General features: G+C 44.3%; 1 protein-coding gene across 1 annotated transcript; it reads left to right on the top strand.

Moving 5' to 3' along the window:
* The first annotated feature begins 11,528 nt into the window (after positions 1 to 11,528).
* ABHD12B (abhydrolase domain containing 12B) lies at positions 11,529 to 48,232 on the top strand. The gene is made up of 13 exons (XM_073610720.1): positions 11,529 to 11,881; positions 24,024 to 24,148; positions 24,263 to 24,365; positions 26,138 to 26,257; positions 27,346 to 27,376; positions 29,054 to 29,099; positions 29,174 to 29,303; positions 33,622 to 33,659; positions 35,233 to 35,312; positions 37,214 to 37,296; positions 42,726 to 42,804; positions 45,901 to 46,022; positions 48,113 to 48,232. Exons 1-13 carry the CDS (start codon positions 11,778 to 11,780, stop codon positions 48,132 to 48,134), a joined length of 1,083 nt encoding a protein of 360 aa, XP_073466821.1. The 5' UTR covers positions 11,529 to 11,777; the 3' UTR covers positions 48,135 to 48,232.
* The last annotated feature ends 3,132 nt before the right edge of the window (positions 48,233 to 51,364 follow it).

Below are 51,364 nucleotides of genomic sequence, written 5' to 3' on the forward strand. Positions count from 1 at the left end.
ACATGGCTATGTCACCCTTCTGACATCACATGAGGGCATGTGGCCTGGTATGATTCAGGAGGAGGGGGGCTTGCTTACCCCCCCCCTTTTCTGACCTGCCAGGCTGCATGCTTGGATAAGGATCTGGTATGGATTTTGGGGGAACTTATGCCAATTTTTTTTTTAAACATTTCTCTATTGCCAGGCAATGCCGGTGTCTTGCTGAGAAAGTTCCCCCAGCGGATAAGGACCCCCCTGTACTGCGCAGGCGCTGCACTTGCGCAGTACGAATGACTAAGGAGCCGCCGAAAATAGCCGAAGCTGAAAAACTTCAATCAGCTGTACACGACGCCAGTGCCCTGGGTCCAGGTTCAAGCCCCACCATCCAAGTGGACCTAGAGGGAGAATAAAAAAGTGCCGAGCGCAGCGAGGCTGTGCCCGAAGCGTGGCGAGCGGCCCTCTTACAGGCGCCGTATACAGCTGATTTCTATTCTATTTGGCTTTGGCTATTTCCGCCGGCTTCTACTGCGCAGGCGGGGTCCTCATCCGCCGAGAGGAACTTTCTCGGCAGAACACCGGCATTGTTTTCTTTACATTCATCTGTGAGTGGGGAAGCCCGCTGACAGATGATAACTCATGGTGGTTAAGGACGCGGGCGGCCGGCTTCCTAGCCAGCTGCTTAACAACCAGCTATTTCTTCACACAGATATCGGATAGGTTGGTCGTTTTTCGACAGATCCGAATTCGAATTGTTTTGAAAAGTTGGAATTCGCTAGAAAACGAATAAACAAAACAAATTTTAACGGATTTCAACAATAACCAAAAATTTGTCCGAATTAGTATTCAGACCAAAAAAGGATCTGCACATTACTTAGCACCACAAAATGGTACTTGGCTCTGTATTCTCTAAAAGAGGTGGCACTGGGAGGTGGGTAGGGGGTGGAATCAAAGGACGGGGCACAGAAATGGGTAGAGGCGGAGACAATAATTGACTAAGATGGGGGGAATCCCTGCACCTATTCTCTGAGAAAGAAAGCCATATATAAGCATTAAGAGCCAATCAGTTGTGTGGTAACATTCGGACAGGAGGAGAGAGCAGAGTAAGTAACTCATCACTGCTTCTGCTGCTTTTTTATTGGCCAGTTAGAGGATGGGGGACAGGAGGTTACCAGACTCATAGCTCCCAACTGTCCCTGATTTCAAGGGACTGTCCCTTACTTTGAACAAAGTCCCTCTGTCCCTCTTTCCTCCTTATTTGTCCCTCATTTTGGTCTGAGCCATATATTTGTATATAAAATATACTACTATACTATACTATTTCTCTATCCGAAAGTGTTCTACAGTTCTAAACTTTTCATCCAATTTCTAAATTGCTGCATTTGTAAATTCCTAAAGCTAATATAAAAGAATAGTAGTGGTAAAAAAAAAACATTTGTGGGTTTAACCAATCATTTATTTCTGTGCAATTCTCCTTTAAGGGGGCGTGGCTGGGGGTGTCTTATGCCTACATACTTTTGCTAATAGCTGTCCTTCATTCCCATCTGAAAAAGTTGCAGAATGTATTGCTAAACTGCATTAGAGAAAGGTCAATCTCATCAACTTTCTGTGCAGGAATGGCAGAGCTGTATAAATTTGGGACAGGATGGACAAAAATACAAACCCTTCGACCCCTTTCACACCAAGGGCATTTTGCAGGCGCTATAACGTTAAAAATAGCACCTGCAATCCGTCCTCAAACAGCTGCTCCATTGTCTTCAGTGTGAAAGCCCAAGGGCTTTCACACCGGAGCGGTGCGCTGACAGGAAGTCAGGAAAAGTCCTGTCAGCAGCTTCTTTGGAGCGGTGTGTTTATCGCTCCTCCACCGCTGCTCCCCATTGAAATCAATGCGTCAGCGCTGGGATACCGCCGGTAAAACGCCACTATTGCGGTGCATTGCGGGCGATTTTAACCCTTTCTCGGTTGCTAGTGGCCGAAATGCGCCGCAAGTCGACGGTAAAACGCCGCTAAAAATAGATGCGTTTTACTGCTGACGCTATGGGCGGCTCGGTGTGAAAGATGTCTTCTGCAGATAAAACATCTCCCATATATGTATTCTAATTGTGCATTTGCCCCAAGAGGGACAGAGCTAACCAGGAAACATTGTCATTGTGCTAAAACAATTCTCTCAGTTTCTTTTAACCTGTTGCCACCTGCGTATTACATGTGGGTGGCAGCAAAAAGGTGGGCCTTAATGCCCACACACTGCACATATGGGACACAGAGACAGGAAGGGGTTAAAGAGGGTCTCCTCCAGTCCTTTTTCTGCTTACAGTTGTTCTCATAAGTTTACATACCCTGGCAGAATTTATGATTTCTTTCTCCATTTTTCAGAGAATATAAATAACACAAAAACATCTTTCACTCATGGTTAGTGTTTGGCTGAAGCCATTTATTATCAATCAACTGAATTTACTCTTTTTAAATCATAATGGCAACAGAAACTACCCAAATGACCCTGATCGAAAGTTTACATACCCTAGTTATTTTGGCCTGATAACATGCACACAAGTTGACACAAAGGGGTTTGAATGGCTAATAAAGGTAACTATCCTCACCTGTGATCTGTTTGTAATTAGTGTGTGTGTATAAAAGGTCAATGAGTTTCTGGACTCCTGATAGACCCTTGCATCTCTCATCTAGTGCTGCACTGACGTTTCTGGATTCTGAGTCATGGGGAAAACAAAAGAATTGTCAAAGGATCTGTGGGAAAAGGTAGTTGAACTGTATAAAACAGGCAAGGGATATAAAAAGATATCCAAGGAATTGAGAATGCCAATCAGCAGTGTTCAAACTCTAGTCAAGATGTGGAAAATGAGGGTTTCTGTTGAAACCAAACCACGGTCAGGTAGACCAACTTTAATTTCAGCCACAACTGCCAGGAAAATGGTTTGAGATGCAAAGAAATCCTCACAAATAACTTCAGGTGAAATACAGGACTCTCTGAAAACATGTGGTGTGGCTGTTTCAAGATGCACCAGTAGCGGAATTACCTGGATCGCAACAGTCGCACTTGCGACTGGGCCCTGGCATTCCGCCAGTGTGGAGGGCCCCCCCAAGACCCCACACCTCCCCCTGTACCTCCGGCTGGCATCTAACTATACAGGGGAGGGGGTGATCTGCAGCTCTGTAATATCCGCGGGATGTCCCTCCAGCCAGCACAGTTCACTTCCCAAGCGTCAGTGTATGCAATGAGAGGGGGGTGGCCTCTGACCCGAGCAGGCACCAGATTCAGTGCACAAGTTTGTCGCTCTGCTTGTACCTTCTGAGTCTTGGTGATACATGCTCGGGTCAGAGGCCCTTCCCCTCTCCATTGTATACACTGACACTTGGGAAGTGAACTGTGCTCGCTGGAGGGACATCCCGCAGATATCACAAGGAAGCATGTACAAGGGCTGCTGCTTCTTGCATTTGGACTTCTCATGTAAAGTAAGCCCGACACAGACCCCCCCGTATGTCACCTGTGACACTGACCCCCCACATGTCACCTGTGACACTGGCCCCCCACATGTCGCCTGTGACACTGGCCCCCCCACATATCGCCTGTGACACTGGCCCCCCCACATGTCGCCTGTGACACTGGCCCCCCCACATGTCGCCTGTGACACTGGCCCCCCCACATGTCGCCTGTGACACTGGCCCCCCCACATGTCGCCTGTGACACTGGCCCCCCCCACATGTCGCCTGTGACACGGGCCCCCCCCACATGTCTCCTGTGACACTGGCCCCCCCACATGTCTCCTGTGACACTGGCCCCCCCACATGTCTCCTGTGACACTGGCCCCAACATGTCTCCTGTGACAGTCTCCTGTAAAACTGGCCCCCCCACCTGTCACATTGGCCCCCCCACCTGTCTCCCGTGACACTGGCCCCCACCTGTCTCCTGTGACACTGGCCCCCCACATGTCTCCTGTAAAACTGGCCCCCCCCACCTGTCACATTGGCCCCCCCACCTGTCTCCCGTGACACTGGCCCCCCACCTATCACCTGTCACACTGCCCCCCCCTCCTGCCACATAGCCCCTCTTTCATCACACTTCCCACGTCATACTATTTCCCCATCACACTGCCCCCCCACCTGTCACACTGCCCCCTTGGCACAATACCCTCCTGTCATACTGCCCCTCCATAATTCTGCCCCCTTCTGTCATATTTAACCCCTCTTGTTACACAGCCCCCCTCCTTTCACAGTGCTCCCTCATTACACTGCCCCTCTACTGTCATACTTCCCAGATATCTTTTTTCTGTCACACTGCCCCCCTCTTGTCACAATATCCCCCATTATACTGCCCACTCCAGTCACACTGCCCCCCCCCCCCCCATCATACAGCCCCCTCCTGTCACACTGCCCTCATCGTACTGCCCCTTCTTGTCACACTGCTCTCTCTCATCACACTTTCCAGATACCCTTCTTTGGTCACACTGCCCCCCTCCTGTCAAAATACTCATCCTTTCACAATACCCCCCCCCCCCCCATCATCATACTACAGGTCAGGAACCCTTCATGGTTTCTTGCACTGGGGCCCTGAAGGTTATAGTTATGCCTCTGAGATGCACAATAAGGAGGCACTTGAAGAAAGATGGGCTGCATGGTCGAGTCACCAGAAGAAAACCATTACTACGCGAATGCCACAAAGTATTCGCTTACAATATGCCAAACGGCACAGAGACAAGCCTCAAACCTTCTGGCACAAAGTCATTTGGAGTCATGAGACCAAAATTGAGCTTTTTGGCCACAACCATAAACACTACATTTGGAGAGGCCTATGATGAAAGGTACGGAGGTGGATCGCTGATGTTTTGGGGATGTGTGAGCTACAAAGGCACAGGAAATCTGGTCAAAATTGTTGGCAAGATAAATGCGGCATGTGATCAGAAAATATTGGAGGAACATTTGCGTTCATCAGCCAGAAAGCTGCACATGGGACGTACTTGGACATTCCAACATGACAATGATCCAAAACACAAGGCCAAGTCAACCTTTACCACCCGAGAAGATAAAGAGCCTCATCCACAAATACCACAAAAGACTTCAAGCTGTCATTGATGTTAAAGGGGGCAATACACGGTATTAAGAACTGGGGTATGTAAACTTTTGATCAGAGTCATTTGGGTAGTTTCTGTTGTGATTATGATTTAAAAAGAGTAAACACAGTTGATTGATAATAAATGGCTTCAGCCAAACACTAACCATGAGTGAAAGAAAAGTTTTTGTGTTATCATTCATATGCCCTGAAAAATGGCCAAGAAATCATAAATTCTGCCAGGGTATGTAAACTTATGAACACAACTGTACTTTCTACATGCACTCACTTCATCAATAGCTACCTGAGCAATAGGTGTCAGCACGGCTGCTTGCAGTCCTCAACAGGGGCTGGATGTGACAGGGTGACGGTTGTCACAATAACATAACATAATATGTCATAATATCATAACAGGAAGTGCCTGAACAAGAACGTTTATGGCAGGATCACCAGGGATTATTTTAATAAAAAGTTGAATAGTTCTAAACATTTAAGACAACTTTTTAAATAATTTTAACACATTAAAGCTTATGTGGGATTTTGGTGAGTGAGTTACACTAAGGCTGCTTTCACACTGAGGTGTTTTACAGGCTCTATAGCACTAAAAATAGAGTCTGTAAAGTGCCTCTCCTGTCAGTCCAGTGTGAAAGCCCGAGGGCTTTCAAACTGGAGCGGTGCGCTTGCGGGACGTTAAAAAAAAAAAAAGTCCTGCAAGCAGCATCTTTGAGCCCATTGAAATCAATGGGCAGTGCCACCGCAGCGGCGCTTTGCGGGTGCTATTAACCCTTTATTCGGTCACTAGTGGGGGTTAAAAGCACCCCACTAGTCGCCAAAAAGTGCATCTAAAGCGGCGCTTTACCACCGACGCCCCCGTGTCTTAGTGTGAAGATGCCCTTAAAGTGTTACTAAACCCAGAACCCTGCATTCACTATATCTGGTCTCTCACAGTACACAGAGCATGGAAATGTAATTATTTTAGTAAATATAAGCTGCTAAATACATTTTCTCATCAGCAGTCTTGTGACTTCTATCAGTGTCTGGTTAAAGCTTGTAGGAGGAGTTTTCATTCTCCCCATGAGGCTGCATGACCCCTGACCCTCTGTCTGGACAATGCTGATTGGCCCTGTGGTGATCACATGCACCCTACCAGGAAAAAAAAAAACTCTAGCAATACACACCAAGCTGGGCATGTCCAGCCTGACTGCTAATGCTCTCTTCTATCAGGAGATGGATTGGGAACAGTGGAAGAAGGGGAGGATCAACCAGCCTTTTTAACACAATGAAGAGGATTAAAGAGGTTATAAACCTCCATTGGTAAGTTGTACCTATAGGTAGGCCTATAATAAGGCTTACCTGTAGGCAGGGGTGTTGCTTGGTCTACAAAAGATCTGGGGCTAGAGCCCATAGCAGCGTAGTAAAGAAAGTCATACGCTTGGGCGGGCATACACATGTATATACAGTAAAACAAACAAACTTTAAAAGTACTTGAGAACTTACTTTATTATGAACCAAAAAAAATATAATAATAATAATAATAATATATATATATTATTTTTATTTTATTTTTTTCCTTAACCCTTGCATGGACACGGACAGCCGAATTCTGATTAGTCACCATGGGCAGTGCAAACCTTGGCTTTCATCCGCGGCGCTCACACTGTATCTGTCCATTAATATTGTATGTATGGTTTGTATTCTGCTCACTGCAGCTGGTGCCGGCCTCTCCTCCCCTGTGAACACCTGATACCATCGGTGAGTTATTTAGTTCTGTTTCCATGGCAACATTTGTCAGGCTTTTTGCCAAACCGAATAATATAGCATTTTATAGGAATTCACTATGGTGTTGTATTGGGCCAACTGCCAAAACAATGCAAATCTGCTGATAAAAGGAATTGATTTATTCAATATTTATACCAGTTCTGGGGCAGTGTCAGGCCGAGGCGTTTATTTAGAAGGGGGGTCTCTGATCTTTTCACTACGAAGGTCACATGGTGTATTTTACAGATATTCACCCAAGAAAAACAGTTTTATAACTTGATGAATAACAAATGAATGAGTACGTTTTATTTCAATTCTTTTTTTTTTTTTTTTTTAAACAGCATAATATGACTCAGAACAAAACAAAGGCCTCCTTACACCAGAGTCCCCACCAGAACCCCCACCAAAGTCCCCTAAGAAAATCCCACTTACAGTACATCAGAGTCCCAATCAGAGCCCTCCTTACATCAAAGTTTGTCTTAGAAGTCCACCCTTACATTAGAGTCCCCAACAGAGCCATACCCCTCTATCAGCTCCCCAATAGAGCCCCCCCCCCTTTAGCTAAAGGTCCCCATCAAAGCCCCCCTTACATCAGAGTTCACCTTAGGATTTTTACATCAGAGTTCCCCTACATCAGGGTCTCAACAGAGCCACACTTACACCAGAGTCTGACTTAGGAGTCCCCATCAGAGTCCCTCTTACATCAGGGTCCCCCCTGTACATCAGGGTCCCCATCAGAGTCCCCCTTACATCCAGTGCTGGGACAAGGCCATTTGGTGCCCAGGGCGAAGATGGCAAACTGCCGCCCCCCCCCATTTTTAAGAAAGAATCAAGGTCGTTTCAAGACAAGAATATACTTAAAACAATACAAATTCAATTATCACCCCACACACAGTATTTCACCCTTTACATGAACACACACACACACACACACTTGTTACTCTTATGCCTGCTAACTAACCGCCCAGGGCCGTCTTTAACCGCTTGCTGACCAGCGTACGACAATATACGTCACAATGGCACACAGCTGGGCAGATTTTTTTTTTTAAGTTTTTATTGAATTTACATTTTGAACATAGTTCTGCAAGTTACAAGACAATACTGGAGAAATGCATAAAACAAAGAAATGTGGCTTATACACATATAGACACAGCAGATCAAAAACTTATTCAGATAGCCACCTCTGTATCCCCCCCTGTCCACAACCCCCTCTGTATCCATACCCCCCCCCACGTCTGGCCACCATTATGATCCTCCCTTTAGAGTTCTCACCTCTTTTCACAAATTCCTCCCCCTCCTTCTCACAGATCCCATCCTCACTCCGTGACACTGCACCTTTCTGGTATGTGTGTGCGCTCTTTTTCCAACACACAGTCTCAGATCTGTAGCATACAGCCAGAACACTCCACTCCGTGCTGTGCTATAGAAGTCTTAGGGGGGTAACGGGACGGGGGAGCACGGACGACCGCTCTGCCTCACTCCCTGTCACAGGCCAGCCGCTCTGATCCTGCAGCTCCTGACAGAGGGAGAAGCAGGACGAGTCGGCACTTAACACACACAGCCCGCAGCTGTTCTCCTCCCCTGTCAGTGTGGCCACCTGTGTTAACCCGACCGGGAGAGCAAACGTGGGAGGACGGCACAGCTGTGTTCGTGACCGCTACACCGGGAGAACTGTTCTAAGGCAGTGCGGGCTTCAGGGGCAGCTGCTTTTGCTCTGCGTTAAAGAGGGCCCTGAACCCATCCCCTCTCACACTCCGCCCAGGGCACTCGTCCCTCTCGTCCACCCCTTGTAATGGCTCTGTTTACATCAGAGTCCCCCCTAAGAGTTCCAACCTACATTAAAGTCCCACTTACTTCAGGGTCTCCATCAGAGTCCCCCCTTACATATGGGTTTCCATCAGAGCTACCTTTCACACTGGAGTGGTCAGGCATGTACTGGCCATTGGGACTACAGGGAGTTTCCCGGTGGGCCGATTTCAGTGACAGTGGACCGCTGCCTCCCTCCAGTCCTCTGCCCCAGCCCCCCCCGCAGTGCTCACCTTCTCTCCCTGGCTAGTTATGCAGCGCGCCTGAATACAGACATGATGCTCAGGAGTCAACACTTAGAAGCTCATCATACGATCTGGAAGGAGGGCGGCCTCACTTTCCTGCCTAATCTTGTTCCATTGGGGGGGGGGGGGGCGCCAAACTGATTCTTTGCCCCAGGTGAAATAATGTCTAGCTTCCCCACTGATACTGCCTATAAGAGAAATAATGTAGAACGGCTAATAGCTAGTGGGGGGGGGGGCTTGGGTGGCAAGCCGGCATGGGAGAGACCTGTCAAAGTGGGCCAGTCTGGGTGAAGTCCAGGGCCAAATTTTTGTCCCAGTCCAGCCCTGGGAGTGGTGCGCTTGTGGGACGTTAAAAAAAGTCCTGCAAGCAGCATCTTTGAGGTGCTTTAGGAGGGGTGTATACAACGTATAAACGTTGCCGTATGTGTACCGTGTGACCATGTGAATACGTTTTGGACCCTTCTGAGGAATCCTTGGTGTGCTAATCACGCACGCGCCCCCTACCTGGAAGTGCTGCATCATGTACTAGGTACGTGATCTGGCGCAGGAGAGCCGCACTGCCACCGTATAACTAAGTTATGCGCTCACCAAGTGGTTAAACATGAGAATAATCACTATGGGATACAGCACTGTTGTACCAATGTTCTAGTTAAAGTGTTACTAAACCCAGGACCCTGCATTCACTATATCTGGTCTCCCACAGTACACAGAACATGGAAATGCAATCGTTTTAGTAATTATAAACTTCTAAATACCATTTCTTATCAGAAGTATATAGCAGTCTTGTGACTTCTATCAGTTCCTGGTAAAGCTTGTAGGAGGAGTTTTCATACTACACCGAGCTGTCCTATCGGGGCCACGTTCCTGATATGAGACCAAAGTAGTGGGGAGGTCTCCCTTGCACCTCGGGTCCTTATAGGCCTCTGGAGATGGAGACAGAGACTTGGTGGGGACACCGAGTGGCAGGGGTGCCAAGGGTGCGGAGCACCGTGCAAGCCTTAGTCCGGGATCCAAGCTCAAGTCCAGTTGGGCAATGAAGCATAAAAGGGTTGATCAGAAGAAGAATGGTCAAGATCCAAGCCAGAGTCGGTTCCAATCTGGCAGCTGAGTACAAAAGGGGCAAAAAAGTAGAATGGTTAAGGTACAAATCCGAGGTCAAAGGCAAGCAGCAATCAAGAGTAGTCAAACAGGTTTCCAGGTCACAACAGGTTCAGACAGATCACACACTAGCACAGGAACAAGGGGGGACTGAAAATAATCCAGCAATTTGGCAGTGTCTGGGCTGGGCTTATATAGGGAAGTTTGAGATCACTTCCTGTGCGCCTCCTGGGCATTTTCCTGCCTTTTTCCATCAGGTTGATGTCACTTCCTGTGCACGTCCTGGGCATTTTCCTGCCCTTTTCCATCAAGTATTCTTTGCAGGTGCGGGTTGGCGCCCTGAGGTGTCTTTGGCGCATGCTCAGTTGGCACGGATTACCTCTTGCGACAACCAGCCATTGGTGCATGCGTAGTAAGCCGTGGACTCTTACAACAGTGCTGATCACATGCACCCTCCCAAGAAAAAAAAAAACTCTCTAGCAATACACACCAAACTGAGCATGTGCAGCCTGACTCCTAATGCTCTGTCTTATCCAGACATGTTCTGGGGTCAGTGGAAGAAGGGGCAGATCAGAGAAGACAGGATCAAACAGCCTTTTTACACAATGCAGAGGATTAACCCTTTAGGTTCCACAGTGAGTATAGCAAGCATGCTTTACTACATATACAGACTGATTTTACTGTTGTGGTTTTAGTAACACTTTAAAGGAGTTGTGAACACTCAGGGTTTTTCACCTTAATGCATTCTATTAATGTATATATTAATAGATAATTAATATTAATATTAATCTATGCTGCAGCTCCCCACCCGCACAGAGCCCCCTTTTTTCTTACCTAAACCCGATCGTTCCAGCGTCGAGGATGAGCAGAGCAGCTCCAGCCACTGTCTCGGGTCCTCATTGGATAGACTGATAGTAGCAGCCATTGGCTCCCGCTGTTGTCAATCAAATCCAGGGATGGGGGGTGGGGCCAAGTCCTGCTGTCTGTGTCAATGGACATGCATACCTCCCAGCTTTTTGAGATGGGAATGAGGGACACCTATCAGCAAAAGTATGCAGGCATAGGACACACCCCTTGCCATGCCCCTTAAAGGAGAATTGTACAAAAAAACAAGTGCTTTTTTTACCACTACTATTCCTTTATGTTGGCATTTGGAATTTACAAATGCAGCCATTTAGAAATCAGATGAAAGGTTTAGCGCTGGAACACACTTTTTGATAGATAAAAAGTGCATTTTATGTATAACTATATAGATCAGAACAAAATGAGGAGGAATGAGGGACAGAGGGACATTGCTCCAAATCAGGGACAGTCCCTCCAAATCAGGGACAGTTGGGAGGTATGGAGCAGCAGGACTCGGGAGTGCGTCCGCACAAGTGCCCCCATGGAATGCGGCTCTCCGTGGGGGAACTTGATGTGGGGAGGAGCCAGGAGCGCCGCCGGGGGACCCCAGAAAAGGAGGATCGGGACACTCTGTGCAAAACCCTTGCACAGAGGAGGTAAGTATAGGCATGTTTGTTATTATAAAAAAAAAAAAAAAAAAGAGCCTTTACAATCACTTTAAATTCTGGTAACATATCGATTTATTTTGGGATCTAGAGAAAATGTGGAGCAACGAAATCCCATTGATTCCCCCTGCATAGCCTGTATAAGTGACAACTCTGATTTCAGGTTTTAGAATGGGTGTGCTCATTAGGACCCTGAAGACTAATGTGATCTGCTTGTGAAAGCCATAACCAGAGAGGAAGTGAAGATATGGGTTATCCTTTGACCTAGAGGAGAGTGTGTGATCATTGCAGCCCTGCCAGAGGAGTCAGACAGCCATTGGCAACATGAAAAGGAGAGAGGGGACACATAAAGGGGGTCCCGGAGCACAGACCTCTGGGAAAGGAGCACAGGAAGACTATAGGGGAGCCCCCCACAGGAGTAAGAGACGGTGAGTGTGCGTACTTAGTACTGATAATCATAACGTCATCTCATAGATCTGAACTTTGATCTGTGTATCAGCGCTGGGAACACCGGTGACCACTATACAGGACTGGAAAAATAAATCTGATAGCAAAATGTTGTTTTTTTCCAATTTTTGTCAAGTTTTGGGCGGTGTGAATTGTGGCGTAAGAACATTTTGATGGGATATGGGTGGCACTACTGGCTTGATGGGATACGTTTTTGATACTGATAACATTAGGGCCAAGCGTATAGTTGAGTTTAGTGGTGGGGTTAAAGCAATATTAACTCAAAAAAGCAAGCATTTCTTATATTGCAGCTTATCAGTTCTTAGATGTGATGGCTGCATTCGTTTTCTTTTTTAGGCTTTCTTTTTTTTTTTCTACTTTCAGCTGGTGATCCAGCCAGCAAGTCCTGTTGTTTTTCAAAAGCTCAAGCTCTCCAGCAGAATGTATCAGTTTACATGGATCAGACAAACCATTTGACCCTGCTAGGGGTGGTTAAAATGATGAGCTCCTATTTATTCATGTAAAACCTTTATCCCCCCCCCCCCCCCCCAAAAAAAAAAAACTGTCTATAAAATGTGAGCCGGAGTTTGGCTTCATTTAGTTAGTGTATTTAAATCTCCATCCAAACAATAAAAAGTGTGATATCTTTGTGCTAGGTATAAGTTAATAAATCACATAAGAGAGACAATAAAAGTGCATTAAATGTATGATGATGAACTCATCCTAATCCTTTACATAGTGCAAATAAAGTCTATATAAAATGTGCAAAAAAACATATTATAAAAAAAAAAAAAAAAAAATGAGAGTGTGAGTGTTCCTATAAAATATATATTTGTTTTATAATTTTTTTTTTTTTTTTACAGTGTTTGCACATTTTATATGGACTTTATTTGCACAGATATGTTTATTTAGGATGAGTTCATCATATGTTTGATGCACTTTTATTGTGTCTCTTATGTCATTTATTAACTTATACCTAACACAAGAATATTGCACTTTTTATTGTTTGGCTAGAGCTTTTTCCACATCCTTCTTGGATTGGTGATTTAGCTGCTGTCTGGTAGACCTAATTGAGCTTTTATTGCATTTGTTTTACTTTGTTTCTTGTCACTAAGGTGTACAGTTTTTTTTTTTTTTTTGCAAGTGCAGGAATATTATCTTGGGTTTATTTTGTGTATTTAAATCGGCTAATACACTTAACACTCCCATCCCCCCGAGACTGACAATGCAGCTGTTTGCTGTGCGCCTTCATCCAGAGTGGGGGCACTCTAATATAGAAGGTGTGTTACTGGCCAGGTCCCCAGGTAAAAACAGAGGGAAAAAAGCCAGCCCCCCCCCCCCCCAAAGAAAAAGTAATGCAGTCACCACATCTAATGATTGGTAAGCTGCAACATATTACATTTTTGGTTTTGGGTTTGATGCTGCTTTAGTTTAGTCATTCATGTCACAATTTTCAGTCAACTTCAACCACTTTCCAGCCACCAGAAAATGCTAATAAGGAGTAATGCCGCATACACACGATCGGAATTTCGCAAAAGACCGATGAGAGTTTTTTGTCAGAAAATGGGACCGTGTGTATGCTCCATCGGTCTTTTGCCTGCCGAATTCCAGCCAGCAAAAGATTGAGAGCATGCTCTCAATTTTTCAGTCGGGAAAAGTTCCTATCCGAAAAGGCGATCGTCTGTGGCAATTCCGACGCGCAAAATCCCTACGCATGCTCGGAAACAATTTGACGCATGCTCGGAAGCATTAAACTTCATTTTCTTGGCTCTGCGTAGTGTTGCGCGTCACCGTGTTCTTGTCGTAATTTCAGCGAACTTTTGCGTGACCGTGTGTATGCAAGGCAAACTTGAGCAGAATCCCATCGGAAAAGCCGTCATATCTTTTTACGATGAGAAATCCGCTCGTGAGTGCGCAGCGTAAGGCATGTAATGGCCAAAAATAAAGCACTCTACCACCCACGATGGACAAGACTTTGGTCAATTGTAAGGTTCAAATGTGGCAATAAATTGAGAGATTCCATCAAATTGACAAAATTGAAAAGAAAAAAACGTGCAATTTCGTTGACTGAGCCTGGGTCCACACTACTTTAACAGAAGTCAATGCAAGTCGTATTGAAGTTGCACCAAAAGTAGTGCAGGAACATTTTTCTAAGTTGGAGCGACTTGAGTCGCACTGATTAAAACGGCTCCATTGCAGTTATTGGGGTGCGACTTGTCATGTGACTTTGAACTCTCAAGTCGCGGCAGTGTGAAATGGGCTCAATCCCATGTTTGAAGGTAAATTAGATCCCATCTCCTGATGACTGATCACCGCAGCCAATCTATGGGGTAGATTTATTAAAACTGGGGAGTGGAAAATCTGGTGCAGCTGTGCATAGTAACCAATCAGCTTCCAGGTTTTTTGTCAAAGCTTAATTGAACAAGTTGAAGTTAGAAGCTGATTGGCTACCATGCACAGCTGCACCAGATTTTGCACTCTCCAGTAAATTAACCATGTGTCTTCAGTTACTTTGAAAAAAGTGTAACCCAAAGCCCTAAATGCCAGCTTTGGGCTCATGGTTAGGCTGGGGTTACAGTATACCTGTAGTAAAAAATAAAACGCCCAACCCAAAAAAGTGTAACCCAACCCTTACCCTCTGGTGTCTGTTCCCCATTGCCGCCAATTTAACATTCCAGTACTTCAACCTCTTGATTTGTCCTGGTGACCATCGTCTCCTGGACAGAAGGTGATGGAAAATCCAATCTTCCGAGGAAGACACCTGTTATGGTGAACATTGGGTCAAGGTAGCCTGTTTATTCTGAATGGTCTGCCAACATACCTCAACTTATGAAAAAATGTACCCTCACAATTTTTTGGCACTACAGGGCAGCACAACTAACCCTTGTGTGTACTTGCACCCTGATTTCTGTCCTCACATGACTACATGTATTGTATACTCAGCAGAACTTAACAGATACAGCCAGCCACCATGTGACCGATCTCATGATATATGGTGTTTGAAGGGAAAAGTGTCCAGATCTGCACAGAACAGCAGTCCTATGAGACCTTCTATGTTTTAATTACAGAACATGAGGATGAAAGGAGGATGCTGATTGGGTGCAGGCCTATGGATAAGGCGGTTATGTATAGGGCCCAGGCAGCAGGGTGAATCAAACGGATGTGGGCAGGGAGGGTGTTCGGCACAGCTCGTGGGCAGATGGGGCAATTACTGGAACCATTCCCCTTTATGGCTCTTTCTGCAGCAGCTGAAAGCTGGCTTCTTCTCTCCCTCCCTGTTGGCTTTCAGCTGCTTCAGAGAGCCATACATGGGACTGGTTCCAGTAATTGTCACCCCACTACACCGATCACCCTCCCTGTGCACCATAAATTTTCTCCTGCTGCCCAGGCCCCCCCTGTGTATTGGGTTGAGGTCAGGACTCTGTGCAGGCCAGTCAAGTTCCTCCGCCCCAAACTCACTCATCCATGTCTTTATGGACCTTGCTTTGTGCACTGGTGCGCAGTCATGTTGGAACATGAAGGGGTCATCCCCAAACTGTTCCCACAAAGTTGGGAGCATGAAATTGTCCAAAATGCCTTGGTATGCTGATGCCTTAAGAGTTCCCTTCACTGGAACTATGAGGGCCAATCCCAACCCCTGAAAAACAACCCCACACCATATCCCCCCCCCCCCCCACCAAATGATTTGGACCAGTGCACAAAGCAAGGTCCATAAAGACATGGATGAGTGAGTTTGGGGTGGAGGAAATTGACTGGTCTGCACAGAGTCCTGACCTCAACCCAATACACAGGGGGTGCCTGTGTACATAGGGAGGCCTGGGCGGTCATGACCTCAACCCGATACAACGCCTTTTGGGATGAATTAGAACAGAGACTGCAAGCCAGGCCTTCTCTTCACTTCAGTGCCTGACCTCACAAATGCGCTTCTGGAAGAATGGTCAAACATTCCCATAGACACACTCCTAAACCTTGTGGACAGCCTTCTCAGAAGGGTTGAAGCTGTTATAGCTTCAAAGGGTGGGCCAACTCAATATTGAACCCTACGGACCAAGACGTATATGTATGTAAAATTATATTATATATCTATCTAAGTTCATATGCGTGTGAAGGCAGACGTCCCAATACTTTTGAAAATATTGTGTATTTACTGTACCCACAGGTACAGTAAGCCTTATTTTAGGCTTATCTGTAGGTACAGGTAAACAAGGTAGGCTTCACTACCGTTTTAAGTCATGCCAAGATAGGAAATCCAATTGTTAAGGCAGCTCTGTCAACTGTGGTATTCTTGGGGGTCCATGAAGTAGTCTGAAGAGTGTAGAAAGGATGAGAACATCACAGATCTGATGGTAGTCCATTAAGTCTTTATTGCATATATGACAAGAGTTCAGAAGCGAAGCCTACATGTTTCAAAGCTTCACCTTCATCAGGGCTTAAAGTGGTTGTAAACCTTTACATATACCCAGTGAAGTGACTAGCCTCAGGTCATACACAGATTACACAAATCCTCCTATATAAGTTGTACCTGTTTATCTGAAGCTCTCTATTCTCTACAATTGTTTAAAATGCTAAATTGTAAAGCTTGTCTGAAAGTTCAGAAAAAAAGGGACAGAGAGTTGAAGTTACACTCTTCAGAGCTCAGTGAGGAGAGCTTTGAGAGCTGATTGGAGGGAAGGGACACCCCCCCCCCCCTCCCCCTTAACACAGCTCACAGGAACAGAGTTGAGGCTGTCAATCACCCCGAGCTCCCTCCTATGTCAACTTTTTTCTCTTAGTGTCAGGAAAACTTGGCAGATGTGACTCTTGCTGATAGCAGAGGAACGAAGCAGCAGACAGAAATGACACTTAGAGCTCTTAATTGAGACAAGTGCACACTACAGAGGGATATGCTTTGTTCATATTTCATGTCTGAGGTTTACAACTACTATAAATGCTGGCAGTAATTAAAGAGAATACTGGAGAACAAATTAAAATACAATAAGGTCATACTAATTCTGGTTGCCGGTCTGCTGACTCAAATCTGTACAAACACTTTACTTTTATATTCTCTTCCATTACTGCCAGCATTAAGCCCCGATTGGGGGAGTGGTGAGTCCCTGAAATGTGTTGGATTTACCCAAAAACCTTTTGCCATATGCTATAAAGACTTACTGGACTCAAATTAGATTGGTGGTTGTATATGGGGGAGCGCCTGGTACAAAAGTTAATCTCATTTAAAGGACTTTTTAAAACATTTAAGGGTTAAGAGCGTCAAATACAGCCAACGCATTTCAGGGGAAAAAAGCCTCTGTCCTCTTTAGGGATTGAGCAGTTGTTGGTAGTAGAGTCACGACTGAATACACTAGGGAACTTGTGTTGAAGTTTAAAGGCAAAACTTTTTTTTTTCGTTTTGGATAGAGTAGAGATGAATTAAAACACCTGTCAGTTTTTTTTTGCAGTCTGTGCCGCCGTTTAGGATATAGTTCTTCTCTATTTGTCCTGTTACCAGTATCATTGAAAGTGAAAGTAAGAGAAAATCCTAAATTTTGGGTTGTCCCAAACATGTTATACTTACCTGCTCTATGCAGTTGGTTTTAGACAGAGCAGCTCCAATCCTCCTCTTCTCAGGTCCCTCTTCACTGCTCCTGGCCCCTCCCTCCTGTTAGTGCCCCCACAGCAAGCGGCTTCTCCCCGATCAGCGGTCACATGACCGCCCATCGCTCTCTTCCTCCGATGTATGTACTACAGAGAGACGGGGCGGAGAGAGAACTGTTTCTGCACAGAGCGCTGGGATGTCTTCACAGGCGCATTTTATCGCCCCCCTAGCCTGGCACAATAAGACGCATATGCTGCCTTATAAATAGTGATCCTGCTCGGGATCAGATCGTTCCTGACTCCCCGCGCATTACACCAAAAGTAAAATGCGGCTGCCGCCACTGCTACTTCCCGCTTAGGCACTCAGGGCTATTGAGCCCACATTCGGGGCTCCAGCCTCAATAGCCCCCTATTAACGACGCCTATGCAGAGGGAGAACACATGACCGCCCAACATACGTCAGCGGGAGATCTCAGCCCCTCCCTCCCTAGTACAAACCGAGGAAGAGAGCAACGGGTGGTCATGTGACCGCTGATCAGGGAGAAGAGATAAGGTATTTAGAAGATTAATTTTACAGGATACAGTGTATACTACAGGTTATCTGAGCAGAGGGGCTGGCAGTGATTGAGAGCACTGATTTAATAACCCCTTTAGGATAAAAAAAACCTTAAGGTTTTACAATCACTAAATTTGCAGATATTTCATCTTACACCCTATTTGGCTATAGGACAGGAAGTGAAGGGAAATTGCTGAAATGGGACACAGATGGCAAAAAAATAAATAATTATTTGACAGGGGTTATAACCCTCCCTTACTCTATCCAAAATGAAAAAGAAAGTTTTGCCTATAGTTCTACTTTAATAAGCAGATTCTGTATCATCACAGAGTGGTACTGTGGATACTACAAAGGATAAAAGGTGCCACGTCCCATTCAGATTAAGGAAGATTACGATAAACAGAGCTTGGACTTTTTAGGCACGACAAACAAAAATGTACAAAAAAAATATTTTTATTATAGAAAAGTAAAGAAAAAACATATATTAAAATCCACATTGATAGACCAACCAGTGGTTAATATATTGCAACTGTATATAACCTTAAAGCGACTACATGGAATATGAAAAAGAGGAAATTTCATAGTAACAGTAAATCCCAGATTGCGGTTATATTGCAGCGAAGCGATGTAAACTTGATCTTGCTCTACATGTTACGCGCCATGAGCTTCTTCAGGAGCATTAGGGTGACTATTAAATGCGGAAAAGAGAAAACATAAGAAAATATATAATTTACACATATAATATATCCAGTATATAGCATTCCGTTTCACCCATCCCAAGGATGGCCAGAGCATGGGACACCCAAACAGGCGAGACAGGCAAACCAAACAACTATGGGTGTGTACATAACATGATACTAATATTGTAACTACAAGGTGTATAGATAAAATAGGGGAAGAAAGGGAGGGGGGGGGGAGAAGAGGGAAAAGGAGGGGAAAGGGAGAAGAGGAAAGGATAAGAAGAGAAAAGGAAACGGTAGGACATAGGGCAAATGTGCCTATTACATGTATATAAAATATATAAATGGACAACTAGGTAATGTCCATTATCTTACTGCAGAGGGGACACATATAAATAGAGATACAATAGTGGTCAACCAATCAAATGAAAGATACTTACTATATAGTAGAAAGAAATTGCAGCTACAAACAAAATGCAGGGCAGCTGCTGAGGAGTGGTAGTCCTGTCAAAGAGTGTAGTTAAGTATAAAAAATCTATAACAGGCAATAGCATAAACAAGTAAAAAAATATATAGTAAATGTATATTCTTCCTATAGGGCAACACTTAAAGGAAAAAGTAGCAGGTAAAACTCACCAGTTACAAGAATAGCTAGCAAATGCGGATGGCAAAATGGGTATTTGTTGTGAAAAGCCAGAAATAGGTAAAGTATATGGCACAAGGGGAACACTCCCAAAATCTTCAATTTGTAATGGTTAACGCCAGTAGTTAAAGATACCATGTATGGCCAGAAAGCCAAAACCCCAACCAGGCAAAATGTTGGGTAATCTGGGAATGAGGAAAGAAAAAGGAAGTCTGTCACAGAGAGATAATAATGATCATAAAGGTAAAATCAGCTATTCAAATGCTACAATATGAAATACCTTGCACGGGAGCTCCTCAGAAACACCAACTGCCGCTGCAGTTCCACAACAGGTGAGTGCTGCCAGATAGGACGCTGAGGACAGTGTGCATTAGTATGTATGCCCCACCCGTAATCAACCAATCGGCGTAAGCCATGGATGACGTCATCTGGACCGGCCGCAAAACGCCACTGCGCATACGCCCAGACCCACGCCTGCGCATTGGCCAGATGGTGAAATAGCACAGCACAGAGCACAGATAGCAGACCAGCAGTGATGTAAGAGGACCAAGGAAGAGGACAGTGCCGTCCAGCTGGTCCTCCACACGCCACATACTGTACACTAAGGAGTATACAGGATATAGCGCTGGGCAGCCGCATAGTGATGAGATAGAGCCAATACTCGCCAATGGGGGATACCAAGACACACTGACCACCGAGGGAAGAGAAAAACGGAAGGCCAGGTACAACAGTAAAGATACCAAAAAATATTACAGTAACAATTAATGAGATGTCAAATATAGCAAAAAAAAGTCCAACATAAAAATAGCAACCTGTATGTCTGCTAGACATCTAATACAATCTGATAATACATTTATAAAACGATAGAGAGAAGGGTGGTTGAAAAGCAATATTATATTGTTAATTTTGAGAGCATTAATACGGACAGAAAATGCAAAATAGGTAGGTGTACTGTAATCAGGGTGAGAAACCCTGCCAATTATAATTATAATTGAAAACCGAACCGAATCATGAAAGGCCACTGGGGGTATCAACCACAACGGGCAATAAGGTCAATAATTGTCCGAAGTGGATACAGAATAAATGGGAAGGTACGATACCTAATAGAAATATAGAAAAAACGTTTGTATGATTGGGCCTCATTGATGTCAGGGGCATGTGTGGCATCAAGACGCCCAATCCAAGTGGTTTCCTTATGGAGGATATGTTTATCCCATTCGCCTCCTCTGGGGTCCTTGGGAATCACAGCCTGGGCAATAAAAGAAACCAAAGACACGTCAAATTATGGTAGAGATCCAAATCTCTACTAATGGCAGTCAACATTTCACCATTAGCTGAATAGTATACGTGGTCCTTGATTCTTTGCCAAAATTGCCTGGCTGGTTTCCCACGTAAAAAAGCTCCAATTTACAAAGCATGGAGCTTTACAATACCCTGTGTGTCACAATCCGCACAGAAATTCGGGGTAAAGATTTCTCCATTCGGGAGCATAAATCTAGTGCCCACGGAAATCCATGGACAGGAGGAACATTTTCCACATCTTTTGATGCCATGTTGAACTTGTCTGAAAATAAGATTGGCAGAATAATAACTAGACACAATTTGTCTCTCAATGATCTATGCCAGAGGCTAGACAATTGTCTTGGTCTTTGAAAAATTGTAAAATCCAAAAACGTAATCTAATGAGAATCACTAGCGACTATAAATTTTTTAATTGAACTGGTTCCGATTCAAGATGTCAAAAAGTGGCCATTAAAGTCCTGAGTGCCCGTCCAAATAATAAATATATCATCAATATAGCGCATCCAACATAATGCATGATTGGTAAATGATGACAATGAATCATCATAGAATGCGTTCCCACCCCCCAGGTACAGGTTGGCATAGGCTGGTGCACAGTATGTGCCCATAGCCATCCCCTGCACCTGGAGGTAATGGGACTCCTTGAATCTGAACCAGTTCTAGGTCAGAATAAAGCAGGTCCAATATAAACTCACAGTACTCCCATTTGTGATGGTCCTTCTCATGTAGGAAGGTACGAACCATCCCGATGCCCTGCTCATGAGGGATGCTGGAGTACAAAGCCTCAACATCCAAAGTCATGAGCAGGGCATCGGGAGGGATGACCAATCCAATGTTTGAAGAGGTCGAGTGTGTCTCTAGTGTAGGACAGTAAACCCAACATGTGGAGCATAAGAATGGAGTCGACCAATCGGCTAGCATTCTCTGTCTGTGAACCAATACCCAACACGATGGATCTCCCGGTGGGCAGTATCAGGTTCTTGTGTACTTTTGGCAATGCGTAAAAAGTTGCCTCCCAAGGGTTCATATGTTAAGGTAATTTTAAAAATCCTGATCATTTAATCCCTTCTGGTGGGCAGAATTGATAACGGATAGGTATTCAGTCTTAAATTTAGAAGTCAGAGCCATGGAAATCTGTGAATACCAGTCTTTGTTACATAGTATATTCATGCACATCTTTTCATAATTGGCTTTGGTCATCAAAACAATCTTACCCCCTTTGTCAGCTGCCTTGATCTGGATGATTCTGTAATATTTGGATAGCCTGTAGTTGTGACCGTGTTAAATTATTGTGTCTGGCAGTAATAGTCATCTGTTTAATATTGTTGACTGTGCTCAACAAAAAAGCCCACACATTGGGATTAGTCATCAAGTCAGGAAATCTTTGGGATTTTAATTTTAATTTAGCAGTGGGTATTGGTGTTGGCGTGACAGAGATAGGAGGCAACTCACTTCTAATGGTATCCAGCTTCTCATTCTCCTCCGGTAGAAGCATTAGATCACGAAGTGCTCGAAAGTCCTCCATGGTGTAATGCTTAATCCTTTCGGATATCTGTCTATCCTGTTTGGATTGAAGATAGTCTTTGTCAAACTGCAATATAAACGCACTCTGGGATTTACTGTTACTATGAAATTTCCTCTTTTTCATATTCCATGTAGTTGCATTAAGGTTATATACAGTTGCAATATTTTATATATTTTTGGTTGGTCTATCAATGTGGATTTTAACATGTTTTTTCTTTATGCTTCTATAATAAAAATCCTTTTTTTTTTGTACATTTTGTGCCTAAAAAGTCTAAGCTCTGTTTATCCTAACTCCTCTTATAGTTCTACTTTGACTTGATGAAGACTAGCATCTACTGGTGACAAAAAAGACAGCCAAAAAGTCCTTTAACCCCTTGGCGCCGACTGCAGGCAGTTATGGGGGCTCTCAGCAGGTGGGTCTGTCATGTACCTGACTGTGGAACCCAAGATTATGAGGGTGGCCATCTTACACAATTCCCATCCAAACACCCCTGGTAGTGGAGACATGGACTGCTAGTCCAGTGGAAGAGCGCAGGTGCCTGGAAGCTGTAGGAGTGAGCTGTAGCTTGGAGACCCAGGAGTCCTTCCAATGGTGGTGTGGAGTCTGGCCACAAGCCTTGTTCGGGGAGAGCCAGGCAGATAGGTGCAGAATCAGGATCAGGTTCAAGGTTGGGAACAGGCAGAAGTCGGTAACATGCTGGTTGTGGGGTACCAAATCGGGAAGCAGAAATGTAGTCACAAATCCAAGCCGAGGTCGCCAGCATAAGCGAGAAGCAGATATAATAGGCAGGGGTGATCCAAGAGAGGTGTCAGACATAGCCAGGGCAGAAACAAGGTTAGCAGATATGGATTAGAGTCTGGAACACGGGAACCAAAGCTGAAGACAATCCAGCACTGAAGCCAGGCAGACTCTCAGTTTAAATAGGTGGCTGGGCGCCAGAATCTGAGGATGTGTGCGCGCACATGCCCGAATGTATGCGCATTTGTGTGCGCATACTAGTCCTTGCCAGTCTTGGGCTTTTATACTCGTGACTCTGCACATGCGCATAAGAATGAGCACCTGCTGCATGAGATCCCTGACTGGGCCCTGGCGCTGAGTGGCCACATATTAGCATGAATTAATGTGAATAGAGCTGTGCTGAGAGTGCGTGCCCTGCGCGCTCCTGACACCGTTACCTGTACTTAACAGAAAGCTGCTGATCACTACTTTCCGATCATGTGACCACCGTTATAGCCAATCACAGCAGTCACATGATCATAAATCCTGCCCTACCCACCATCCTAAACCCCTTAAAGGGTCAGGAGGCACAGCTGAAAGGGGTTACATGAGATGAACTTTTGTACCAGGCGCTACTCCATGCACATCCAAGAATTTACAGTCTGTCGAGCGCTCCCTTTTATTATCAGAGAAAAGCTTGGGACCAGAACAGAAGCCACCCATGCAATATTTTCATCACAGATCTGCTTGTTTGAAGGAAAAAGCACCTTACAGTATATCCAGTAGGCTTTTCACTTCTATGGGTCCAATGCTATCATACACCCATCTCACATTAGATGTATGGCACTCATCCTGTCTACTACACGCTCTATGGGAGAGGAGATCCAAGGACAGAAGGCCAGTCCAAGTTTATCAGGGGAAACAATGGTGAACCCGAAGGGATTTTTAACCGGTCCAATCAAATATTCCTACCTACCCAAAATAGTTGGGACCCATCCATAGACAAGGGCTCAAATTGGATTTATGTGTATGTACAATGAACTGTTCCTCCACCAACATAAATGTTATTCTTTTTTTTATTATTATGTCTTTTTTTTTTGACAGTTAAATGTTTTTTCTTTCCTTCCAGTGTATCAAATTGGTTGTTCTACCTGAAAAGGTTTGGTGTGAGCCTTGTTGTCATTTATATATGTGTCCCTTTCATCATCAGGCTCTTCCCTGCAATACTAGGCAAAGTTGTATATTTAAACATGGGTGAGTACCAGATGCAAGGATTGTCCTATCAAACTGCTAGCCATGTCCATGTTCGGGGCCCTCTAGGGCCCACATTTTTTTGATTTTGAACTTTTTTGCAAACTCTTTCTCTAGTAAAAATTCCTCTGTTTGTGGACTTCAAGAATCCCGGAGCACTTCTGAACCACACCACAAATTTCTACCTCACAGCTGACGAAGGGGTGACCATTGGCGTCTGGTGAGTGGTCATACATGGTGCAAGCAAAGTTGGCCACGCATTTTTATGTGATGTAACCAGGGTTTTTTTTCTCAGAGAATGGGTGCAGGTACTCCAAACTTCTGAGCCACCCCTAGTCTTCACCCCCTACCCACCTCTTAGCACCATCCCTTGGTTCCCCAGCCTACCCACCTACCAGTATTGCTCCTTTTAGAGAATACAGAACCAAGTATAATTTTGTGGTGCTAAGTCATTTGTAGGGAATTTGCTAATGAGAACAAGAAAAGCAGGAAAGATAGATTCCCTTCAGCCAGCAACAAATAGACCCCACAACAATATACCCCTCAGCAACAGCAGACCCCCGCAACAATACACCCCCCAGAAACAATAAATTCACCCCAGCATCAATAGATATCCCAGCAGCCAGCAACAATAGAACCCTCCCACCAGCAACAGTAGATCCATCCCAGCAACAATTGACCCCCAGAAAATATGACCCCCCCCCCACCAGCAACAATAGGCCTCCCCAGCAACAATAGATCCCCCAACGACAATAGATCCACCCAGCAATAACAGACCCCAGAACAATATACCCCTCAGAAACAGCAGACCCCCACAACAATAACCCCCCTAGCAATATTCAGTCCACCCCAGCAACAATAGATCTCCCCGCAGCCAGCAACAATAGACCCCTCCCTCAAGAGTAGATCACTCCCAGCAACAATTAACCCCCAGCAAAATATGACCCCCCAACAACAACAATATATCCCCCACAATAATAGATCCCCAGCAACAATAGATCTACCCAACAATAATAGAGTCCACAACAATATACCCCCCAGCAACAGTAGACCCCTGCAAAAATATAATTTATACCAGTGATGGGGCACTATTCCTTCCACTGACACCATAGATGGGGCACTATTTCTTCCGCTGATACTAATGATTGGGCACTATTCCTCCATCCAATACTAATGATGAGGCACCATTCCTTCCGCTGATACCAATGATAGGGCACTATTCCTCCCACTAGTACCAATGATGAGGCACCATTCCTTCCGCTGATACCAATGATGGGGCACTATTCCTCCCAACAGATTTGTTTTCATGATCGGTGATAACAGTCAACAGGACAAATAGAGAGGGGGTGAATCTCCCCAATGGAGATACAGACAGAAATAAAAACCTGGCTGGTGTTCTAATCCCCCCTCACTCTGTCTTAAAAGTGTTTTGTCTCTAGTTATACGTTAAAGAGTAACTCCATTGATATCAATGATGGGACACCATTCCTTCCATTGATACCAATGATGAGGCACTATTCCTCCCCGTAATACCAAATGGGGTAAAGTTGACTCCCATTGATGCTAGGAAACTTTCCACTCCCGCTGGCCACAGTCCGGCATCCCTAAAGTCTGAAGGACAATAAACTGGTCCTTTGTTTAGAAATTTTGGAGAGCCCTGGTCTAGTAGAATGGGTTTGGAATACTCATAATGACGGAAGAACAAGGGTTGGCTCAATTATCTCTGAACAATGAAATTAGCAGCGGGAATAAACAGATTCTCTTGAAATGAAGCCATTTGTAGGAAACAAATATTTGTCTAATTATGAGCTATCATACAGATAGGGGTTAATTATAAGAACGCCGATTCTAAGCATGGCGGCTGACTTCACGGACGATTTGTTTAATGATATTTTGTTTTATTGCGGTGGATTTTAGCGAGATGAGAAAGCGAAGACAGTCGGCTCCTGTACACGAAGCATGCATATTAATCACGCCGATTTGTTCTCCTAGGCATACCGTGCCTGCCAGCAGGGGGGAAGAAGCGAGAGGAAAGGGCCGGCGCTGGTTTGAAGACTCTCTCGCAGATGACAACCCAATTATAATTTATCTCCATGGCAATGGGGGAACCAGGTGATTACAGGCTGATCTGCCGTAACCAGGGACCGGTGTCACTTTATTCTGCGCGTTTCATGTGAAGGGCCACAGTCTGGATAGAATATTAAGAAAACATTCCTTTCATTATATCCTTTTATAAATCAGATTGTGCGCTTGCTTTAGAGACCTCATCATCTCACTTATTCAGGGGAAAGTCAAAGTGTCTTTGCAAAAGTCACCCCACCCCCCCTTATCCCCACCTCTTTCAATCAGAGAACTCTTTGTATTTAACCACTTCGGAAGATTTAAACCCCCCCCCATGACCAGGCCATTTTTTGCAATACGGCACTGTCTTACTTTAATTGATGATTGTGCAGTCATGCAAAACTGTACACAAATAAAATGTTTTTCCTTTTTTTCCCCCATAAATAGAGCTTTCTTTTGATAGCTTTTGATCACCTCTGCATTTTTTATTTGTTGAATTATAAACAAACAAAGACCGACAATTTTGAAAAAAAACAAACAAAACAAGAGTAACTCCATTTTTGTATTGAAAAAAAACCCGGGTGATCTATGTACTTTGCAAGAATTTTAACAAACTTTTTTGCAGATTCCTACTTTCTGTTATTCTAAAGAAATCCCTGTGTGTTTGTCTGTATCTATGTGCAAAATTAATATGGATGGGAATGATTTTTATAATTGTCAATCAGCTGCTGCACCTGCAGGGATCTAATGAAGAAAGTGTCAGGGTCTGCATCCCTTTGGATGTGATTTCACTTTTGGGAGTATCTGACTAAAAGTTAAAATTTTGTTGCAGGGGATGCAATGTATCTTTGTGTAGATTTCTGGGAAAATCAGTAAGCCAATCACACAATGGGGGGGGGGGGGGGGGCTTCTGGGGTCAGAGGATGCAACACCGTCTCCTACAGCACACTTCGGTTTACTCTCAGTGAGATGATTTCTGATTGGTCCTGTAGGTGATTGCACTATATACACCACTTTATATAGCATTCAGTCAGGCAGTTGGACCTGTTAAGACTTCCTCTACAAGACTTAGTCACAGGAAGCTTATTCTTCATGCCCACAAAGACCTCAACTTTTTTTGTTTTCCTTTCTTCCTCCAGGGCTGTCGATCACAGAGTGCAGCTAATGAAGGTGAGCACTTTTCTCCATGTCTGTGCTGTGAATTGCTGCCTTTAAAGTGGAAAATTCCAGGCACAGAACATTCCTTTAAATATAGTCCTCAATAGCTGCAAAGGATAGAAATCCATTTTGTGTGCACCAAATGCCTTTTGCAAACCCATTTATTATCTTGTTAAAGTAGGAGTGACATCATCACTGCAGTGTACATTGCCTGTATAGAGGGCAGAGTTGTGGGAGGGGCTCAGCAAGCCCCACACACTACAGGCTGCCTGCAGAAAACTACAGGAGGGGGCGGAGACGAGACCGGTCACCCTGCACAAGGAGAGAGATCAGAAGTGAGCAGTCTTTATTACAGGAAGCTCCTGCAGAGAGGTAACGTTTCACTGGATTACTGCACAGACATGGAAGAAATACACAAAGCACATCAAGATTCGAGGAAGATGGGGAGGAATATATGGCATAGACATGTGCAATTCGTTTGGTTTCAAATTCGTTTTTGAACGAATTTTGACAAATTCGTTAATTCCGAAATTTCCGAAATTACGAATTTCCGAATTTTTGAAATTCAGAAATGAAAAAATTAGAAAAATTTGAATATCTGAAAAAAAAAAAAGGAAATCAGTAAAATTCTAAATAATAACTAACTATTAAATTATAGGTATTGTAATTTCCTTTCAAATTTGGCTGTTTGTGAACGTAACGAGTACGAATTTATCCGAAGTTACGAATTATCTGAAATAACGAATGCTGTATCTAAACGAATGGAACGTAACAACCTAATAATAATAAATAACAATAATAATAATAAAACCTTTTTATTATTATTTTTTTTTTTTATTATTTGTTCCATTCTATTTGTTTAGATGCGGCATGCGTTATATATTAAATTCAGATAAATTTGTATTTGTTACGTTCACAAACAGCCAAATTTGAAAGGAAATTCCAATACCTATAATTTAATAGTTAGTTATTTAGAATTTTACTGGTTTTCTTTCTTTTCTTCGAATTTTTGGACGTTCAAATTTTTGAATTTCCGAATTCCGAAAATCCGAAAATTTGGAAATTTTAAAATTTGGAAATTCGAAAATCCGAATTTTTTCGAATTTCCGAAAAAAGCAAAAAAAAACGAATGAAACTAAAACGAACAAATTTTTTTGTCAGTGCACCTGTCTAAATTATGGCATAATGAGTGACCTATGTACACAGATAAGATTCAGCAAAATTCAGTTTAGCAAAAAGCCCATAAGTACAATTGGAACATACAGGGTGACTTCTTGCTGGCCCCAGACACTTGGTGCAGCACCTCTGGAGAAACAGAGGTAGCTGTGAATAACAAATTAGCAGAGAAAAGGGCGCAATCTAAGTGAAGTATGAACACATTTAGTGCGGTGAAAAGACAAATGGCAGCTCACATTGACAGCTAAAAACAATGGCTCATCAAAAGCTAAGGGCCTCTAGTGGAAGCCCTCAGCACAGTAGGGTGGGGGGCGTCAAACAAACCTATATCTTATATCTTGGTAGTTTTGGCTGGGGCTCTGCTCTATTTGAGATTTAGTTTATGTTAAGAGCTGAATCACTTTATTGAATCAGGTCATTTCATAAGGAGTAAAAAAAATCTGAAAAGTATATAAATTAATTAGAAGGGATTCATGTTTGTATTTGTTGTCCTGATGTGGAATCCCCCCGCAGGTTCTCAGTGAAGCCGGCTTCCATGTATTGGCTCTGGACTACAGAGGTTTGTGACTCCCTGATCCCTAATTGTTGCCAAGAGACAACCTCTTCATGTCCTCACTATTCATTATTCTTTAGGTTTTGCTGAATCCACTGGTGAACCGAGTGAGGCCGGTGTGACCCACGATTCCGTCTATTTATATGAATGGGTGAAGACTCGCAGCCACGGGAACCCTGTCTGCCTCTGGGGGCATTCTCTGGGCACCGGGTAAGTCCTGGCAACAGGACCTTTGTATAATCTGTTCATGGACATCATAGTTTATCTGTAAGTTTAAAACTGAACTCCGAACACAAAAACATCCATTAAGATATATTCCTCAATAGTATCAATCTACTTGTGTGCACCAAAAACCTTTACAAATAAAAAGAGTGTGTATCTTACAAGTTGCCCAGTCACTTCACACACCCCCATGAATGCCAACCAGCACCCCCCGCCATGTTTCCTTGGCTCTGCATGTCCATTGGTAAACCCAGGACCATAGCTACATGTAAAACATCACTTCCAGATTCTGGTGTCACTTTCCCACTTTCCCCAGCCAGTATGACTGGGGAAAATCTCATGGGGCACTATCTGCACTCTGTTAGCTTCATTGCAGGAAAAGTGAGACAGCAGGGGCTTTTTAGAGATGTAGCGCTCTCCCTGACCTCCAGAGGCCTAGTGGTGACCCCCAGAGTCAGGGAGGGCTGACATTCCTCCTCAGGTTACTAGGCATGGTGGGTGTAGTGCAAGGTGGAAAGATGGGCACCAGTCACTTTTAAAAATGAACAAAGAGTTTTATTTCTCTTAACAGGAACGGGGGGAGAGGGGTAGGGCACAAGACACCCTTAGGCAAATGCAATAGCAACTTGGCAGACTCCATGGACAAAAATAGAACTAGGCAGACAGCGATACAGAAAAATGGCCTTTAAGCTGAATGCAGTGATCTGTATTTTGTAGCAACTGCTGTCTCCTATAGCAACAACTTTACTTACAGTATCCCACTGTAGATCCTCAAGCTCAACTCGCAGCTACCTGCTGTACTCCTTCAAGCTTTACTCACAGCTACCCACTGTAGTTCTTGGATGAGTTCTCTCCTGAAGCTTTCTCAGCTACTTCACAGTCTCCGGCTGATGAAGAGTCTCCTCTGGTACTCCTTCAGAACTCCATCCCCTTTACGCTTACCTCCGGCAACAAGAGTGGTTGGCCCTCTGGCAACTTCTCCCTTGTATAATTGCCAACATTGTGAAAAATGTATAGGGACACTTTTTTGGCTGTAGGCAGAGTCTTATTATAATTAGGGGGCAGGGCATTCGTTAGTTGTTGTCTACAATCGGGGGGAAGAAAAATGTGCCAGGGCAAAAAAATGGGCGTGGTTTAAATGACATATTGGGTGTGGCTTAAAGGAGGCATGGCTCAAAGGGGGTATGGTTCGAGACTGAAATGAACGAGGGATGGAGTGAGAAAGGGAGAGGGGAGAGAGAAAGAGAGAAAGAAAGGGAGAGGGGGAGAGAGAAAGAGAGAAAGAGAGGGGGAGAGAGAAAGAGAGAAAGAAAGGGATAGGGAGAGGAGGAAAGAAAGAGGGATGGAGGGACAACAGGCCCAGATCTTCCACCACAATATGTGTATTCCAGAAAGTTTAACAATCAGCAGATAAAGATATTCCAAACACCTGGTGTTAGCGCTTCAATCATCACAGCAACATGGTTGGTATAGCGTCAGGATGATTGAAGCGCATTATTTCTATTATTACATTGTAATATAAAATGAAATAGTTCAACTCACCATTAAGCAGAATCAGTGGAAGCCCTGAGCATGTCACTTGTCACGTCGCCTGCCACCAAAAATCCATCAGGTGTCCCCAGCAGAGTCTCTCCTTATACCAGGTGCCCCCAGCAGAGTCCCTCCTTATACCAGGTGCCCCCAGCAGAGTCCCTCCTTACACCAGGTGCCCCCAGCAGAGTGCCTCCTTACACCAGGTGCCCCCAGCGGAATCCCTCCTTACATCAGGTGCCCCCAGCGGAGTCCCTCCTTACATCAGGTGCCCCCAGCGGAGTCCCTCCTTACATCAGGTGTCCCCAGCGGAGTGCCTCCTTACATCAGGTCCCCTCAACGGAGGGCCTCCTTACATCAGGTGCCCCAGCTGAGTGCCTCCTTACATCAGGTGCCCCCAGCGGAGTGACTTCTTACATCAGGTGCCCCCAGCAGAGTCCCTTGGCTCTGCCTCTCATCGGATAATCATGCATGGTTTGATCTCCGCCGCCATTACAGAAGACCAGCTCTCGTGTAACAGGTCACTCAACCAGGGGAGGAAACAAGAGGTGGAGCCCGGGTGGCTGCCAATAGAAATGGAGTTGCCGCCAACCCCCCACCCCGCAGCCTTTCCCACAACATGTCACAGACTGGCAGCAGCCTGGGGGGCGGGGGGTTGGCGGCAGATCCATTTCTATTGGCAGCCTTCCGGGCTTCGCCTCTTGTTTACTTCCCTGGCTGAGTGACCTGCTACATGAGAGTTTAGACCGGGAGGACAAAGGTCTAAATACCGGGAATGCCCCGGGAAATTAGGGACAGTTGGCAACTATGCCTTTGCCTCCAGGCAACGATCAGGCTCCCCTCAGGCCGAGCCTCTTTACATGTGGCTAGGCCTCCGACTTCAGGTCTACACCTCTGCTGCTGCTCCACACACACCCACCCAGGCCACAGCCCAAGTGGAAAGAACCCCGACCACCTAACTCTCTCCAAATAAATAGCCTATCCCAGCAGCTTCAGCGGCCAAAGAAACCCCTGCTGATTGGCTGAGAAAAGCATATTCACTCATAACCTGAATTCACTGTAATCTATCATACTAATGCCAAAGACAACAGTGCCACCCATTGACAAAAGAGAGAAATCACAGTTAAACCCAAGCTTTAAGGCTCAAACAGCCTATTTACACAATGCAGAGGATTAACCCCTTAGGTTCCATAGTGACTTTAACAAGCATGCTTTACTGCATATACAGACTGATTTTACTGTTGTGGGTTTAGTAACACTTTAACTCTAAATTGATGGTCCATAGGGGCTTTTAAAGCGTTACCTATGGAAAATATAGGGTACCAAAGTTTGTTGCTATTTCATGGGCACATGCAATTAAGCCTTAACATGTTGGGTATCTAACATATGATTGAATTGCTGGCTGTCGGAAAGCCATTGGCACCACATCCCTTAGGCTCGGTTCACACCTAAACCAGCCGCGGATCACACAGCAACGATGTGCGTCCCTGTTCTCCGTTTCAGGAACGAATCAGGGCAGAATCTTTGCCTGAATTCAGCCTTAAAACAGAGCCAAAGACGAACAGCGTTTCTGTGCAGTGCGCTCTGTAGCTGCCCCAGAGATATGTGAACCGACTCTGAGAGAGCCGGTCACATTCTCCTGCTATGCAAACTGGATGCGGGAAATCCACATCCAATTCGCATAGGTGTGAACCCAGCCTAAATCGAGCAAAAATGTGATAAAGGAGCAATGGGATTTTAAAGGTGCCACAACACAAAGTAAGTATAAAAAATATCAACATTTTATTGAGACAATAATTAAAATCAGCATAAAAACATCATACAGTGTCCATGCGATTATGGAAGAAATGCAGTATATCCAGCTCCATATGTACTGCATTTCTTCCATAATCACATGGACATTGTATGATGTTTTTAAGCTGATTTTTATTATTGTCTCAATAAAATTTTGATATTTTTATACTTGCTTTGTGTTGTGGCACCTTTAAAATCCCATTGCTCCTTTTATCACATTTTATGTTGGGTATCTATTTACTCTGTGCAATCTTCTCTTTTATATTTTACCAAAAAAATGGGTTTGTGTGTCTTTAAATGAACTTTAGTGTATTTGTACTGAAATTTTGCATTTCATAAACCATTGTGCTAATATCAAATGATATAAAATTGGAACTACCACTAATTTACTCTCCAGGGTCTCTGCTTTAAGAAAATATATAATGTTTGAGAGTTCAAATGGATCTTCAGGTCTAAAGTTATTTTTTTTTTAAACATGTTTGCAAAAAATTTTGTTTTAGTTTTACTGATGTCTTTGTCACCGTTGGCGAGACATCTTCTCACTTCCCATTGTGTCACTGGTAGAGGAAGTTGGGTGATTTTCCCCGGTGGGGACATAAATATCTGTAAACATCCAAAAGAGGTTCTAACCCTTCTCCATTTTAGCCAATCAAAAAAGATGTGTTTTGGATGTAATTCCATTTATAGTGACTATCGAAACTTCTGGTAAAAAAGATGAAGTCACGTTTGTGTTTTCAACCTGGCTATACTGTTTCAGTACAGTCTGGAGTTGTGTATGTAGAATCAGCTAGCACAAGCTGAACTCTGGGAATTGAACAAAATTTACCCTTGCAACAGTTTCTATGTTTTCAGTGACCTCAGAATAAATTCTGCCATTTGTCAAGACATTTCCAATTGCACCAGCACCATATTGTCCAGATTTGTATGCTTCAAAAGAAGGAAAGAATGTGTTATTATATTACATTTGTTTTCATATTGACAGTATTGCCACTAATGCAGCCAGGAAACTGCAAGAAAAAGGTGAGCAACTTTGTTAACTACAAATACCAATTCCATATTATGAAAATTCAACTAGATTACAGCTCATATGAGAAAAAAAAAATTCATTGATCTCGGGTCGATGTTTTTTTACTTCATAAAACTGGATTATGCTTTTCAAAAGAAACCTGTCATTCAATTCAAACTTTTAAAAAATAAAGATATGCCCAAGAGCAGGGCCAGAAATAAAAAAGCCACTTCTGTGCACCCCTCTGATCCTAGTTTCAATTTACTAAAGGCTAGACTTCCCCACTAAGCCCCACCATTGGAGCAAATATTTTTGTACAATGAAATTTCCTTTATTAAGCTCCATTCACACTTGTGACGTCAAAGTTGAAGTTGCATGACAAGTCATTCCCCATGTTTTCCAATGATAACCATTTATATATGTGCGCCTTAAAGTTTCAGCGACTTCAAATAGTTCATGCACTACTTTGGTCCAATTTTCATGCAACTTGAGGGCCATAGACTTGTTAACCCTGAAAAGTTGCATGATAGTCATACCTGAATGTTATACAATGCAACAGTTGTCCATTATCACTGGTCAAGCCAAAGTCACATCCAAGTCACACCCATCCAAAGTTGTATCAAAGTTTGTGCAACTTTGGAGTTGTACAAGTGTAAAAGGAGCCTTAGCCATTGAACTGGTAAAAAAGGTGGTAGCGCTGGACAGGCATTGGTCAGAAATGGTATTAGTGTGAGACTGTGAGTCCAAAGTTGGGGGTGTTCTCCTTAAAGGAGGTGAACGTGTTATAAAAGTACAGTGTGTATAGACCTGATTGAGATCATAGGCTGCTACCTCTCTGATCAGTATAGAAGAATTGCTTTCTAAAAATTCCATTTAATAAATCTTGGGTACAGGCAGTTGATCAAATTTACGCTATGGAGGATCTTACCGTAACACTCAATCTTCTTTCACTAAGACATGGGCAGGTTGGTTAGCATTCAAATCCACCCCAGATTACATGAACATTATGGCATCCAAATAGAAATCACCTGGACTACATGACTGTAGTGATGTCTTGGCAGTAGCCTTTTAGAATGTGAATGGAGCCTTATAAAAAGAAAAAAAAGTTTTTTGTTTTTTTACGTCTATACATTAATATTTTTGCCTTTTATTTGTATTTTAAATTGAATGGGTTGGTTTACAAGGTGATATGAATTTACAATCACTTTAACTCTCAAACACTAGAGGCGTCTAGCATTTATGTGAGTTTAAAATGCGTTTAGGCACGTTTTGAGTTTGTACTGCTCTTCAACTCCTCTCCTGAACGCTCCTTTGATGGGATTTTTTCTATGCCTGTAAATGCTCCTTTTTTTTTTAATACACCTAAAAATGCCTATGTGTGCATGGAGACATAGGCTAGCACAGAGGTGCTTTTATAGGCTGAAGAACCTAAATTCTTCTCATTTTTAACTTTGTTAGTTATAAAGAGGTTCAAGCTGGGATTGCAAAATAAAAACTCCCCTTGATTCTTTATAATAGGTTATCATAGGAATGTTGGATCCAATGTACAAATGTTGCCACTGCTGTTTGTGATTTGTCTCCACACAGGGAATGCAGCTGACGCAGTGATCTTGGAGGCCCCGTATACCAACATCCGAGATGCTGGAGCATATCACCCTTTCGGAAAGGTCCGTGATTGTAGCATAAATCTGCAACATAGAACTTCAAAACACTATATGATCAAAAGTATGTGGACACTGCATCTAATTACATTAGAGTTCAGGGATTTCCAGTGATGGGTTCTGTGAATGCTAACACATGCAAAGACATTTTAGACAATTGTAGGCAGTATGTTCCAGCATGTCTATGCCCCATGTACAAAGCCAGCTTCATAAGGACATGAAACAAGAAAAGTTGCTCCAGGTGAGTGAGTCTCTGGTTAATCCCCACACACACTAGTCAGGTGCTAGCCCAGCTTGCATGCTGTGTAACATAAGGAAATGATTTCGGACAGCTGCACTTCCAAAAATCCTTATATTGAAGCTTCATATGACAAGTGGTTGACAGATGGAGCAGGGGACAAAGAGGTAGACACGTTTCGCACAAATGTTAGCGCTTGGTCAATGACTAAGCGCTAACATTTGAGCGAAACACATCTACCTCTTTGTTCCCTTCTCCATTGCTCCATTTGTCAACCACTTGTCATATGAAGCTTCAATAAAAGGATTTTTGGAAGTGTAGCCACCCAGAATCATTACCTTATATTCATAAGGACATGGTTTGATGGGTTTGGTGTGGAGGAATTTTAGTGTCCTGCACAGAGCCCTGACCTCAACCCAACTGAACTCCTTTGACATGAATTGGAATGGCAATTACAAACCAGGTCTTCTCATCCAACATTGATACCTGACCTCACAAAAGTTCTTTTTGACTGAAGGGGCACCAATTCTCCCAGACACACTCCAAAATCTCCAGGAAAGCCTTTCTAGAAAGGGTGGAGGCAAATGGGGGGGACTCCATATTATTGCTCCATAAAGACATGGTTTGTTGAGTTTGGTGTGAAGAAACTCAAGTGGCCTGCACGGAGTCCTGATCTCAACCCTTCTGAATGCATTTGGGATAAATTGAAATGCCAACTGTGAGCCAAGTCTTCCTATCGAACACCAGAACCTGACATACACATGCTTTTTTGACTAAATGGGCACAATTCTTCCCAGACGTACTTCAAAGTCTCATAGAGTGAGTGGGGGCAACAAGGGTGTGAGGGGCTATGGGACTCTATACTGTGTTAATGCTTCATTAAAACATGGTTTGATGAGTTTTGCTTTGGAGGAACTTGAGTGGCCTGCATGGAGTCCTGAATGGACACAAAATTCCCACATCCATACTCTTGTGGAAAGTCTTTACAGACGTAGGATACTACATGTGCCATCACTGTGTCCATATTATTCCTGTGTATGGGCTGATTCAACTTGGTAAGCTAAATTTGCACTGTCAGATAGGAACCCCATGCCAAGAGTTCTCTTTTACTGCCAGTGTTAGTGGGGCAGGAAGCAGATTTTTTTTTTTATAAAACATTAAACCTAAAAAATAATTAAATAATTAAAAAATAAAAGCATTGATAGAAGTTCTAAACCTGATAGAGGCATCAACCCTCTCCACCACCACCATTCTATACAAAGCAAAATATGTTTTGGCCAGAGCAGGGATTTAACACAAGCTGCTAAGATTATTTGGATCAAATGGATCTCTTTATTATATATTTCTACGAGCAGTAAATATGACGATGGTTTCCTTTTGGAATATAATGGCAGGGAGTGATGCATAAAGATGAGTTCCTGTCCAGACATCCCACAGACAGAAAACTGCTAGCCTCATTTAAAGTCCCAAAAGTTTTTCCTTTTTTTATGTCAAATGTCATTGTACTTCTGCTTTTTACCCCATTTTTGCTTTTTATTCTATAATGTTCTGTCAGGCAGCACTAGTCACATGGTTTGTCACTGTTGCAAGAATTGATGGGGATATTTTCAGATCTTGTGATGTGGACTTTCCGTCATGTGATAACTGATATTTTTTTTTCCTCTGGCAGATCTACCACATTTACCCCGGATTCGAATATTTTTTCCTGGACACATTTGCACTCAGCAATCATGTCTTTCCCAATGATGAAAAGTAAGTTTTTTTTTTTTTTTTTCATTTTTTTTTGTTTTGTTAGGGCTCTTTCACAGGGGTGGTGTCATGGTTATGCAATAGAGTTTGTCTGTCAGCTTACCTGTCTCCATGTGTTCATCTCTAGAGACCAGCTGACCCTCACCTGACTGCTTTTGTAAACTCTCCTCTAGCATGGCTCCACCCCAGCTCCTATCAGGGAACCCTATATTAACCTGTGCACTACAAGCCAGCAGTGCTGATCAACCATTGTGTGTTAGCTTTCGTGTGTACTTGCTGTGTTTCCTACGCCTAATTCCAGTTACCGACTTTGGCCTGTTCTTAAGTATTCCTGGCTGCTCATGACCCTGACCTTTGGCGTGTCCCCGACCATCCCTGTTTGCCTGTGACCCTGAACCTTGGCGTGAACTCAGTTGTCCTTGTCTGCTTGTGGCCCCGACCTTGGCTTGTCCCTTACTTTCCTTTTTGTTCCAGCCTGCTGTCTCCTTCCTCTTCTCCTGTAGTCACCCGTGAGCGTGAGCTGTGAGACCCTGGGGGCCGCGACCTGGAGCCAGACTGCAGCGCAGTCCATCCTCACCACTAGAGGCAGATGATCCATTGCAGGGCTTAGTTCGCAGACTTGAGACCCAGGAATCACATCAGACCCAGGTGATGCGATTCCTTCAGGATTTGGCATCCCATTTTGAACAGGTTCAGGCCTCATTAGGACCCCTGGTTCAACAACCTCAACCGCTATCTACTGCTGCACCTATCGCACCAGTCGCAGCCACACATTCATTACATCTGCCAGCTCCGGCCCATTTCTCTGGGGACTCCAAGGCCTGCAGGGGGTTCCTTAGCCAGTGCACAATTCATTTTGAGCTTCTGCCCCAAAACTTCCTGTCCGATCGGGCAAAGGTAGCCTATATTATATCCCTCCTGTCCGGCGAGGCGTTAGCCTGGGCTGCCCCTCTGTGGGAACTAAATGATCCAGTGGTTTCTAGCCTGTCGTGTCTCCTCATCGGCCAGCGCCCTTTTATGTCTTCGTCAAGAGTCCGCTTCTGTGGGACAGTACGCTCTTCATTTTCGTACTTTGACTGCTGAGCTGAGTTGGAATAATGAGGCCCTAGTTGCAACCTTTTTACATGGCGTCTCTGATAGTGAAGGATGAATTAGCAGGAAGATCTCTCCCTGCTGATCTGGATGGTGTCATCACCTTGTGTAACCAGATCGATATTCGCTTTCAGGAGAGGGCCCTGGAAAAAAGACGCCAGCACTCCCCGTTCTTTAGGCAGCCTGAGCTCCATGTCCCTTCTCTTCATTCCGAGGAGCACCTCCTGCCTGCTGAGGAACCTTTGCAGCTGGGCCAGACCAAGTTATCTCCCGGAGAACGCACTAGGCGCAGAACTCTGGGCCTGTGCCTCTACTGTGGCATCAAAGGTCATTTTCGTGATACTTGTTCTCTTCGTCCGGAAAAACGCTCAGGGCTAATACATCTGGAAGGTGGAGTATTGGACCCTGAATATCACCTTCACCTTCTCGTCTTCTCCTTTCTGTTTTCCTTCATGTTGGCGCTTCCCCTCGTTTGGTCTCGGCATATCTGGATTCCAGAGCCGCTGGCAATTTCATGGACTGGGGAACTGCGTCTTCCATGAGACTTACCCTTTTGCCCCTTACAACGCCATTGGTGGTCTTGGCGATTGATGGCACTGTTCTCCCAGGGGGCCCTATCCGCTTCCAGACCCTCCCTGTTAAGATGTCGGTAGGGACACTCCACCAGGAGTGGATATCCTTCCTTGTCTTACCTAAGGCTTCATCTCCTATCATATTAGGTCTTTCTTGGTTACGGCTCCATTCTCCACATGTTGACTGGACTGATGGACAGATCTTGACTTGGGGTTCCTCCTGTTCCTCCTCCTGCCTACTCAAGGTTACCCCAAAAGAGAAACTTCCTGTTGCCACCATCCCAGTATCTTCTGCTCTTCCCGCTGCATATAGTGATTTCTGGAATGCAATAGTCGGGCTGAGGCACTCTCTGGGTCGTGTGGCACTCTGGATGAGGAGCCCACCTGTCAACTTGAGCCGATCAGTCACTCCAGTTTGCATGGGCATTTCCCTTTGCTTGTCCCTGGACCCCCTTGGACACACACCCAGGCTGACTCGTCCACCAGTTCCACAGTCGCTACGCCCTGCGATGCAATTCTGGTGGTCGCTGCAACTGGCGATGCTGTTCAGTCGGCCTCTGCACCAGTCCAGCCTATGCCCAGTGAGCTTCCTGCTTCTTGTTAAGGACCTTCTGTAACCTGGCCTCACCCTACTGCTACTACGTCCATTCAAACCTGTTTAAGAGGCTCAATCCATCCTTTGGATAGACTGCCTCATTTAGCCAGGTGGGGTTTTCAATCTTTTGTTCAGGGCTCTCTGCATTCTGTTTGTGTTTCAGCTATCCAGCTTAACTCTTGTAACACGTCACCTTCTAACCAACCTGACCTCAGGGATCCACTGACCTCTACCCAGTCTGATGGTCCTGTGTTGGATGTCCAGCTCATTTTTAAGGGTCTGGGGGATCCTGCTCAGACTTCTGATGGTCTTCTTGTGCACTTACCCATTTCTAAAAAGCCTTTAGTCCTCAATAAGTCCTTTCGTCCTCTCCCTACCTCGGTTCCGGTCTCTGAGGATAATCTAAAGTACGAGGTTAGTCAAGTTTTGGATTCCCGGCTCCGTAAAGGCATTCTTCAGTACCTCGTACATTGGAAAAGGTTTGGTCCTGAGGAGAGGTCTTGGATCACTGCATCTGAGGTCTTTGCTCCTCGTCTATTGAGGAGGTTCCATCTGGAGTTTCCCTTTAATCCTGGGCACAGGCGGGGGAGGGGGAGGCCTCACAAGAGGGGGGGTACTGTCATGGTTATGTAATAGAGTTTGTCTGTCAGCTTACCTGTCTCCATGTGTTCATCTCTAGAGACCAGCTGACCCTCACCTGACTGCTTTTGTAAACTCTCCTCTAGCATGGCTCCACCCCAGCTCCTATCAGGGAACCCTATATTAACCTGTGCACTGCAAGCCAGCAGTGCTGATCAACCATTGTGTGTTAGCTTTCGTGTGTACTTGCTGTGTTTCCTATGTCTGATTCCAGTTACCGACTTTGGCCTGTTCTTAACTATTCCTGTCTGCTCGTGACCCTGACCTTTTGGCGTGTCCCCGACCATCCCTGTTTGCCTGTCACATTGAAACCTTGGCGTGAACTCTGTTGTCCTTGTCTGCTTGTGGCCCCGACCTTGGCTTGTCCCTTACTTTCCTTGTTGTTCCAGCCTGCTGCCTCCTTCCTCTTCTCCTGTAGTCTACCGTGAGCGTGAGCTGTGAGACCCTGGGGGCCGTGACCTGGAGCCAGACTGCAGTGCAGTCCATCCTCACCACTAGAGGCTCTGGTGAACACCTGCTGGCTCTTAGACTCCGTGCCCTAGGGAATCTATGCTCTAGCTCCCAGTGGGATCTGTGTCAGTGATCCAGTAGACCTGCTTCCTGAACCTCCCAGGGTTCAATCCGCAGCAGTCAGTCCTAGGGTCCACTACCTAGCCGTGCACTTCTGACTCCTACAGAGTGCATCTGTCACCTAGCCTCAAGGTGACCTGACAGGTGGCTGGTAAAAAACATGTGGCCCTTAGTTGTCCACCGGAACTGTTATTATACAGTTGGACAATGCTGGGATGCTTTGCTTGAGTTCAGTGGGGCCGCACTGCAACTGCAGTTGCGGCACGGTCCCATAATGTAAAATTGCTATTTGCCTATTAAAAAAATAAATATAAAAAAACAAAACTGGAGCCCCATTTTCTCCCACAACTCCAGCAACTTTGTAAACAATGAAGGCACACTATGAGTTAGTCCAGCAAGGTGCATGACACCTCCTGGGCTTAGCTCTATTATTTACATCTGACAGCTTTATAGTACTTCCAGAAGACAGCCATCACTGTAGTTCTGGGAGAGTGATGTTGAACCTTTTAAGCTATGCATCTTGAACAGGAGACTCAGTGCAGCTGCTATGCCCTGCCCTCCACTCTCCTCCCCTCCTCCTGACCATTCACAGAAGCCTTTGTATTATATTCATAAAATACAAAGGCTTCTCTGAATGGGCAACAGAGGGGGGGGAGGGCATAGCTGCAGTGTGTGCCTTTCTCCTCGCTCACAGCCCCAAGTGTCTTGACTGTAATTCCCCACAGAGCAATAAGCCTGTCAAATATAAATAAAAATAAGAGATACGCCCAGGAGATGTCATGCAGCTCCTTGGACTTAACTCATAGTGTACCTTCACTTTTTACAAAGTGGCTGAATTCCTGGATACAATTTTTTAATACAATGGTGTCTGCAATCTGGCTATTGACATTCTCTGGTTTGGGTTCCAATGCCATGAAAACATTAGTTCCAGAAGAGAATAGGAATGGACAGTTTAAAAGTAAAAAAAAGTTATGGAGAGCGAAATGTGTACTATAGTCCAGCAGGGGAGAACCTTGGGCAGGGAGGGGTGGGAGTGTGTAATGAATTCTGGGACTTCTAGAGCCTGGGAGGATATTTCCTATGAACTCACAGTCTAGAGCAAATACTGTGCCGCAGTACTAAGCAGGAAGTAGAGCCTGCATATGTAATGAACAAACATAGCTTCCCTCTGTACATACTATATATGGCAAAAAAAAGTCTGTGAACACTAGACGATCACATCTATATGAGCTTGTTGGGCATCCTATTCTAAAAATATGGCCATTGATGTGGAGTTGCCCCCCCACCCTTTTGTGGCAAACAGCCTCCGTTCTTCTGGGAGGGCCTTCCACGAGATTTTGGAGGGTGTCTTTGGGAATTTTGGCCCATTTGTGAGGTCAGGTACTGATGTTAGATGAGAAGACCTGGCTCACCATAAATGCTCCAATTCATCTCAAAGGTGTTCAGTAGGGTTGAGATTAAGGCTCTGTGTAGCCCGCCAAACCATGTCTTTATGGAGCTGGCTTTGTGCACGGGGTACAGTAAATTGTATCAAATAGTTACTGTAACTTTCCTTTCCTGGTGCCAGTCCATGGCAACAGATGTGGTAGTATGCCACCATCTTGGCACTAGAAAAGCTGAAAATTGTATCAAATACTTACGTAATTTTCCTTTCCTGGCACCAATCCATGTCCGCATACTACCACATGTATACTGCTATGTTTTCCCTAAACTGTTACCACAAGGTTAGAAGAACACATTTGCCTTCTATTTGCCTTGTTTTGCTGTAGTAGCCTTCACTGAAAACATTTCAGTGCAACCATTTGGAGGTTTGTCTATATGTTTGGCCAAATATTTTTTATTATATTTACAAAGTATAATAGATACAAGGTTTCCAAATATGATTTACCTGAAGCTGATTATACAAATGTCTATCATGCCAAAAATATAATGGACTTTCCTTTTTAATGGTCATTGTTCTGCAGCATTAAAACCATGACTAGTCCACTCATGATCCTTCATGCAGAAGATGACAATGTTGTTCCTGTGTCTATGGCAAAAGAGGTGAGTTTGTGGGTCCAAATATATTCAATCTCTCCGATCTGTATGTGCACTGCTTTTTAATAAAAGTATCCTGCGATTTAGGTAGTGGGGGTAGTTTCGGGGATGTTGTATGTGCCCAAGCTTAATGTTATACCCTAAATAAGAGTGCAACAATAGATATGATCTAAAACCTGGCCTTAGGCTTCAGGGTACATTCACACCAAGTGCGGTGGGGCTGCGTTGGGCGACTATTCCAGCACAGTCCAACCACAAGATAAGGCAAATGCCTCGTCTCCTACCAGTTCACACTGCTGTGTTAAGGGTTGGGTGCGCTGAAAAAAGAAAAGGAGTGTGTGCACTACTTTTTTCCAGCACAGCGCATTCTCTGTATGCCTGCTGATAGAATGTTATAAAATCACTGTGTGACATTTCAATAAAGTTTGTTTAAAAAAAAGTGAACACTGCAATGTGCCACTGCCTGCACTACAACACACAATAGCTGCTGTGTTGTAAGAAGCATCTGGTGGGAATGGACCCTAAACTGAATTTGTAGTTGGGCTTTAATGAGTAACCACTTTTGATGAGAACAACTTAAAGCAGCAAATGACATACAGTATTTGGAGGCATTCTGTACACCAACTGTATACACAAGGCCTCCAGGATGCCATATTGCATTACATTATGTTTGCTTTTATTTTTTTCCATGAAAGTGGAGTTAATCTTTATAGATTTGTCTTTTATACTTGTAGCACCCTCTAGTGTGTGCTAGAAGTATTGGTTGGTGTAGGAAAATTTTGGCTTGGCTGAGGGCCAGGCCTGGGTTGTGAATCTGGAGGGCTTAATGACATGTATAGCAGCTCTCTCTGACACTTCCTCTTGGTCTGGAAGTTGATAGGAACTTCCAGAGCTGGAGGATGGGAATAGAGAGGGGCTGCCATGCATATTTATGAGGTCCTCGACCAATGTCCAGCAAAAAGGGGCAGGCCTAGGGTTGGCACCTGTCCAGGATTCACCCGACCAATCTGGGTTTTGAATCATGTGTCCGGGTTTCAGTCTGCCTGAAACCCGGACACATTATTTAGACTGGGCTGTGGCTATTGCCATCTGGGAGCTGCAGACGGCTGTCTGGGGGCAGGTTCGGCTTCACGGGGGGGACGGGACGATGATGTCAGCAGGAGCAGTATGGCCACATCCACGGTTCACTGTAGCACACATGGTTACTGCTCTCCTTGGGGCACAGGAGGTGTCCCAGGTCTTTTAAAATTCTATAGTGTATACTATAAATGAAAAAAAAATTGGCTCTGTGCCACTAAAATGTTTGGATTTGGCTTAAAGATAAGGTGGCAACCTTAGGCAGGCCACCTCATACATAGACATGAGCCATGCTATCAAGGGCAGTCTGGTGGAAGATGAGGGTGGAGTGCTGAGGAAGGTGGCCCTTGAGGGTGCCCCCTAGTCTGGGGGGTGACCTTGGGCCTGGGGCTCAGGTGCGGGTCCTTTTCAATAAACCCTTTTCCCTTGGCCTCCAAGATTCTGCTGTATCCTGGTTCTCCTACCTATCACAGCGCTCCTTCAGTGTTATCTACAACTCTGTCTCCTCCTCTCTGTTGCCTCTTTCTGTGGGGGTCCCCCAAGGCTCTGTTCTTGGATCCCTTCTCTTCTCTATCTACACCTCCCCCCTTGATCACTTGATAACCGCCCACGGCTTCCAATACCATCCATATGCCGATGACACCCAAATCAATCTGTCTACTTCTCACCTCACTCCTTCAGTCTCTTCTTGCATTACTAACCGACATATCAGCATCGATGTCACACCACTTCCTTAAACGAAATCTCTATAAAACCGAGCTGGTAATATTCTCCTCTGCCCGTGCTCCCCTCCATGACTTTTCCATCAAAATCAATAATGCAACCATCAGTCCCTCCCCTCATGCCAGGGTACTAGGTGTAATCCTAGACTCTGACCTGTCCTTTTAGCCCCAAATCCAAACGCTGTTGAAAGCTTGTAGACGTCACCTCCGTAACATCTCTAAAATACGCCCTCTTTTAACATTTGAAACCACCAAACTACTCATTCACTCCCTTGTTATCTCTTGTCTTGAATATTGCAACTCCCTTCTCATTGGCCTACCTCTCCATAGGTTATCCCTTCTTCGGTCTATCATGAATGCTGCTACCAGACTTATCCACCTTACCAACCGCTTAGCGTCTGCCACCCCTATCCGCCAATCCCTACACTGGCTCCTGATCACCCGGAGAATTAAATTTAAATTACTAACCACAACATTACAGTTCTACCCCAAGCTACATCACCAATCTTATCTCCAAATATCACCCAAACCGTCCTCTACGCTCCTCTCAAGACCTCCTACTCTCAAGCTCCCTTGTCTCTTCCTCATCTCCAGGATTTCTCCAGAGCCTCTCCCATCCTCTGGAATGCTCAACTTCAACCCATCCAACTATCTCCTACTCTAGCTGCCTTCAGGCAATCCCTGAAAACTCATCATTTCGGGGAAGCCCATCACACCTCCAGCTAATCTTTTACCACTTCCATCAGCTCATTCCCCACAGTTACAACTTTTTGTACCACCTGCCCCACCCTATGAGATTGTAGGCTCTTCTGAGCAGGGCCCTCTTAATCCTTTTGTATTTTATTGTAACTATTGTCTCCCTTTTTATATTGTAAACTGTTGGCACTATATAAACTCTGTATAATAATAATAAGCTGGACACTGAACGTTCCTATCTGTAATGGGCTATTGCTTCAGCTGAGTGACTGTTGGATAATTCAGTGTTCCAGCTGGGTTCTGTAAGCAAGCAAGTCCTGGAGTCCTGGAGGAAGAAGAGGAGCTGTATATAGAGACTGTATTTAGGAAAAGTTGTCCCCAAAGTTTGTTTTGAAGTCAGGTGGGCAACTCATAATCTCCCACCCCTATCCAAGTTATTACCCTCAAAGAAACGGGGGAAAAAAAAAAAGTGACAAACTGTTCACTGACTCTGGAGCGCCTGTGAAAATTAAGTGTGCCTGGCTGTGTATGGTGGGGGATCCCATTCTACTTGCAGTTCCTACATAGTTTTGGGTTTTACAACGTCTTTTTTTTTTCTTCATTACAGCTCCATGAAATCGCCATAAACTCACGTCATCCTAGAGACGTGAAGCTGGTACTGTACCCCGCCAAGCTGGGCTACAAACACAAATATATTTATAAAGACCCTAAACTGCCAGAAAAACTTTGGTGAGTACATTGTGCTTAAATCAGGTTCATGTTGATAGGTTTTGATTTTCTGTATTTGAGGCATAAAATATACAGATTTCTAGTTTGGGTGGAGTGGATAACCCAGAGGTTGCTTTGGATGCAACCAGCCCTACTGCGATCTGTTCATGAGGCTCGTGGGTTCCTCCGTATGAAGCAGAAGCAGCCCCTGTGGCTGCACAATGAATTAGATGCATTTCACTGAAAAATGCTGTATCAACAAAGCCCCAGACCATGTGACTGTCACCATTGCCATTGTTGGTCCCACTGAGGTTTTGCTCAGTTCAGCCTGTGCTGGTCATGTAATCGCCACTAAAGTGCAAGGTCACAGGTTAGACTGTCCAATCCTTTGTTGTAGCAGAGATCACATGACTATTACCAGGTTCATAGCAGAACAAAACTGAACACCAGACAGATATGGGATACAATTAATGCAGCTCTACAATCCTTATTTATTTTTGACTTGGTATCAGCCTCCTACAGGCCCTTCTATAGCAGGACTAGGAGAGATGGGACTCGCAGCTGTATTAAAATCTGTTCACAAGAATCATATTGATAGGAGAGAGCAGAGGGATGATTTCATTAGTCTTCTACTGCTCTTTCTTTGTCAAGTCAACAGGTGGGGGTTTGGAGAGAGGGCACCAATGTATTGCTTACTGTTAAGTAGTGTTATGCACCAGGGTGTGTAAATTTCAGGCCAGGATGGACAGAAATACAAGTGCTGCGGCACTATTACCAAAAGTATTGTGACGCCTGCCTTTACACGCACATTAACTTTAATAGCATCCCAGTCTTATGCTGGAACACTATACGAAAAATCGGCCGAACACATTTTCGAAAAACGAACGTTCGACCGTGACCGCAAACGATCGTGCCATCATGTAATGACCGATAAATTGTTCAGTGGACATGAATAAATAATTTTTTGTTCGTTTTTTTACATATACCTAGTGCAGACAGTTCGGACGGGAAACACATTAACCTTGCAATTTATCGTACGTTCGGCAGAAATTTTCCAAAGTTCCCGTTCGTTTTTTTTTCCACAAAAAATTATCGATTTGTGCCCATTAACTTGCCGAAAAACGAACGAAGTGTCTATATGAACGATTTTTCGTATAGTGTATGGCCAGCATTAGTCCATAGGGTTCAATATTGAGTTGGCCCACCCTTTGCAGCTATAACAGCTTCAACTCTTCTGGGAAGGCTGTCCACAAGGTTTAGGAGTGTGTCTATGGGAAGGTTTGACCATTCTTCCAGAAGCGCATTTGTGAGGTCAGGCACTGATGTTGGATGGGAAGGCGTGGCTCTCAGTCTCCGCTCCAATTCATCCTAAAAGTTGATCGGGTTGAGGTCAGGACTCTATGAAGGCCAGTCAAGTTCCTCCACCCCAAACTCACTCATCCTTGTCTTTAATGGACCTTGCTTTGTGCACTCGTCCAAATCATGTGCGTGGTTTGGGGGGGGTTGTTTTTCAGGGGTTGGGCTTGGCCCTTTAGTTTCAATGAACTCTTAAGGTGTCAGAATAACATTTTGGACAATTTATGCTCCCAAGTTTGTGGGAACAGTTTGGGGAAGGCCCCTTCCTGTTCCAATAGGACTGCCCACCAGTGCATAAAGCAAGGTCCATAAAGACATGGATGAGTGAGCTTGGGGTGGAGGAACTTGACTGGTCTGCACAGAGTCCTGACCTCAACCCAATAGAACACCATTGGGATAAATTAGAGCGAGACTGCATGCTAGGCCTTCTCATCCCACATCAGCCAGTCTGAACCTACATGGGGAGATTTCCAAGAAAACTGGCAGATGCCTACAACTAATACTGTCCCTATACTACCCACATGCTGAATGCGCACCAAACTGAGGAGCCATGGTCTTAAATGGACTCTGCCTGACCCAAGATGGCTGCCCCAGTGACCCAAATAATCATGTTCCTCCTGACGTACTCTCCCTATGCACTGCCCCCTGCAGTGAAGAAAACAGACTGCACCTGCCTACAAGCTTGACGTAAGAGCTCCTTCCTTGATGAATTTACCCTTCTGTAAAATTAATATTTTGTTGACATTTTCTCCCAGGGCTTTCCTGAACAACGTCTGAAGCTACATCGCATTCTGAATACCAGGCGCTTAAAGAGAACTTTAACCTATATTGTTTAGAATTTTTTTTCCCAGCGATAATAAAACGTGAGGACTCTGTATCTGTCATGACCTCTGAATGTTACTTTTCACATGAACTCCTACACACAGTACATCTCCTGCATCCAGCTGTATATGGTGTGCCCCATAGCAGATCTATGGGGGGGGGGCGATATAGTAAGACTGGTACACAGAAGCTGTGCATAGTAACCAATTAGCTTCTAACTTCAGCTTGTTCAATTAAGCTTTGAGAATAAAACCTGGAAGCAGATTTGTTGTTGTGCACAGCTACACCAGCTGTTTTAGTAAATCTCCCCCACTGTGTTCTTCAGCAGCAGTAGATCAGGCTGGGGACCCCAAACATTAGTAGTACACAAGGACCTGCTCATAGGAATGTGAGGCTTCAATATAAATACATACATACTGGCTGGTAGACTAGAAACCCAAGTAGAATTATTCTTCAGCATTACCTAACGGTCTTGCACACTTTCAATTTAATCATTAGGTATTAGTGTAGTTTTATTCAGTTGTTTGTCTTACATGTGGCTGAAGTTTGTACCATCATGACTGATCAATTCCCCTCTATCCATTCACTTAGCTTGTCCCTATTCACCAGAAGGATAGGCAACTTCTTGTTCTGGGTCACACAGTGTCCAATGCATGCCATTTTATGAAATCACATTAGCACTCCTGCATTTGTGATGAAAACACATCGTTCCAGGATGGTAAGCTCTTATTTCTGTTTTGTGTCTGATCTAATCACCGTTTAGCTCTCACCTGCAGAACACAAGCCTGGAAGACCCAGGGATATGTAGTTTCTTCTACAGATAGAGTTCATGCATTGACCTGTGCAGTGCTATGCCACACATGCCTTGTGTATCAACACAAAGACTTAAACTGACAGATTGTGAACATTTATTCAACTATAGCAGTGGTCTGCAAACTGAGGCCCTTTGCAAGCCCTTGGGGCACCCGACAGGGCACTAGTCCTAGTCCCATCCCCCCCCACTCATGAGTCACGATTCCTTCCACCAATACCAAATGATGGGGCATGGTTTACTCCCACTAATGCCAGGACTTTCTCCCACTGGCCACAGTCCAGCCCCCAAAGTTTGAAGGACAATAAACTGGCCCTTTATTAGACACCATGAAATTACATGATCACTGCAGCTAGGAAGGTTTATTTTACCTTTAAAATGTGTGTTTAGGTAGTGTAGTTTGTAGCAATAAAGCTATAAAAAAAAAAAAAAAAAAAAAAAAAAAAAACACCCCACACAGAAAGAGAAAGAAAAAGAAGATCTGCTTTGATCAGGAACTGCTTTAGTTCTGGTATGTTCTCAGACTATAGCTGGCTTTGTTAAAGAATACCTCATCACTTCAGAATTAAACATGGCCAGAGTTCAGCTACACAAGCACTACAGAATGCACAGCAATTACAAGACCCCTCCTAAAACTTCCTACCTTCTGCTAGAGCGCCAACCTAGCAGATACTTCCCATAGCTGCAGGCCAATATGGGTAAAAATGTGCTGCAGGTATAACAGCTGTTTGGTCCTACCCATTGTGTTATAGTCAGACTGGGCAACACTTAGCCCTATATAACCGTGTCTGACATCAAGCTTCCTTGGGGAATAAATTAAGAGTGGGAATTTTTCTCATTGCAAGAACTAAACTTGCACCAGCTGTTTCTAAACACTCAATCGGATTGTTCACATATGTGAGAAGATGATCGATCAAGGAGGTTGTGTTTGTATTTTGACCACCATCTAGAAGAAGTATTAAAAACATAAGTGGTTAGAGGTCCCTGACTGCAGCAATACAGCAATGTGAACAGCAGTTCTACTTGGGACCCGCTAGCTATATTCTGATTGGCTTCCCAGACTATTCCCATTCTGTAAAGCACAAAGAAAGAAAAAAAAAAAAAAAAAAAAAAAAACCCAAAGTGTAGGTATTCCAAATTGTTCCACATAATTACAGCTCCCTCTTCCACACTGTAATCTGGAAATTCCAACATGATGCTCTACGCAGAGGAGATGTTATCTACATACCCAGTAGGTGCCCACTGCTATCAGACACTTCCAGTCTCTCAATCAGAAACCAATGTATTACTATACTTATTGAATGCCTTTATTGCTCTGCATTTGTTTCAACAAACATTTTATGTCCCTAAATAGTGTAGCAAATAAGCACCATGGGTTTCATTTACTAAAAAACTGGAGAGTGCAAAATCTGGTGCATGGTAGCCAGCTTCTAACTTCAGCTTGTTCAATTAACCACTTGTCTACTGGGCACTAACCCCCTTCCTGCCCAGGCCAATTTCAGTTTTCAGCACTTTGAATGACAATTGCACGGTCATGCAACACTGTACCCAAACAAAAAATTTGTATAATAATTTTTCACACAAATAGAGCTCTCTTTTGGTGGCATTTAATCACCAAAAAGTATTTTTTTTTGCTAAATAAAGGAAAAATAGTTTGTTAGGAGATTGTAAACAGCAAATTTTTCTCACTGATGTGGAGGCATGAATAAGCAAGACAGGTGGGCACAGATAATCAGGACACTAATAATCAGTGCCCCTATTATCAGTGTAGATGTGCCCTTTAGACAAGCAGGGTATCAGCTCTTATCCTCATTCTTTCAGCGTGAGGAAAGGACTGATGATAACCGGCATCCGTTTACCTCCATGATCAGTTAGACAACCGCGCTAGAGCCGCCATTCAGGTATAGCGCAGCTGACAAGTGGTTAAAGGTTCACCTTTGGGAAAATGTTCCCACTCCTGCAGGGTCTCCCTGATCTGCTGAATCTAGTGATAGCAAGCGGAGGAACCCCCCCCCCTCCCCATCACTAAAAAAAAAAAAAAAAACCACACACCACACACACACACACACACACACACACACACACACAACACACAGCCTTGTCATTCATTCAGAGGTCTGTGAATAGGAAACTACAAGTACTGACAGCCTTTGCAGCTGTCAGCTTGAATTTCTCAATAAATTACCAGGGCTCTGTTGAACGCTCTAGTAGTATATGAATTCCTATCAGTGTATCCGCCTGTACAGGGAGACAGATACACTGACAAGTCTGTAGGAGTCTTGCATTGCACCTGCAATTTGCTGATCACTGGTGCAATGCTTTCCAGGCTCCTAGTAAAAAAAAAAAAAAAAAAAAAACCCATCAGATTTTTCTC

Source organism: Aquarana catesbeiana, linkage group LG13, assembly GCF_042186555.1.
Source record: "Aquarana catesbeiana isolate 2022-GZ linkage group LG13, ASM4218655v1, whole genome shotgun sequence".
Taxonomy (NCBI): domain Eukaryota; kingdom Metazoa; phylum Chordata; class Amphibia; order Anura; family Ranidae; genus Aquarana; species Aquarana catesbeiana.

Excerpts from the sequence above, each read along its gene's own strand:
- ABHD12B (XM_073610720.1), top strand. The coding sequence starts at position 11,778 with ATGAAAAGGAGAGAGGGGACACATAAAGGGGGTCCCGGAGCACAGACC. Across the intron at positions 24,366-26,137 it reads GGGGTGACCATTGGCGTCTG|GCATACCGTGCCTGCCAGCA; the intron begins GTGAGTGGTCAT and ends TTGTTCTCCTAG. Across the intron at positions 26,258-27,345 it reads CATGGCAATGGGGGAACCAG|GGCTGTCGATCACAGAGTGC; the intron begins GTGATTACAGGC and ends TTCTTCCTCCAG.